The sequence below is a fragment of the Oncorhynchus tshawytscha genome, unplaced genomic scaffold, assembly GCF_018296145.1.
Source record: "Oncorhynchus tshawytscha isolate Ot180627B unplaced genomic scaffold, Otsh_v2.0 Un_contig_12945_pilon_pilon, whole genome shotgun sequence".
NCBI lineage: Eukaryota > Metazoa > Chordata > Actinopteri > Salmoniformes > Salmonidae > Oncorhynchus > Oncorhynchus tshawytscha.
The window spans coordinates 252-72,340 of NW_024608939.1; the positions used below are offsets into that span (position 1 = coordinate 252).

The 72,089-nt window shown below is 46.2% G+C and overlaps 1 protein-coding gene across 1 annotated transcript; it reads right to left on the reverse strand.

Annotated features, from left to right (window-relative positions):
- Window positions 1-9,060: 9,060 nt before the first annotated feature.
- Window positions 9,061-41,030, reverse strand: LOC121844010 (cell surface glycoprotein 1-like; the record flags this gene model as incomplete). The annotated part of the gene is made up of 7 exons (XM_042313879.1): window positions 40,821-41,030; window positions 36,842-39,527; window positions 35,585-35,685; window positions 20,055-20,419; window positions 16,809-16,998; window positions 11,719-11,792; window positions 9,061-9,175 (listed from the first exon to the last, which is right to left on the reverse strand). Coding segments are annotated over exons 1-7 (3,741 nt in total), but the record flags the coding sequence as incomplete, so codon positions are not given.
- Between the last annotated feature and the right edge of the window lie 31,059 nt (window positions 41,031-72,089).

Below are 72,089 nucleotides of genomic sequence, written 5' to 3' on the forward strand. Positions count from 1 at the left end.
GTTGTTACACAATTTGACAGTATTACATCACACCTGCCTACAGCGCCTCCCGACCACATGTTGGAATCTAGCTTACATCGCCTCTTCCCCTTACGCTCACTTCCCCTTACATTCAGGAAGTTGCACACAGCTGAATAGCATAAAAACTCTCAATACAGAATAACAACTTGGTCATCTCAACAACTTTTCTCAAAAAATCAAGGTCAAGCGTGTTTAAAACATTGACTTCAAGTAGCTGGTTCTCAAAACTAAGCACACAATACATGGGTTATCCTCTGACAAATCTGCTATTTAAACAAACTGAATGAAACTCTCAATGTTGTCAATGCAGAGGTATTTTGATTGGTTAAACACAAGATCAAAAATAGATAAACAGCTGAAAACAGGCTAAATGAACAAGATATATTTTACACCTATTGGAAACGGAGATGCTAACAGGACCAGAATCACACTGTTCATTCCTCCCAGACCTACCAAACCCATCTTGTATCCTACCAATTCCATCTGTATCCTACCAAACCCACCTGTATCCTACAAAAACCCATCTTGTATCCTACCAAACCCATCTTGTATCCTACCAAACCCATCTGTATCCTACCAAACCCATCTGTATCCTACCAATTCCATCTGTATCAAACCCATCTGTACCAAACCCATCTGTATCCTACCAAACCCATCTGTATCCTACCAAACCCATCTGTATCTACCAAACCCATCTGTATCCTACCAAACCCATCTGTATCCTTCCAAACCCATCTGTATCCTACCAAGCCCATCTGTATCCTTCCAAACCATCTGTATCCTACAAAGCCCATCTGTATCCTACCAAACCCATCTGTTTCTACCAAGCCCATCTGTATCCTACAACCCATCTGTTTCCTACCAAGCCCATCTGTTTCCTACCAAACCCATCTGTATCCTACCAAACCCATCTGTATCCTACCAAACCCATCTGTATCCTACTGTCCTCTACCCTTGTTCTCCTACTGTCCTCTACCCCTGTCCTCCTGCGGTACCTACCCCTGTCCTCTACCCGTCCTCCCTACTGTATCTACCCTGTCCTCTTCCCCTGTCCTCCTGCGGTACCTACCCCTGTCCTCTACCCCTGTCCTGTCCTCCTACTGTCCCTCTACCCCTGACCCCCTACTGTCCACTACCCCTGTCCTCCTACTGTCCACTACGCCTGTCCTACCCCCTGTCCTCCTGCGGGTACCTACCCTGTCCTCCTGCGGTACCTACCCCTGTCCTCCCGGTACCTGCCCCTGTCCTCTACCCTGTCCTCCGCGGCACCTACCCCTGTCTCTACCCCTGTCCTCCTACTGTATCTACCCCTGTCCTCCTACTGTACCTACCTCTAGTCCTCGCCCACACTTTAACTTCATGGAGAGACCTTTGACATCAAAGAACCTTCGATACAACATCTCTGTTACTTTCAGTGACTGTGAGCCCCAGACAGGCTGATATCTAACCTTACAATGCTACAACCATCTAAAACCACAGCCTCCACTGACTGAACACCACAGTACCACAGCACTTCACAACACTAATTCCTATCAGAGTAGGAGAGAGACAGTGAGAACCAGGAAGTGATGTAACAGTGTACAGGGGTGCCCAGTTCCTATCAGAGTAGGGAGAGAGACAGAGCACCAGGAAGTGATGCAACAGTGTAAAGGGAGTGCTGTTTCTGACTTAACCACCATCTCCAGTAGTAAGAGACAGGTATTCATAGAATAACATAGAACTCTAGCGGTCTGTCTTAGCCGCTGGTCGTGGCTGAGGTCTGTCTTAGCCACTGGTCGTGGCTGAGGTCTGTCTTAGCCGCTGGTCGTGACTGAGGTCTGTCTTAGCCGCTGGTCGTGGCTGAGGTCTGTCTTAGCTGCTGGTCGTGGCTGAGGTCTGTCTTAGCCACTGGTCGTGGCTGAGGTCTGTCTTAGCCACTGGTCGCGGGCTGAGGTCTGTATCTTAGCTGCTGGTCGTGGCTGAGGTCTGTCTTACTGGTCGTGGCTGAGGTCTGTCTTAGCCGCTGGTCGTGGCTGAGATCTGTCTTAGCCGCTGGTCGTGGCTGAGGTCTGTCTTAGCTGCTGGTCGTGGCTGAGTCTGTAGCCACTGGTCGTGGCTGAGGTCTGTCTTAGCCGCTGGTCGTGGCTGAGGTCTGTCTTAGCCGCTGGTCATGGCTGAGGTCTGTCTTAGCCGCTGGTGTGCAGCTGAGGTCTGTCGTGGCTGAGGTCTATCTTGGCTGCTGGTCGTGGCTGAGGTCTGTCTTAGCCGCTGGTCATGGCTGAGGTCTGTCTTAGCCGCTGGTCATGGCTGAGGTCTGTCTTAGCTGCTGGTCGTGGCTGAGGTCTGTCTTAGCCACTGGTCGTGGCTGAGGTCTGTCTTAGCCGCTGGTCGTGGCTGAGGTCTGTCTTAGCCGCTGGTCATGGCTGAGGTCTGTCTTAGCCGCTGGTCGTGGCTGAGGTCTGTCGTGGCTGAGGTCTGTCTTAGCCGCTGGTCGTGGCTGAGGTCTGTCTTAGCTGCTGGTCGTGGCTGAGGTCTGTCGTGGCTGAGGTCTGTCTTAGCCGCTGGTCGTGACTGAGGTCTGTCTTAGCCGCTGGTCGTGACTGAGGTCTGTCTTAGCTGCTGGTCGTGACTGAGGTCTGTCTTAGCTGCTGGTCGTGACTGAGGTCTGTCTTAGCTGCTGGTCGTGGCTGAGGTCTGTTGTGGCTGAGGTCTGTCTTAGCTGCTGGTCGTGGCTGAGGTCTGTCTTAGCTGCTGGTCGTGACTGAGGTCTGTCTTAGCTGCTGGTCGTGGCTGAGGTCTGTTGTGGCTGAGGTCTGTCTTAGCTGCTGGTCGTGGCTGAGGTCTGTCTTAGCTGCTGGTCGTGGCTGAGGTCTCTCTTAGCTGCTGGTCGTGGCTGAGGTCTGTCTTAGCTGCTGGTCGTGGCTGAGGTCTGTCTTAGCTGCTGGTCGTGGCTGAGGTCTGTCTTAGCTGCTGGTCGTGGCTGAGGTCTGTCTTAGCTGCTGGTCTTTGCTGAGGTCTGTCATTAAAGCTGTTGGCCCTTTAAAGTGACTGGCTAGCTGCTGTGGTGACAGAGAGAGAGAGAGCTGGAGTCCATAGAGAGAGTGTCCTCTTCCTGTTCTACTTCTCTTACCGCTCAGTGCTGCTGCTTCCGCTACTAATACTATTCTGTTTCTACTATTCTGTATCTCTCATCTCTTCTCTTCTATCTCTCATATCTATCTCTCATCTCTTCGTCATCAACTGAGTCAGATCAAATTAGGGTCATGTCACGGTGAAACGTGAAAACAGACCTCTTGGTGTAACACCACCAAAGCTCTTAATAATAATTTATCAACGTTGTTAAAACCCATACCAAGGCGTCAATTTATCACCTTCAGTGAAGTTTTTCAGAGTTGAAATGTTTATTTGTGAAAACAGATTGGGGTTCCTCTGAAACACTAGTGCGTTCTGAACAGTGACTGTGACAATGGTAAGATGTCAAGTACAGATGTCATATCTAAATTTGAGCCAGTTTCACACAGCAGCAAAATAATCCTGCAGCAACAGGAAATGTGAATTGTTATGTGGATTATAATTAATGGACATATTTTTGTAGGGGTTGATTCATTTTCATTAGGGAAAATTAAGTCTGAAATGGGAAATTACAAACTTTTAAACCTACAATACACACAGGAAAAATCCAGCAACAACAGGATGATCAAATTAAGATTTGACATCTGTATTTCAGCAGAGGACTGCAAACAGCTTGGGTTAATCCTGAGAATTAACCTTGTGATTAATAATGATGAGATTATTGAATGATAATGGTCACCCTGGTCTTCTTGTACATCTTGCTCGAGGTAGCCTATAATAGTAGTAGTAAACTCAGCAAAAAAGAAACTTCCCTTTTTCAGGACCCTGTCTTTCAAAGATAATTCAAAAAATATATATAATAATTCACAGATCTTCATTGTAAAGGGTTCAAACACTGTTTCCCATGCTTGTTCAATGAACCATAAACAATTAATGAACATGCACCAGTGGAACGGTCCTATGTAAATTGTAGATTATCAGACACTCAACAAGGTCTGATTTCATTATTACTGAAACAGGATCCAAGTGGTAAATATAAAGATCCAGTTCATTAAAACACCTTGGAGGCCACTTGCACTTCAGTGCTGTGATGCAAAAACTCTAGCACATAGAATTAAAGCACATGGAATTAAAAAGGTTTTGTCTGACGTTATTCATTCTAATCAAACAGTTTTTTAACATGGACTATACATTGGAGATAATATAAGACAAGTACTGGAAACAGTAGAACACTATGAAAAATCTGGGAAAGCAGGCCTACTATTCAAAGCTGACTTTGAAAAGGCTTTTGATAAAGTATGATTGGAGTTTATATATAAATGCCTGGAACATTTACATTTTGAAGAATATCTTATAAAATGGGTTAAAATCATGTGTAGTAACTCTTGGTGTAAAATATTAAATAACGGCTACTTCTCAGAAGGTTTTAAATTGTCAAGAGGAGTAAAACAAGGTTGTCCACTATCGCCATAGCTATTTATTATGGCCATCGAAATGTCCTCTGTTAAAATCAAATCCAATAATAATATCAAGCAATTAGAAATCCAGGGCTGAAAAACAAAGGTGTCACTGTACTCTGATGATTCATGTTTTCTTTTAAATCCACAACTTGGATCCCTCCACAGCCTCAACGAGGATCTAGATACTTTTTCTAACCTCTCCGGATTAAAAGTAGAGCGCATAAACTAACACTACCTAATATGAAAACAATTACACACAAAACATGATGGGAAACAGAGGGTTAATTACAAGTCGCTTAATTGGGGAAATGTAAACCAGGTGTTCTCGGTATATACAAATCCTGAAATAAATAAATGATCTCACTCCAATACATTTCTATAGAAAGTTAGCAAAAACAGATCTTGCTACCATGGAAAGGTAAATACCTGTCTATTATGTGGAAAAATCACCCTGCTTAACTCTTTAGTCATATCCCAGTTTACCCTGCTTAACTCTTTAGTCATATCCCAGTTTACCCTGATTAACTCTTTAGTAATATCCCAGTTTACCCTGCTTAACTCTTTAGTCATATCCCAGTTTACCCTGCTTAACTCTTTAGTAATGGGAATTGATGTAAAATATATCACTAGCCACTTTAAACAATACTACCTAATATAATGTTTACATACCTACATTATTCATCTCATATGTATATGTGTATACTGTACTCTATATCATCTACTGCATCTTTATGTAATACATGTATCACTAGCCACTTCAAACTATGCCACTTTGTTTACATACTCATCTCATATGTATATACTGTACTCGAAACCATCTACTGCATCTTGCCTATGCCGCTCAGTACCATCACTCATTCATATATCTTTATGTACTGTACATATTCTTTATCTCTTTACACTTGTGTGTATAAGGTAGTAGTTTTGGAATTGTTAGTTAGATTACTCGTTGGTTATTACTGCATTGTCGGAACTAGAAGCACAAGCATTTCGCTACACTCGCATTAACATTTGCTCACCATGTGTATGTGACAAATACATTTGATTTGATTTGAAAGTCATATCCCAGTTTACCTTGATTAAACTCTTTAGTCATATCCCAGTTTACCCTGCTTAACTCTTTAGTCATATCCCAGTTTACCCTGATTAACTCTTTAGTATCCCAGTTCACCCTGCTTAACTCTTTAGTCATATCCCAGTTCACCCTGATTAACTCTTTAGTCATATCCCAGTTCACCTGCTTAACTCTTTAGTCATATCCCAGTTTACCCTGATTAACTCTTTAGTCATATCCCAAGTTTACCCTGATTAACTCTTTAGTCATATCCCAGTTTACCTTGTTTACCAGATTAGTAAGAATGTCCCCATGTTAAAGAATGACCCTTTTCCTTTATTCAGATTACAAATAACTGAAAGTGAGATGTTGTAAAGGAAATCATCTCCCAAATAACGTTATTTTTAAAACAAGCCTTGAAAAGGTGGAAACAATTTCAATTTAACCAGAAAAGGCAGAACAAATTTTACAGCAAATATTACACTCAAATATACTAATTGATCAAAAAAAACATTATTTTTCTAAAGAAAGTTTTTTTTAAAAGTTAGAATCTTCAAAATAGGACATGCAGCTAATCCCCAAAGAATCATATGTCTGATCCCAGTCAAAATACAACCAACTAAATGATATCAGAAATAGGACATGCAGCTAACAGAATCATATGGAAATGTCTGATCCCCAAAATACAACCAACTAATTGCAGCATTACCGCAAAAATGGAAGAGGAAAGTGGAAGGGGGAAAAAGTGAGGAACTTGTCTGTCGGCCCTGTATTAAAGACCAACTAAAGACCATTTTTTAAAAGAAAATTGTGATGAATAAAAAGTATAACAGTTTCATTTAAGGACCGAAACACTGACAGCTCTGCCATTTAACCTGAAAAATAGTTGGGAACAGATTTTTGTAACGATTCCATGGCACATGGTTTATGAACTGATATGCAAAACGATGCGGATTCAAAACTGAATTTTTTTATTTAAATTATTAACACAATTCTTGCAACCAATAGAATTAGAATAACAGTGAAGACATCAAAACTAAATAACAAATGGAATCATAACAATAACAAGTGTTAAACAATTCAAAATGTAATTTATATTTGAGATTCTTCAAATAGCCACCCTTTACCTTGACAACAACTTTGCACACTCTTGGTATTCTCTCAACCGGTTTCATGAAGTATTCACCTGGAATGCATTTCAATTAACAGGTGTGCCTTCTTCTTAAGTGAATTTGTGAAATTTCTTTCTTTCTTAATGCATTTGAGCCAATTAGTTGTGTTGTGACAAGGTAGGGGTGCTATACAGAAGATAGCCATATTTGGTAAAAGACCAAGTCCATATTATGTCAAGAACAGCTCAAATGAGCAAAGAGAAACAAAGTATTGATGGACTGTCAAGACATGAAGGTCAGTCATTATGGAACATTTCAAGAACTTTGAAAGTTTCTTCAAGTGCAGTCGCAAAAACCATCATTCAATATGATGAAACTGGCTCTCATGAGGACTGCCACAGGAAATGAAGACCCAGAATTACCTCTGCTGCAGAGGATAAGTTCATTAGCCTCAGAATTTGCATCCCAAATAAATGCTTCACTGATTCAAGTAAGAGACACATCAACATCAACTCTTCAGAGGAGACTGTGTGAATAAGGCCTTCATGGTTGAATTGCTGCAAAGAAACCACTACTAAAGAACACCAATAAGAAGAAGTGTCACTTGGGCCAAGAAACACGAGCAATGGACATTAGACCGGTTGAAATGTGTGCTTTGGTCTGGAGTCCAAATTGAAGATTTTGGTTCCAACCTCTGTGTCTTTGAGAGACGCAGAGTAGGTGAACGGATGATCTCCGCATGTATATTTCCCACCGTAAAGCAGAGTACAAGGAGGTGTTATGGTATGGTGATGCTTTACTGGTGACACTGTCTTTGATTTATTGAGAATTCAAGGCACACTTAACCAGCATGGCTACCACAGCATTCTGCAGTGATACGCCATCCCATCTGGTTTACGCTTAGTGTGACTATCATTTGTTTTCATCAGGACAATGACCCAAAACACCTCTAGGCTGTGTAAGGGCTATTTGACCAAGAAGGAGAGTGATGGAGTGCTGCATCAGATGACCTGGCCTCCACAATCACCCAAACTCAACCAAATTGAGATGGTTTGGAATAAATTGGACCACAGAGTGAAGGAAAAGCAGCTAACAAGTGCTCAGCATATGTGATAACTCCTTCAAGACGAAAAGCATTCCAGGTGAAGCTGGTTGAGAGAATGCCAAAATTGTGCAAAGCTGTCATCAAGGCAAAGGGTGGCTACTTTGAAGAATCTCAAAAATAAAATACATTTTTGATTTGTTTAACACTTGTTTGGTTACAACATGATTTCATATGTGTTATGTCCTAGTTTTAATGTCTTCACTATTATTCTACAATGCCGAAAATAATAAAAAATAAAGAAAAAACCCTTGAATGAGCAGGTAAAAACGTTTGACCTGTAGTGTATGTATATGTATGTATATATGGGGGATTGGAAGTGATGCAGACAATTACATTGATGGAAGCTACATTCTATATGAAATATTAAAGCTGAACTACCCAAAAAAGAAATCTGCAATAAAAAGTTATGTAGTATTAATGTAGCAGTCGTTTAGTAGTAATGTAGTAGTAGTGTTGTAGTAGTAGTAGTAGCAGTAGTAGTAGTAGTAATGTAGTAGTAACCTAGTAGCAGTTTAGTAGTTATGTAGCAGTAGTTTAGTAGTAGTTTAGTAGTAATCGTGTTGTAGTTGTAGTAGTAATGTAGTGGTAGTTTAGTAGTGATGTAGTAGAAATGTAGCAGTAGTTTAGTAGTAGGGTAGTAGTAATGCATTAGTGGTTTAGTGGTAATGTGGTAGTAGTGGTGTAGTAGTAGTAATGTACTAGTAGTAGTTATAGTAGTAGTAATGTAGTAGTAGTGTTGTAGTAGTAGTAATGTAGTAGTAGTGGTAGTTTAGTAGTAGTAATATGTGGTTTAGTAGTAGTTTAGTAGTAATGTAGTGTAATGTATTTTAGTGTAGTAGTAATGTAGTTTAGTGGTAATGCAGTAGCAATGTATTATTAGTGTAGTAGTAATGTTGTAGTAGGTTAGTAATAATGCAGTAGTGTAGTAGTAATGTTGTAGTAGTTTAGTAGTTATGTAGCAGTAATGTAGTAGTAATGTATTGTTAGTGTAGTAGTGATGTAGTAGTAATGTACTGTTGGTGTAATAGTAATGCTGTAGTAGTTTAGCAATAATGCAGTAGTGTAGTAGTAATGCAGTAGTAGTGTAGTAGTAACGTAGTAGTAATGTATTGTTAGTGTAGTAGTAATGTAGTAGTCATGTATTGTTAGTGTAGTAATGTAGTAGTAGTTTAGTAGTAATGCAGTAGCAATGTATTGTTAGTGTAATAGTAATGTAGTAGTAGTTTAGTATTAATGCAGTAGTGTAGTAGTACTCACCCTGGTCTTCTTGTATATCTTGTTCTTGAGGTAGCTGAAGGTTCGGCTAACCTTGGTTCCACTCTTCCCATCAAAGTCAGTCCTCAGGGGACCCTCTATGTCCTCCTCAGATATACTGACACACAGGGACAGAGAGGTTCATACACACAAACACACACACATGCATACACACACACGTCCGCATGAATGCACATGCACACACAGAGAAGGACACACCCACTAATATATATATATATATATATATATATATATATATATATATATATATACTATATATATATATATATATATATATATATATATATATATATATACCTGTATATACAGTTGAAGTCGGAAGTTTACATACACCTTAGCCAAATACATTTAAACTCAGTTTTTCACAATTCCTGGAATTTGATCCTAGTAAACATTCCCTGTCTTAGGTCAGTTAGGATCACCAATTTATTTTAAGAATGTGAAATGTCAGAATAGTAGTAGAGAGAATTATTTATTTCAGCTTTTATTTATTTCATCGCATTCCCAGTGGGTCAGAAGTTTACATACACTCAATTAGTATTTGGTAGCATTGCCTTTAAATTGTTTAACTTGGGTGAAACGTTTCGGGTAGCCTTCCACAAGCTTCACACAATAAGTTGGGTGAATTTTGGCCCGTTCCTCCTGACAGAGCTGGTGTAACTGAGTCAGGTTTGTAGGCCTAATCGCTCGCACACGGTTTTTCAGTTCTGCCCACAAATGTTCTATAGGATTGAGGTCAGGGCTTTGTGATGGCCACTCCAATACCTTGACTTTGTGGTCCTTAATAAGCCATTTTGCCACAACTTTGGAAGTATGCTTGGGGTCATTGTTCATTTGGAAGACCCATTTGCGACCAAGCTTTAACTTCCTGACTGATGTCTTGAGATGTTGATTCAATGTGTCCACATAGGTGGCATCATGAGGATAGAAAATTATTTTGTGAAGTGCACCAGTCCCTCCTGCAGTAAAGCACCCCCGCAACATGATGCTGCCACCCCGTGCTTCACGGTTGGGATGGTGTTCTTCAGCTTGCAAGCATCCCCTCTTTCCTCCAAACATGACGATGATCATTATGGCCAAACAGGTTTATTTTTGTTTCATCAGAACAGAGGACATTTCTCCATGTGCAGTTGCGTAGTCTGGCTTTTTTATGGCGGATTTGGAGCAGTGGCTTCTTCCTTGCTGAGTGGCCTTTCAGGTTATGTCAATATAGGACTCGTTTTACTGTAGATATAGATACTTTTGTACCGGTTTCCTCCAGCATCTTCACAAGGTCCTTTGCTGTTGTTCTGGGATTGATTTGCACTTTTCGCACCAAAGTATGTTCATCTCTAGGAGACAGAACGTGTCTCCTTCCTGAGCGGTATGACGGCTGCGTGGTCCCATGGTGAAAATACTTGTGTACTATTGTTTGTACAGATGAATGTGGTACCTTCAGGCGTTTGGAAATTGCTCCCAAGGATGAACCAGACTTGTGGAGGTCTACAAAGGCACTTAGTTTGAAGGTATGCCTTGAAATACATCCACAGGTACACCTCCAATTGACTCAAATGATGTCAATTAGCCTATCAGAAGCTTCTAAAGCTTGACATAATTTTCTGGATTTTTCCATGCTGTTTAAAGGTACAGTCAACTCAGTATATTTAAACTTCTGACCCACTGGAAATGTTATACAGTGAATTATAAGTGAAATAATCTGTCTGTAAAGAATGGTTGTCGTGCACAAAGTAGATGTCCTAAGATGTCCTAATAGTTTGTTAACAAGACATTTGTGGAGTGGTTGAAAAACTAGTTTTAATGACTCCAACCTAAGTGTATGTAAACTTCTGACTTCAACTGTATATACACATACATACACAGACATCTGGTATTACTGTCCTTGTGGGGAGCTAAAATGGATTTATATTATTTTTTCCCTAACTTCTAACCCCAACCCTAAACCTAGCCCCTAATCCTAAAACCTGACCCATAACCCTGATCCTAAACCTGACCCTAACTCTAATCCTAATCCTAACCACAACCCTAAACCCAACCCTAAACCTGACCCATAACCCCTAAACCTGACCCCAACTCTAATCCTAACCCCTAACCCCAACCCTAAACCTAGCCCCTAATCCTAAAACCTGACCCCAACTCTAAACCTAACCCCTAACACCTAACCCTAAACCTAACTCCTAACCCCAACCCTAAACCTAACCCCTAACACCTAAACCTAACCCCTAACATCTAACCCTAAACATAACCCTAAACCTAACCCCTAACACCTAACCCTAATTCCTAACCCTAAACCTAACCCCTAACCCTAACTCCTAACCCCAACCCTAAACCTAACCCCTAACACCTAACCCTAACTCCTAACCCCAACCCTAAACCTAACCCTAACCCTAACCCTAACCCCAACCCTAAACCTAACACCTAACCCTAAACCTAACCCTAAACCTAACACCTAACCCTAAACCTATCCCCTTAGCCCAAAATAGAATTTGTCCTCATGGGGACGTCCTTGTTTTACTGTCCTTGTGGGGATTTCCAGGTACCACCAGTATAGTAATATAAGCATGTGACATGCCACACCCACAACACACTACACACCACATGTGCTGTAACTCTGTAATGAGTAATGCAGTAGTCCTTCCTCACCTGTAAGCCAGAGAGCCAGAAGTGCTGGAGAATGACCTGGTACCTGAAGAGGAAGAGGAGATGGAAAGGACCATCTATAACCCCCAGGGGTCAGTTAGATCAACCTATCAAGCAACTCAGGGTAGGAGTGCTGATCTAGGATCAGGTCTCAGGGTAGGAGTGCTGATCTAGGATCAGGTCTCAGGGTAGGGGTGCTGATCTAGGATCAGGTTTCAGGGTAGGAGTGGTGATCTAGGATCAGGTCTCGGATCAGGTCTCAGGGTAGGAGTGTTGGTCTAGGATCAGGTCTCAGGGTAGGAGTGCTGATCTAGGATCAGGTTTCAGGGTAGGAGTGGTGATCTAGGATCAGGTCTAGGATCAGGTCTCAGGGTAAGAGTGTTGGTCTAGGTTCAGGTCCCCACCTGTCCATGTAATCTAATTCATTATGATCTGAAAGGCTACAATTTTCCTGAATCAGCACTCGACCCCAAGTCTTCTCCTAATCACACGGCCCCAAGTCTTCTCCTAATCACACAGCCCCAAGTCTTCTCCTAATCACACAGCCCCAAGTTTTCTCCTAATCACACGGCCCCAAGTCTTCTCCTAATCACACAGCCCCAAGTATTCTCATAATCACACGGCCCCAAGTCTTCTCCTAATCACACAGCCCCAAGTCTTCTCCTAATCACACAGCCCCAAGTCTTCTCATAATTACACAGCCCCAAGTCTTCTCATAATCACACAGCCCCAAGTCTTCTCATAATCACACATCCCCAAGTCTTCTCATAATCACACAGCCCCAGGTCTTCTTATAATCACACATCCCCAAGTCTTCTCCTAATCAGGGATAAAAGCAGATTATCTATTTTAATGCAGCGGGTTGGAGGAGAGAAAATGTTGGTCTTAAATACTGTGTATAGCTCAGTCAATGAGCTTTCACAACGAAATATAGACGGAGAGCTGGTGAAGGAGAGTATATCAACAGCTATAGTAACAACATCGTTTCTACCAGTGGAAAGCCATGCTATATTATTTATTATTACCTACAGTATCCACGGGTTGATTCCTAGGATGCTAGCTCTGACCTGCTAAGAGGATGGGTCAACAACAGGCTTTTATACTTCAGCTGTCTAGCTCACTGAAGGACCCACAGCTGGTTAGCAACTACATCAACAGCAATCCCAGAGTTCTAGGTTACATCTGTTGATTAACACTGATCCTGTAGCTACAATACTAAGAGGGTACTGGTGCAGTCAACTGGGGATAACTACCTCAGTGTACTAACTCGAAGAGCCCTCTATCCTAGTGTACTTACTATAAGCGCCCTATATATCGAAGGGTACTTACAAACAGAGTCCTCATCATCACTAGATGACGAGGCCAGAGAAAGGATTGATTTAGATTTGGGGAGAATGGGAGAGAGGTTGAAAGAGAAGGAGAGTCTCCTCCTGTGTCTGGTCCGTCCGGTGGCTGAAGGAGGGGGTACGGAGGAGGGTAGGACGAACTCAGAACATGCATCAAACTCACACACTCCCAACAACACTGACATTTCAGGAGGAATGAAGGCTCAGGGCACCTGTTAAACACATGGACCTACTACTGACATGACCTACAGGCACATCTGATAGAGAACCCAACATGTCACAGGACCTAGACCTGATAGAGAACCCTACATGTCACAGGACCTACACCTGATAGAGAACCGTACATGTCACAGGACCTACACCTGATAGAGAACCCTACATGTCACAGGACCTACACCTGATAGAGAACCCTACATGTCACAGGACATAGACCTGATAGAGACCCAACATGTCACAGGACCTACACCTGATAGAGAACCCTACATGTCACAGGACCTAGACCTGATAGAGAACCCGTTATCACAGGACCTAGAACTGATAGAGAACCCTACATATCACAGGACCTAGACCTGGTAGAGAACCCATTATCACAGGACCTAGAACTGATAGAGAACCCTACATATCACAGGACCTAGACCTGGTAGAGAACCCAACTTGTCACAGGACCTAGACCCGGTAGAGAACCCTACATGTCACAGGATCTAGACCTGATAGAGAACCCTACATGTCACAGGACCTAGACCTGGTAGAGACCCCGTTATCACAGGACCTAGACCTGGTAGAGAACCCTACATGTCAGAGGAACTAGACCTGATAGAGAACCCAACATGTCACAGGACCTAGACCTGATAGAGAACCCTACATGTCACAAGAACTAGACCTGATAAAGAACCCAACATATCACAGGAACTAGACCTGATAGAGAACTCGTTATCACAGGACCTAGACCTGGTAGAGAACCCTACATGTCACAGGATCTAGACCTGATAGAGAACTCGTTATCACAGGACCTAGACCTGATAGAGAACCCTACATGTCACAGGATCTAGACCTGATAGAGAACCCTACATGTCACAGGACCTAGACCTGATAGAGAACCCTACATGTCACAGGACCTAGACCTGATAGAGAACCCTACATTTCACAGGAACTAGACCTGATAGAGAACCCAACATGTCACAGGAACTAGACCTGATAGAGAACCCAACATGTCACAGGAACTAGACCTGATAGAGAACCCAACATGTCACAGGAACTAGACCTGGTAGAGAACCCAACATGTCACAGGAACTAGACCTGATAGAGAACCCAACATGTCACAGGAACTAGACCTAGTAGAGAACCCTACATGTCACAGGATCTAGACCTGATAGTAACCCCGTTATCACAGGACCTAGACCTGATAGAGAACCCTACATGTCACAAGACCTAGACCTGATAGAGAACCCTACATTTCACAGGAACTAGACCCGCTAGAGAACCCAACATGTCACAGGAACTAGACCTGATAGAGAACCCAACATGTCACAGGAACTAGACCTGATAGAGAACCCAACATGTCACAGGAACTAGACCTGGTAGAGAACCCAACATGTCACAGGAACTAGACCTGATAGAGAACCCAACATGTCACAGGAACTAGACCTAGTAGAGAACCCAACATGTCACAGGAACTAGACCTGATAGAGAACCCAACATGTCACAGGAACTAGACCTAGTAGAGAACCCTACATGTCACAGGATCTAGACCTGATAGTAACCCCGTTATCACAGGACCTAGACCTGATAGAGAACCCTACATGTCACAGGACCTAGACCTGATAGAGAACCCTACATGTCACAGGAACTAGACCGGATAGTAACCCCGTTATCACAGGAACTAGACCTGATAGAGAACCCTACATGTCACAGGACCTAGACCTGATAGAGAACCAAACATGTCACAGGAACTAGACCTAGTAAAGAACCCTACATGTCACAGGATCTAGACCTGATAGTAACCCAGTTATCACAGGACCTAGACCTGATAGAGAACCCTACATGTCACAGGACCTAGACCTGATAGAGAACCCAACATGTCACAGGAACTAGACCTGATAGAGAGGGATGGAGCACTGAGACTGAATGGAGACACCAAACTATCAGATGGGGATGAAGGACACTGACTTGGTTAGGGTCAGGGGCAAGGTCAGGGTTAGACTAAGAGGTATACTGTACTGACTATCCATGTCTCTCTGGTTGATTCTGAGCGTGGACACTGACTTGGTCAGGGGGAGTGTCATGGGAGGACAACTGTGTCTCAATGGACGATACCTCCTGGACTTCTGATGTAGAAAAACAAAAACAATCAACCAATCACATCATCATTTTATTTACCTTTATTTAACTAGGCAAGACAGCTAAGAACAATCAAACAAATGTCAATGGCGGCCGAGGAACAGTGGGTTAACTGCCTTGTACAGGGGCAGAACGACAGATTTTTAACTTGTCACTTCGGGGATTTGATCTTGCAACCATTTCGGTTACTAGCCCAACGCTCTAACCACTAGTCTACCCGCCTCTAACCTCTAGTCTACCCGCCTCTAACCACTAGGCTACCCGCCTCTAACCACTAGGCTACCCGCCTCGAACCACTAGGCTACCCGGCTCTAACCACTAGTCTACCCGCCTCTAACCACTAGGCTACCTGCCTCTAACCACTAGTCTACCTGCCTCTAACCACTAGGCTACCTATCTCTAACCACTAGGCTACCTGCCTCTAACCACTAGGCTACCTGCCTCTAACCACTAGGCTACCTGCATCTAACCACTAGGCTACCTTCCTCTAACCACTAGTCTACCTGCCTCTAACCACTAGGCTACCTGCCTCTAACCACTAGGCTACCTGCCTCTAACCACTAGGCTACCTGCCTCTAACCACTAGGCTACCTGCCTCTAACCACTAGGCTACCTGCCTCTAACCACTAGGCTACCTGCCTCTAACCACTAGGCTACCTGCCTCTAACCACTAGTCTACCTTCCTCTAACCACTAGGCTACCTGCCTCTAACCACTAGGCTACCTGCCTCTAACCACTAGGCTACCTGCCTCTAACCACTAGGCTACCTTCCTCTAACCACTAGGCTACCTTCCTCTAACCATTAGGCTACCTGCCTCTAACCACTAGTCTACCTTCCTCTAACCACTAGGCTACCTGCCTCTAACCACTAGTCTACCTTCCTCTAACCACTAGGCTACCTGCCTCTAACCACTAGGCTACCTGTCTCTAACCACTAGTCTACCTTCCTCTAACCACTAGTCTACCTGCCTCTAACCACTAGGCTACCTTCCTCTAACCACTAGGCTACCTGCCTCTAACCACTAGGCTACCTGCCTCTAACCACTAGGCTACCTGCCTCTAACCACTAGTCTACCTTCCTCTAACCACTAGGCTACCTGCCTCTAACCACTAGGCTACCTGCCTCTAACCACTAGGCTACCTGCCTCTAACCACTAGGCTACCTGCCACTAACCACTAGGCTACCTGCCTCTAACCACTAGGCTACCTGCCTCTAACCACTAGGCTACCTGCCACTAACCACTAGGCTACCTGCCTCTAACCACTAGGCTACCTGCCTCTAACCACTAGGCTACCTGCCTCTAACCACTAGGCTACCTGCCACTAACCACTAGGCTACCTGCCGCCCCACAACAATACAACTATTTGAATGTTAGGTGAAGACTGTGTAGTAGATCCATAATGACTTACCTGTCCGCGCTCCGTGGTGCGAACCCCCAGCTCAGATTGGTGTTCTTCTGTCAGAGATTCTAGAGACCTGACCCTCTCCTCGTTGCTGCCCTGGTGACAGACCACTCCCCGCAGCCTGGCCTCCTGGGTAATGGCGCCCAGGGCCGACTTCCCATCATCACTTACTTCACTCAGACCCTCCAGGCTGTAGCTGAGAAGAAGAACAAGTCAATCTGCTGGACTGTACATAGGACATATTACAGATTGTGGTGTACCATACTATAAATTACCCTAATAACGTGCTGTATTGTAGACACTGAGTGGCAATGTACAGTGGGCTCCAAAATGACTGGCAGCCCTGACTGGTAATGCAATATATAAAAAATATATTAACAATATAAATATAGAGATAAACTCAAAATACCAACATGTGAGAAATACTGGACTTTAATCATGTTTCAACGGAACCAACCAAAATAATTTATCGATTTAATTAAAAATCAATGTCCTCCAAAATCAAGGTTTCACAATTAATGGCACCCTTAAACGTGATTGTAAATAACATCTACCACAATTAAACCAGGAATTAAATTCCACTTATTTAATTAAGTGCATCTAAGTGTTAAAGAACTATATTGAGCCATTACATCACTTCCTGTTTCACTAGGGTATAAAATGAGGTAACAGGCATGCAATATCCCTTTGTCATCCAACACCATGGAGAAAGGAACTGGCAGTTCAAAAGAGACAGATGGTCGTAGACCTTCATAAATCTGGTCATGGCTACAAGAAGATCCACAAACTATTGAATATACCACTGAGCACTGTCAGGGCAATTATTAGAAAATTCAAAAGATATGGAACAGTTGAAAACCTCACCGGTAGAAGATGCAAATTCATTTTGCCCCCCAGGATAGGGAGGAGGATGGTGAGAGAAGCAACAAAATCCCCAAGAATCACTGTGAAAGAATTGCAGGCCTTGGGGTCACCAGGTTTCAAAAAGCACCATCAGACGCCACCTTCACAACCAGAGGAAGGTGGACAGGGAGATGGAGAGGACAGGTCATGTCTTGATCAGTTCATGTCTTGATCAGAGGAAGGTGGACAGGGAGATGGTTGATGATGATGGAGTTTGGTGAAGATATTGTACAGGGAGATGGTTGATGATGATGGAGTTTGGTGAAGATATTGTACAGGGAGATGGTTGATGATGATGGAGTCTGGTGAAGATATTGTACAGGGAGATGGTTGATGATGATGGAGTCTGGTGAAGATATTGTACAGGGAGATGGTTGATGATGATGGAGTTTGGTGAAGATATTGTACAGGGAGATGGTTGATGATGATGGAGTCTGGTGACGATATTGTACAGGGATACTCTGGGAACCAGCCTGAGTCATGTACACTAGTTCTTCCTATAAAAGTTGTGTCATACTGCAGCACAGCTTGCGGGGTGCTACAGAATGGTATGGCACATTGGAAAAACCACGGCAGAACCACTCAGACACACAGTACAACCACAGTACCAATCACACAGACACAGTACCATAGACAACCACAGTACCTGAAACAACCACAGTACCTTAAACAACCACAGTACCATAGACAACCACAGTACCTTAGACAACCACAGTACCTTAGACAACCACAGTACCTTAGACAACCACAGTACCTTAGACAACCACAGTACCTTAAACAACCACAGTACCTTAAACAACCACAGTACCTTAAACAACCACAGTACCAATCACACAGACAGTACCTTAGACAACCACAGTACCATAGACAACCACAGTACCTTAGACAACCACAGTACCTTAGACAACCACAGTACCAATCACACAGACACAGTACCTTAGAACCACGGCAGAACCACTCAGACACAGTACCTTAGAACCACGGCAGAACCACTCAGAGGTGGTGGAGGGGAATGGAGTTACTGGGATGTGTTTAAGTCAATGGTTTGGTCTGAGTGGAGGGGAGAGGGTCTGAGTGGAGAGGGAGAGGGTCTGAGTGGAGAGGGAGAGGGTCTGAGTGGAGAGGGAGAGGGTCTGAGTGGAGAGGGAGAGGGTCTGAGTGGAGAGGGAGAGGGTCTGAGTGGAGAGGGTCTGAGTGGAGAGGGAAAGGGTCTGAGAGGGAGAGGGTCTGAGTGGAGAGGGTCTGAGTGGAGAGGGAGAGGGTCTCAGTGGAGAGGGAGAGGGTCTGAGTGGAGAGGGAGAGGGTCTGAGTGGAGAGGGAGAGGGGAAAGGGTCTGAGTGGAGAGGGAAAGGGTCTGAGTGGAGAGGGAGAGGGTCTGAGTGGAGAGAGGTCTGAGTGGAGAGGGAGAGGGTCTGAGTGGAGAGGGAGAGGGTCTGAGTGGAACTGAGCATCAGTGTTCAGTATGGGGACGCAGTACTTTGGGGCGTTGTGATGTACTAAATATTCAGTATGAGGACGCAGTACTTTGGGGTGTTGTAATGTACTAAATGTTCAGTATGAGGATGCAGTACTTTGGGGTGTTGTAATGTACTAAATGTTCAGTATGAGGATGCAGTACTTTGGGGTGTTGTGATGTACTAAATTTTCAGTATGAGGATTCAGTATTTTGGGGCGTTGTAGTGCTTCCATTGTTAAACAAGGTCAATCTAATGAACATAATATAAGTTCCATTAGTACCTTCTCCTGTGAAACGTTGGCTTTCCTTCCCGGGACTTTGTGTGGCCCTGAAGGAGAAAAAAAGATAAAGGATGAGAGGAACGAGAGATTAAATGGATTTCTACACACATCAAGATGACAGCCTGGCATGTTATGATCAGTGATCAAAACTGATGGATGGGTGTGGAAAGTATAGTACAGTAACATACAGTCATTTACAGTATTGTACAGTAACGTACAGTAATTTACAGTATTGTACAGTAAAGTATAGTATTGTACAGTAAAGTATAGTATTGTACAGTAATTTACAGTATTGTAAAGTAAAGTATAGTATTGTACAGTAACAGTATTGTAAAGTAAAGTATAGTATTGTACAGTAATACAGTAATTTACAGTATTGTACAGTAAAGTATAGTATTGTACAGTAAAGTATAGTATTGTACAGTAATGTACAGTATTGTAAAGTAAAGTATAGTATTGTACAGTAACGTACAGTAATTTACAGTAAAGTACAGTAAAGAACAGTAAAGTGTATCCACATGACTGCAACTGTTGTGCTGGTAAAAGTTGTGCCTCAACAGACCCTCCTCAGACCCTCCCGGCCCTGCTCAGTTCAGCTCCAGTCTCCTGTACCTGCATTGGTTCATGTCTCCGTTTCCTGCTGTGTTCTTCCCTGCTCCCCAGCTGTGGCGTCTGAACGGGGACAGAGACCTGATGCTGGGACGATGTTTAGCTGGGCGCCGTGGCACCTCCGTCAGTCTGTCCTTCACCTCTTCCTCTGCCTCTCCTCCTGGACCTTCTCTTGCCGTGGGCCCTTGTGTGTGGCCCTCTACAGGGCTCCAGCTGCGGCCGTGGTCCCTGCAGCCCCTCTCCCCCAGGCCCCCCTCCACACAACTCTCTGGGCTGGAGCTGGTCGGACCCCCGCTGGCCGTGTCATCTGTGGAGGAACAGGATACAGACACCTCACTGGTGCTGTCCCCCATCACCGTATCATCCCCCTGGAAATGGAGAGCAGTTAGACAGATCAGGGGAGCTTAGTTACGAGAGAGAGACAGAGAGACAGAGAGAGACAGAGACAGAGACAGAGAGAGAGAGAGAGAGAGAGAGATGTTATGTGGGAGATGACAGGAGAGAGACCAATAACTGAGAGGACTGAATAATAGGGGCGGCAGGGTAGCCTAGTGGTTAGAGCGTTGGACTAGGAACCGAAAGGTTGCAAGATCGAATCCCCAAGCTGACAAGGTACAAATCTGTCGTTCTGCCCCTGAACAGGCAGTTAACCCACTGTTCCTAGGCTGTCATTGAAAATAATAATTTGTTCTTCACTGACTTGCCTAGTTAAATAAAGGTAAAATAAAAAATACTTGATCCGCTGGACACTGTCATGATACTACCATCCTCCTAGTGGTTCAATGTACTGTATGTAATAGGTACTGGACACTGTCATGAGTCTGCCATCCTCCTAGTGGTTCAATGTACTGTATGTAATAGGTACTAGACACTGTATGTAATAGATACTGGACACTGTCATGAGTCTAGTGCTTCACTGTACTGTACTATATGTAATAGATACTGGACACTGTCATGAGTCTAGTAGTTCTGTCATGACTTGTGAAGTTTCCTTGTTCGGGCTTGTGTCACACCTGACCTTGTTATTTTGGTTACTGGTGATGATGTGTTTTAGCTTGTCTAGGGGTGTTGTATGTTTGTGGGGCTTACCCTTTCTAGGTGTTTATGTAAGTCATGGTTGCCTAGATTGGTTCTCAATTAGAGGCAGGTGTTTATCATTGTCTCTGATTGGGATCCATGTTAGGCAGCCATAGGTATTTTGTGGGTGTTTGTTTCCTGTGTCAGTGTTTGGACATGGGACTGTTTGTCACTTTGTTATTTTGTATTTGTGTTATGTTCAGTTAAAACACTGTATCCTGTTTCATCTTCAGAGGAAGAGGAGGAAATCTGCCGTGACAGCATGGCGGTGGACTTTCTGATCTACTTTTCTTTGACCATTTGTTTTGTGATTCACTGGTTTCCATTATAATTTATTCCTTATTTAGTTCCCAAAGGTTTGTTCTTTGTTCAGTGTTGTCTTTGTGTAGAGATGGATTTGTATTCCCTGTATGGAATTAGTTTGTGTCTTATTTTTAGTAAAGTACGTTCTTTACTATATTCTGTGTCCTGCGCCTCACTCCCTCCTACCCGCTGCACACTGACACTGTACTGTACTGTATGTAATAGATACTGGACACTGTCATGAGTCTAGTGGTTCACTGTACTGTATGTAATAGATACTGGACACTGTCATGAGTCTAGTAGTTCACTGTCTGTATGTAATAGATACTGGACACTGTCATGAGTCTAGTGGTTCACTGTACTGTATGTTGGACACTGTAGTAGTTCACTGTACTGTATGTAATAGATACTGGACACTGTCATGAGTCTAGTGGTTCACTGTACTGTATGTAATAGATACTGGACACTGTCATGAGTCTAGTAGTTCACTGTACTGTATATAATAGATACTGGACACTGTCATGAGTCTAGTAGTTCACTGTACTGTATGTAATAGATACTGGACACTGTCATGAGTCTAGTAGTTCACTGTACTGTATGTAATAGATACTGGACACTGTCATGAGTCTAGTGGTTCACTGTACTGTATGTAATAGATACTGGACACTGTCATGAGTCTACCATCCTCCCTAGTGGTTCACTGTACTGAATGTAATAGATACTGGACACTGTCATGAGTCTAGTGGTTCACTGTACTGAATGTAATAGATACTGGACACTGTCATGAGTCTACCATCCTCCTAGTGGTTCACTGTACTGTATGTAATAGATACTGGACACTGTCATGAGTCTACCATCCTCCTAGTGGTTCACTGTACTGTATGTAATAGATACTGGACACTGTCATGAGTCTACCATCCTCCTAGTAGTTCACTGTACTGTATGTAATAGATACTGGACACTGTCATGAGTCTTGTGGTTCACTGTACTGTATGTAATAGATACTGGACACTGTCATGAGTCTACCATCCTCCTAGTGGTTCACTGTACTGTATGTAATAGATATTGGACACTGTCATGAGTCTAGTAGTTCACTGTACTGTATGTAATAGATACTGGACACTGTCATGAGTCTAGTAGTTCACTGTACTGTATGTAATAGATACTGGACACTGTCATGAGTCTAGTAGTTCACTGTACTGTATGTAATAGATACTGGACACTGTCATGAGTCTAGTGGTTCACTGTACTGTATGTAATAGATACTGGACACTGTCATGAGTCTACCATCCTCCTAGTGGTTCACTGTACTGAATGTAATAGATACTGGACACTGTCATGAGTCTAGTGGTTCACTGTACTGAATGTAATAGATACTGGACACTGTCATGAGTCTACCATCCTCCTAGTGGTTCACTGTACTGTATGTAATAGATACTGGACACTGTCATGAGTCTACCATCCTCCTAGTAGTTCACTGTACTGTATGTAATAGATACTGGACACTGTCATGAGTCTAGTGGTTCACTGTACTGTATGTAATAGATACTGGACACTGTCATGAGTCTAGTAGTTCACTGTACTGTATGTAATAGATACTGGACACTGTCATGAGTCTAGTGGTTCACTGCACTGTATGTAATAGATACTGGACACTGTCATGAGTCTAGTGGTTCAATGTACTGTATGTAATAGATACTGGACACTGTCATGAGTCTAGTAGTTCACTGTACTGTATGTAATAGATACTGGACACTGTCATGAGTCTAGTGGTTCAATGTACTGTATGTAATAGATACTGGACACTGTCATGAGTCTAGTAGTTCACTGTACTGTATGTAATAGATACTGGACACTGTCATGAGTCTAGTAGTTCACTGTACTGTATGTAATAGATACTGGACACTGTCATGAGTCTAGTGGTTCACTGTACTGTATGTAATAGATACTGGACACTGTCATGAGTCTACCATCCTCCTAGTGGTTCACTGTACTGAATGTAATAGATACTGGACACTGTCATGAGTCTAGTGGTTCACTGTACTGAATGTAATAGATACTGGACACTGTCATGAGTCTACCATCCTCCTAGTGGTTCACTGTACTGTATGTAATAGATACTGGACACTGTCATGAGTCTACCATCCTCCTAGTAGTTCACTGTACTGTATGTAATAGATACTGGACACTGTCATGAGTCTAGTGGTTCACTGTACTGTATGTAATAGATACTGGACACTGTCATGAGTCTTGTGGTTCACTGTACTGTATGTAATAGATACTGGACACTGTCATGAGTCTTGTGGTTCACTGTACTGTATGTAATAGATACTGGACACTGTCATGAGTCTAGTGGTTCACTGTACTGTATGTAATAGATACTGGACACTGTCATGAGTCTTGTGGTTCACTGTACTGTATGTAATAGATACTGGACACTGTCATGAGTCTACCATCCTCCTAGTGGTTCACTGTACTGTATGTAATAGATATTGGTCACTGTCATGAGTCTAGTAGTTCACTGTACTGTATGTAATAGATACTGGACACTGTCATGAGTCTAGTAGTTCACTGTACTGTATGTAATAGATACTGGACACTGTCATGAGTCTAGTAGTTCACTGTACTGTATGTAATAGATACTGGACACTGTCATGAGTCTAGTAGTTCACTGTACTGTATGTAATAGATACTGGACACTGTCATGAGTCTAGTGGTTCACTGCACTGTATGTAATAGATACTGGACACTGTCATGAGTCTAGTGGTTCAATGTACTGTATGTAATAGATACTGGACACTGTCATGAGTCTAGTAGTTCACTGTACTGAATGTAATAGATACTGGACACTGTCATGAGTCTAGTGGTTCACTGTACTGAATGTAATAGATACTGGACACTGTCATGAGTCTACCATCCTCCTAGTGGTTCACTGTACTGTATGTAATAGATACTGGACACTGTCATGAGTCTACCATCCTCCTAGTGGTTCACTGTACTGTATGTAATAGATACTGGACACTGTCATGAGTCTACCATCCTCCTAGTAGTTCACTGTACTGTATGTAATAGATACTGGACACTGTCATGAGTCTTGTGGTTCACTGTACTGTATGTAATAGATACTGGACACTGTCATGAGTCTACCATCCTCCTAGTGGTTCACTGTACTGTATGTAATAGATATTGGACACTGTCATGAGTCTAGTAGTTCACTGTACTGTATGTAATAGATACTGGACACTGTCATGAGTCTAGTAGTTCACTGTACTGTATGTAATAGATACTGGACACTGTCATGAGTCTAGTAGTTCACTGTACTGTATGTAATAGATACTGGACACTGTCATGAGTCTAGTGGTTCACTGTACTGTATGTAATAGATACTGGACACTGTCATGAGTCTACCATCCTCCTAGTGGTTCACTGTACTGAATGTAATAGATACTGGACACTGTCATGAGTCTAGTGGTTCACTGTACTGAATGTAATAGATACTGGACACTGTCATGAGTCTACCATCCTCCTAGTGGTTCACTGTACTGTATGTAATAGATACTGGACACTGTCATGAGTCTACCATCCTCCTAGTAGTTCACTGTACTGTATGTAATAGATACTGGACACTGTCATGAGTCTAGTGGTTCACTGTACTGTATGTAATAGATACTGGACACTGTCATGAGTCTAGTAGTTCACTGTACTGTATGTAATAGATACTGGACACTGTCATGAGTCTAGTGGTTCACTGCACTGTATGTAATAGATACTGGACACTGTCATGAGTCTAGTGGTTCAATGTACTGTATGTAATAGATACTGGACACTGTCATGAGTCTAGTAGTTCACTGTACTGTATGTAATAGATACTGGACACTGTCATGAGTCTAGTGGTTCAATGTACTGTATGTAATAGATACTGGACACTGTCATGAGTCTAGTAGTTCACTGTACTGTATGTAATAGATACTGGACACTGTCATGAGTCTAGTAGTTCACTGTACTGTATGTAATAGATACTGGACACTGTCATGAGTCTAGTGGTTCACTGTACTGTATGTAATAGATACTGGACACTGTCATGAGTCTACCATCCTCCTAGTGGTTCACTGTACTGAATGTAATAGATACTGGACACTGTCATGAGTCTAGTGGTTCACTGTACTGAATGTAATAGATACTGGACACTGTCATGAGTCTACCATCCTCCTAGTGGTTCACTGTACTGTATGTAATAGATACTGGACACTGTCATGAGTCTACCATCCTCCTAGTAGTTCACTGTACTGTATGTAATAGATACTGGACACTGTCATGAGTCTAGTGGTTCACTGTACTGTATGTAATAGATACTGGACACTGTCATGAGTCTTGTGGTTCACTGTACTGTATGTAATAGATACTGGACACTGTCATGAGTCTTGTGGTTCACTGTACTGTATGTAATAGATACTGGACACTGTCATGAGTCTAGTGGTTCACTGTACTGTATGTAATAGATACTGGACACTGTCATGAGTCTTGTGGTTCACTGTACTGTATGTAATAGATACTGGACACTGTCATGAGTCTACCATCCTCCTAGTGGTTCACTGTACTGTATGTAATAGATATTGGTCACTGTCATGAGTCTAGTAGTTCACTGTACTGTATGTAATAGATACTGGACACTGTCATGAGTCTAGTAGTTCACTGTACTGTATGTAATAGATACTGGACACTGTCATGAGTCTAGTAGTTCACTGTACTGTATGTAATAGATACTGGACACTGTCATGAGTCTAGTAGTTCACTGTACTGTATGTAATAGATACTGGACACTGTCATGAGTCTAGTGGTTCACTGCACTGTATGTAATAGATACTGGACACTGTCATGAGTCTAGTGGTTCAATGTACTGTATGTAATAGATACTGGACACTGTCATGAGTCTAGTAGTTCACTGTACTGTATGTAATAGATACTGGACACTGTCATGAGTCTAGTGGTTCAATGTACTGTATGTAATAGATACTGGACACTGTCATGAGTCTAGTAGTTCACTGTACTGTATGTAATAGATACTGGACACTGTCATGAGTCTAGTAGTTCACTGTACTGTATGTAATAGATACTGGACACTGTCATGAGTCTAGTGGTTCACTGTACTGTATGTAATAGATACTGGACACTGTCATGAGTCTACCATCCTCCTAGTGGTTCACTGTACTGAATGTAATAGATACTGGACACTGTCATGAGTCTAGTGGTTCACTGTACTGAATGTAATAGATACTGGACACTGTCATGAGTCTACCATCCTCCTAGTGGTTCAATGTACTGTATGTAATAGATACTGGACACTGTCATGAGTCTAGTAGTTCACTGTACTGTATGTAATAGATACTGGACACTGTCATGAGTCTAGTGGTTCAATGTACTGTATGTAATAGATACTGGACACTGTCATGAGTCTAGTAGTTCACTGTACTGTATGTAATAGATACTGGACACTGTCATGAGTCTAGTAGTTCACTGTACTGTATGTAATAGATACTGGACACTGTCATGAGTCTAGTGGTTCACTGTACTGTATGTAATAGATACTGGACACTGTCATGAGTCTTGTGGTTCACTGTACTGTATGTAATAGATACTGGACACTGTCATGAGTCTTGTGGTTCACTGTACTGTATGTAATAGATACTGGACACTGTCATGAGTCTAGTGGTTCACTGTACTGTATGTAATAGATACTGGACACTGTCATGAGTCTTGTGGTTCACTGTACTGTATGTAATAGATACTGGACACTGTCATGAGTCTACCATCCTCCTAGTGGTTCACTGTACTGTATGTAATAGATATTGGACACTGTCATGAGTCTAGTAGTTCACTGTACTGTATGTAATAGATACTGGACACTGTCATGAGTCTAGTAGTTCACTGTACTGTATGTAATAGATACTGGACACTGTCATGAGTCTAGTAGTTCACTGTACTGTATGTAATAGATACTGGACACTGTCATGAGTCTAGTAGTTCACTGTACTGTATGTAATAGATACTGGACACTGTCATGAGTCTAGTGGTTCACTGCACTGTATGTAATAGATACTGGACACTGTCATGAGTCTAGTGGTTCAATGTACTGTATGTAATAGATACTGGACACTGTCATGAGTCTAGTAGTTCACTGTACTGTATGTAATAGATACTGGACACTGTCATGAGTCTAGTGGTTCAATGTACTGTATGTAATAGATACTGGACACTGTCATGAGTCTAGTGGTTCACTGTACTGTATGTAATAGATACAGGACACCGTCATGAGTCTAGTGGTTCACTGTACTGTATGTAATAAACTCAGCAAAAAAATAAATGTGCTGTCACTGTCACCCTGCAGGGTTTTTTTTCAGCAAACTTAAACATATTAACTATTTGTATGAACATAACAAGATTTAACAACTGAGACATAAACTGAACAAATTCCACAGACATGTGACTAACAGAAATGGAATAATGTGTCCCTGAACAAAGGGGAGGTCAAAATCAAAAGTAACAGTCAGTATCTGGTGTGGCCACCAGCTGCATTAAGTACTGCAGTGCATCTCCTCCTCATCAACTGTACCAGATTTGCCAATTCTTGCTGTGAGATGTTACCCCACTCTTCCACCAAGGCACCTGCAAGTTCCAAGACATTTCTGGGGGAATGGCCCTAGCCCTCACCCTCCGATCCAAAGGTCCCAGATCCGGGCTCTTCGCTGACCATGTCAGAACACTGACATTCCTGTCTTGCAGGAAATCACACACAGAACGAGCAGTATGGCTGGTGGCGTTGTCATGCTGGAGGGTCATGTCAGGATGAGCCTGCAGGAAGGGTACCACATGAGGGAGGAGGATGTCTTCCCTGTAAGCCTCCCTATACTGGCTTCCTGTTAAGGCAAGGGCTGATTTCAAGGTTTTACTGCTAACCTACAAAGCATTACATGGGCTTGCTCCTACCTATCTCTCTGATTTGGTCCTGCGGTACATACCTACACGTACGCTACGGTCACAAGACGCAGGCCTCCTAATTGTCCCTAGAATTTCTAAGCAAACAGCTGGAGGCAGGGCTTTCTCCTATAGAACTCGATTTTTATGGAACGGTCTGCCTACCCATGTCAGAGACGCAAACTCGGTCTCAACCTTTAAGTTTTTACTGAAGAGTCATCTCTTCAGTGGGTCATATGATTGAGTGTAGTCTGGCCCAGGAGTGTGAAGGTGAACGGAAAGGCACTGGGTCAACAAATCGCCCTTGCTGTCTCTGCCTGGCCGGTTCCCCTCTTTCCACTGGGATTCTCTGCCTCTAACCCTATTACAGGGGCTGAGTCACTGGCTTACTGGTGCTCTTTCATGCCGTCCCTAGGAGGGGTGTGTCACTTGTGTGGGTTGAGTCACTGACGTGATCTTCCTGTCTGGGTTGGCGCCCCCTCTTGGGTTTTGCCGTGGCAGAGATCTTTGTGGGCTATACTCGGCCTTGTCTCAGGATGGTAAGGTGTTGGTTGAAGATATCCCTCTAGTGGTGTGGGGGCTGTGCTTTGGCAAAGTGGGTGGGGTTATATCCTTCCTGTTTGACCCTGTCCGGGGTAACATCGGATGGGGCCACAGTGTCTCCTGACCCCTCCTGTCTCAGCCGCCTGTATTTATGCTGCAGTAGTTTATGTGTCGAGGGGCTAGGGTCAGTCTGTTATCCGGTGTCCTGTGTGAATTTAAGTATGCTCTCTCTTTCTCTCTTTCTCTCTTTCTTTCTCTATGCACACTAGGTAAGACCTGGGAGGACCATCCCCTGTATTTTGGTTAGCGCGCCAGGTGGCGTTAAGGTTAGGTAAGTGGTGGGTAGGTAGGAGAGGGTAGGTAAGGTAGGAGAGGGTAGGTAAGGTAGGAGAGGGTAGGAGAGGGTAGGTAAGGTAGGAGAGGGTAGGTAAGGTAGGAGAGGGTAGGAGAGGGTAGGTAAGGTAGGAGAGGGTAGGTAAGGTAGGGAGAGGGTAGGTAAGGTAGGAGAGGGTAGGTAAGGTAAGAGAGGGTAGGAGAGGGTAGGTAAGGTAGCAGAGGGTAGGTAAGGAGAGGGGGCTCCTTTGCTTTGGTTCCGTCCAGCCCCTTTTCCTCAATTTACCGTGTGAAGGAGGAAATTAATTCCCAGTAAACGGTAATATTCTCTGCCTCTGTCATCCTTACCCGCACCTACAGTCACATACCTCTATACCTCCACCTACAGTCACATACCTCTATACATACACCTACAGTCACATACCTCTATACCTCCACCTACAGCCACATACCTCTATACCCGCACCTACAGTCACATACCTCTATACCTCCACCTACAGTCACATACCTCTATACCTCCACCTACAGTCACATACCTCTATACATACACCTACAGTCACATACCTCTATACATACACCTACAGTCACATACCTCTATACCCGCACCTACAGTCACATACCTCTATACCTCCACCTACAGTCACATACCTCTATACCCGCACCTACAGTCACATACCTCTATACCCGCACCTACAGTCACATACCTCTATACCTCCACCTACAGTCACATACCTCCACCTACAGTCACATACCTCTATACATCAACCTACAGTCACATACCTCTATACCTCCACCTACAGTCACATACCTCTATACCCGCACCTACAGTCACATACCTCTATACCCGCACCTACAGTCACATACCTCTATACCTCCACCTACAGTCACATACCTCCACCTACAGTCACATACCTCTATACCTCCACCTACAGTCCCATACCTCCACCTACAGTCGCATACCTCTATACCCGCACCTACAGTCACATACCTCTATACCTCCACCTACAGTCACATACCTCTATACCTCCACCTACAGTCACATACCTCTTTACCTCCACCTACAGTCACATACCTCTATACATCAACCTACAGTCACATACCTCTATACATCAACCTACAGTCACATACCTCTTTACATCAACCTACAGTCACATACCTCTTTACCTCCACCTACAGTCCCATACCTCCACCTACAGTCACATACCTCTTTACATCAACCTACAGCCACATACCTCTATACCTCCACCTACAGTCCCATACCTCCACCTACAGTCCCATACCTCCACCTACAGTCACATACCTCTTTACATCAACCTACAGCCACATACCTCTATACCTCCACCTACAGTCCCATACCTCCACCTACAGTCACATACCTCTTTACATCAACCTACAGCCACATACCTCTATACCTCCACCTACAGTCCCATACCTCTCTACCTCCACCTACAGTCCCATACCTACACCTACAGTCACATACCTCTTTACATCAACCTACAGTCACATACCTCTTTACATCAACCTACAGTCACTTACCTCTTTACATCAACCTACAGTCCCATACCTCTATACCTCCACCTACAGTCCCATACCTCCACCTACAGTCACATACCTCCACCTACAGTCACATACCTCTTTACCTCCACCTACAGTCCCATACCTCCACCTACAGTCCCATACCTCCACCTACAGTCACATACCTCTTTACATCAACCTACAGCCACATACCTCTATACCTCCACCTACAGTCCCATACCTCCACCTACAGTCACATACCTCTTTACCTCCACCTACAGTCCCATACCTCTCTACCTCCACCTACAGTCACATACCTCTTTACCTCCACCTACAGTCCCATACCTCTCTACATGCACCTACAGTCCCATACCTCCACCTACAGTCACATACCTCTATACCTCCACCTACAGTCACATACCTCTTTACATCAACCTACAGCCACATACCTCTATACCTCCACCTACAGTCCCATACCTCCACCTACAGTCACATACCTCTATACCTCCACCTACAGTCCCATACCTCCACCTACAGTCACATACCTCTTTACATCAACCTACAGCCACATACCTCTATACCTCCACCTACAGTCCCATACCTCTCTACCTCCACCTACAGTCCCATACCTCCACCTACAGTCACATACCTCTTTACATCAACCTACAGTCACATACCTCTTTACATCAACCTACAGTCACATACCTCTTTACATCAACCTACAGTCCCATACCTCTATACCTCCACCTACAGTCACATACCTCTATACCTCCACCTACAGTCCCATACCTCCACCTACAGTCACATACCTCTTTACATCAACCTACAGCCACATACCTCTATACCTCCACCTACAGTCCCATACCTCCACCTACAGTCCCATACCTCCACCTACAGTCACATACCTCTTTACCTCCACCTACAGTCCCATACCTCCACCTACAGTCCCATACCTCCACCTACAGTCACATACCTCTTTACATCAACCTACAGCCACATACCTCTATACCTCCACCTACAGTCCCATACCTCCACCTACAGTCACATACCTCTTTACCTCCACCTACAGTCCCATACCTCTCTACCTCCACCTACAGTCACATACCTCTTTACCTCCACCTACAGTCCCATACCTCTCTACATGCACCTACAGTCCCATACCTCCACCTACAGTCACATACCTCTATACCTCCACCTACAGTCCCATACCTCTTTACCTCCACCTACAGTCCCATACCTCTTTACATCCACCTACAGTCCCATACCGCTTTACCTCCACCTACAGTCCCATACCTCCACCTACAGTCCCATACCTCTCTACCTCCACCTACAGTCACATACCTCTTTACATCAACCTACAGCCACATACCTCTATACCTCCACCTACAGTCCCATACCTCCACCTACAGTCACATACCTCTTTACCTCCACCTACAGTCCCATACCTCTCTACCTCCACCTACAGTCACATACCTCTTTACCTCCACCTACAGTCCCATACCTCTCTACATGCACCTACAGTCCCATACCTCCACCTACAGTCACATACCTCTATACCTCCACCTACAGTCCCATACCTCTTTACCTCCACCTACAGTCCCATACCTCTTTACATCCACCTACAGTCCCATACCTCTTTACCTCCACCTACAGTCCCATACCTCTTTACCTCCACCTACAGTCCCATACCTCCACCTACAGTCACATACCTCTTTACCTCCACCTACAGTCCCATACCTCTCTACCTCCACCTACAGTCACACACCTCTTTACATCAACCTGCAGCCACATACCTCTATACCTCCACCTACAGTCCCATACCTCCACCTACAGTCACATACCTCTTTACCTCCACCTACAGTCCCATACCTCCACCTACAGTCACATACCTCTTTACCTCCACCTACAGTCACATACCTCTTTACCTCCACCTACAGTCACATAACTCTTTACCTCCACCTACAGTCACATACCTCTTTACCTCCACCTACAGTGTAGCAGGGTGTTGCGTAGCAGACCCTGCTGCTCTGAGCTCTGTGATTGGTGATTGAGGTGTGACCGGACCCTGCTGCTCTGAGCTCTCTGTGATTGGTGATTGAGGTGTGACCGGACCCTGCTGCTCTGAGCTCTCTGTGATTGGTGATTGAGGTGTGACCGGACCCTGCTGCTCTGAGCTCTGTGATTGATGATTGAGGTGTGACCGGACCCTGCTGCTCTGAGCTCTGTGATTGGTGATTGAGGTGTGACCGGACCCTGCTGCTCTGAGCTCTCTGTGATTGGTGATTGAGGTGTGACCGGACCCTGCTGCTCTGAGCTCTCTGTGATTGGTGATTGAGGTGTGACCGGACCCTGCTGCTCTGAGCTCTGTGATTGATGATTGAGGTGTGACCGGACCCTGCTGCTCTGAGCTCTCTGTGATTGTTGATTGAGGTGTGACCGGACCCTGCTGCTCTGAGCTCTGTGATTGGTGATTGAGGTGTGACCGGACCCTGCTGCTCTGAGTTCTGTGATTGGTGATTGAGGTGTGACCGGACCCTGCTGCTCTGAGCTCTCTGTGATTGGTGATTGAGGTGTGACCGGACCCTGCTGCTCTGAGCTCTCTGTGATTGGTGATTGAGGTGTGACCGGACCCTGCTGCTCTGAGCTCTCTGTGATTGGTGATTGAGGTGTGACCGGAGCCTGCTGCTCTGAGCTCTCTGTGATTGGGGATTGAGGTGTGACCAGAGCCTGCTGCTCTGAGCTCTGTGATTGAGGTGTGATGGTGGGCTGTGAGTTTGGGTGACTTGTTTAGTTTGCGTGTGTTCAGTAGGCTGCAGTGTACAAGATGGCTGCCTCAGCAGTCTCCCAGTTTATTGAAGCGCCCTCTGTTGATCGGTTGGTGGGGTTGCGTAAAGTAGATCTTTGCCCCATAGCTGACCATTATGGACTCTTCATCCCTGGGAAAGCCCTAAAGGCTGAGCTTGTGGTGCTAGTCAGGGAGGGTTTAGTGAGAACACATTTTCTTGTTGAAAGATGAGATGAGAGAGGAGATGGGTAGACCATCTGATGCCAAGTCGGAGGACGGTGTGGAGAAAGGGGTTGCTCGTACCCCCTTTACATTTCCCAGATTCAACCCTTTCTCTTCTGCTTTCGGTTGCTCAGACGGGACCGCTAGGCTGATGGTGAGGCTGGTCCGTTTGGAAATCAAGCAAAAAGATTAAGAGCGAGATAGACAGATGACATTTGATTTAGAAATGAGGAAAATGGATAACGACAAGGAGGTGAGGATCCGACAGCTGGAGCCGCTGGCGCCAGTGCGACTCCACAACCTGCTCTTCATCACTTCGATGTCAGTACAAATACAGCTCCCTCCGGGAGGCGGAAGCTGTTTCCTATTTCTCTGCATTTGAGCGTGTGGCCGCTGCGCTGCATTGGCCACTCGAGGTTTGGCTGCTCCTGTTGCAATGTAAATTGTCTGGGAAAGCCCAGGAAGTGGTAGCTGCCCTCTCCCTGGAAGACAGTTTACACTACGATACAGTTAAAACTACCGTGTTGTGGGCTTATGAGTTGGTGCCTGAAGCTTTTAGGCAGCGCTTCAGGAACCACAAAAAAAAAAAAAAAAAAAAAACCTCTCACTGTACGTTTGAGTTTGCAAGGGACAAAGAGTCCCTGTTTAATCGCAGGTGTTCAGCCGGCAAAGCTAACACTGGCTAGAGGACCAGGCAGAGACCTCTCAAAGGAGAGGAGAGTAGAGCAAAGGAGAGGAGAGCAGGAGTCATTCATAGAGAAGTTATCTACCATCCCCCATTATCATTTACACAAAGCAAACCACCCTGAAGCCACAGTTTGACCAGCAGTTTTTCATCATCTCTATTGTTATTCTCTATTCAAACATCAAACTATTACAGTGACAAATAAATGATCCCTATTTAAAATCTTCCTGATGTACCCATCCCGTTAGCAGGATCATTTTCGTCAACATCCGCTGAATTACAGGGCGCCAAATTAAATTACTAAAACTATAAAAATGTTCATGTCAAGTGCAATACATCAAAACACAGCTTAGCTTGTTGTTAATCCACCTGGCGTGTCAGATTTTAAAAAGCTTTTCGATGAAAGCATTCCAAGCGTTTATGTAAGGACAAAACATTACAAACAGCTAGCAGCAAAGTAGATTGTTCACTAAAGTCAGAAAAGCAATAAAATGAATCGCTTACCTTTGATGATCTTCAGATGTTTGCACTCACGAGACTCCCAGTTACACAATAAATGTTCCTTTTGTTCCATAAAGATGATTTTTATATCCAAAAAACCTCCATTGGTTGGCGCATTATGTTCAGAAATCCACAGGCTCGAGCGGTCAAGACCAGGCAGACAAAAATTCCAAATAGTATCCGTAAAGTTTGTAGAAACATGTCAAACATTTTTTATAATCAAGCCTCAGGTTGTTTTTACAATATATAATCGATAATATTTCAACTGGACTGTACTTTCTTCAATAGGAGAGAGAGAGAAAATGTCTGCTCCAAACTGTTGCGCATGCAAAACGCTGCTGGCACCCAGCCATCCAATTTTCAAGAAAAACAGCACTTCCTGGTTTGATTTTCCTCAGGTTTTCGTATGCAATATCAGTTCTGTTATACTCACAGACAATATTTTGACAGGTTTGGAAACTTTAGTGTTTTCTATCCTAATCTGACAATTATATGCATATTCTGGGCCTGAGAAATAGGCAGTTTCATTTGGGTATGTTTTTCATCCAAACATCAAATACTGCCCCCTACACTCAACAGGCTAAAGAAAAGTCTTACCTTGTGGAAAACACTGTCCTCTCCTGTGCTGAAGATGCTCTCAGTGTCGCTGTCTGAGTCTTTGTGGAGAGTAGTGCTGAAACTACTCACACTCTGACAGTCTGCAACCAGAACAACACAACAGGACAACAGGTTAGAGATGGGAACAGACAACCGTCTTCAGAAGGTCCTATTTATGCAGACAGGAACATACAGTCGTACTGTTACCCTGGTAAGAGGAACACCAGTCATACTGTTACCCTGGTAAGAGGAACACCAGTCGTACTGTTACCCTGGTAAGAGGAACACCAGTCATACTGTTACCCTGGTAAGAGGAACACCAGTCATACTGTTACCCTGGTAAGAGGAACACCAGTCGTACTGTTACCATGGTAAGAGGAACACCAGTCATACTGTTACCCTGGTAAGAGGAACACCAGTCGTACTGTTACCCTGGTAAGAGGAACACCAGTCATACTGTTACCCTGGTAAGAGGAACACCAGTCATACTGTTACCCTGGTAAGAGGAACACCAGTCATACTGTTACCCTGCTAAGAGGACCACCAGTCATACTGTTACCCTGGTAAGAGGAACACCAGTCCTACTGTTACCCTGGTAAGAGGACCACCAGTCGTACTGTTACCCTGGTAAGAGGAACACCAGTCCTACTGTTACCCTGGTAAGAGGAACACCAGTCGTACTGTTACCCGGGTAAGAGTCATACTGAACTTCTCATCTGAAATGGAACTAATCCATACTGTCATCTGATCTGAAATGGAACTAATCCATTCTGTCATCTGATCTGAAATGGAACTAATCCATACTGTCATCTCATCTGAAATGGAACTAATCCATACTGTCATCACATCTGAAATGGAACTAATCCATACTGTCATCTCATCTGAAATGGAACTAATCCATACTGTCATCTCATCTGAAATGGAACTAATCCATACTGTCATCTCATCTGAAATGGAACTAATCCATACTGTCATCACATCTGAATTGGAACTAATCCATACTGTCATCTCATCTGAAATGGAACTAATCCATACTGTCATCACATCTGAAATGGAACTAATCCATACTGTCATCTGATCTGAAATGGAACTAATCCATACTGTCATCTGATCTGAACTGGAACCAATCCATACTGTCTTCTGATCTGAAATGGAACTAATCCATACTGTCATCTGATCTGAAATGGAACTATTAAGAAGGCAAGAAGCCTTGCCTTCAACAGGGACAGTAAGGTGACTTGATACAAGAAGCCTTACCTTCAACAGGGACAGTAAGGTGACTTGCAGAACAGACAGCATCTGTTCGGTTCTCAGGTAGATTCTCAGGTAGGATCTCATGCAGGTTCCCAGATAGAATCTCAGGTAGGTTTTCAGGTAGGTCCTCAGGTTGGATCTCAGGTGGGATCTCAGGTGCGTTCTCAGGTCCGTTCTCAGGTAGAATCTCAGGGAGGTTCGCAGGTGCGTTCTCAGTTAGGTTCTCAGGTAGGTTTTCAGGTAGGTTCTCAGGTAGGATCTCAGGTTGGATCTCAGGTAGGATCTCAGGTGCGTTCTCTGGTGTGTTCTCTGGTGCGTTCTCATTTAGATTCTCAGGTAGATTCTCTGGTAGGTTCTCGTTTAGGTTCTCAGGTAGGTTCTCAGGTATGTTCTCAGGTGACACTGGACTGTTAGGTGGGACATCCCCTGTATATGTGGACACCACTACAGCAGTGACATCATCTCCATCTCCACAGTCTGACCACGTCACAGAGGGGTCGAGGGTCAGGGTTAGGGTCACAGAGTAGTCGAGGGTTACAGAGGGGTTGAGGTTGAGGGCTTGGTCTGTAGCAGGTTGACTGTCTGAGTGTCCTGACCCCTCCTCCGCCCTGGTGCCACAGGACTCCTGATTCACTGTCCTTGCAGAGGGGTCTCCAATGTGTTCCCCTAGAACTGAGGGGGGCTCACTAGGTCTCCGTAGGACCTCCGTTATCTCCATCTCTACACCCTCTCCACCCTCCTCTCCATCCTTCTCTCCACCTGCTCCACCAGACGCTCCCCCAGAGTTGGAGCCTGTTTCTGGGGGCGGGAGGTCTCCATCCATGGGGGTAGTCCCATCCCTGTCCTCTGGAGGGGACTCACTGTCCTGCAAGTCTGTCTGGTGGTCTGTCTGGAGGTCTGCAGGTACAGACACTCTCCCCTCTGTTACCTCTGACCCTAACACACCCTCCATGATCTCAGCTCTGAGGCCAGAGTCACCAGCCTCTATGGGCTTGCCCTGTCTGACATCCTGTCTCTCACCTTCTCTGTCACCCTGTCTGTAACTGCCCTCTAGTGGCAGTTCCCCCTCGAACACCTGCTCTGACTGAGGCTCTGATGAGGACTCTGAGTGATGCTCTATTGCGGGCTCTAGTGTCAGCTCTAATAGGGGTTCTGGTATGTAGGGCTCTAGTGTCGGCTCTAACAGGGGTTCAGGGTCTAACAGGGGTTCTGGTGGTGTAGACTCTAACAGGGGTTCAGGGTCTAACAGGGGTTCTGTTGGTGTAGTCTCTAACAGGGGTTCTGGTGTGTAGGGCTCTAACAGGGGTTCAGGGTCTAACAGGGGTTCTGTTGGTGTAGTCTCTAACAGGGGTTCTGGTGGTGTAGGCTCTAACAGGGGTTCTGGTGGTGTAGTCTCTAACAGGGGTTCAGGCTCTAACAGGGGTTCAGGCTCTAACAGGGGTTCTGGTGGTGTAGGCTCTAACAGGGGTTCTGTTGGTGTAGGCTCTAACAGGGGTTCTGTTGGTGTAGACTCTAACAGGGGTTCAGGCTCTAACAGGGGTTCTGGTGGTGTAGGCTCTAACAGGGGTTCTGTTGGTGTAGGCTCTAACAGGGGTTCAGGCTCTAACAGGGGTTCAGGCTCTGACAGGGGTTCTGGTGGTGTAGGCTCTAACAGGGGTTCAGGCTCTAACAGGGGTTCAGGCTCTAACAGGGGTTCTGTTGGTGTAGTCTCTAACAGGGGTTCTGGTGGTGTAGGCTCTAACAGGGGTTCTGGTGGTGTAGGCTCTAACAGGGGTTCAGGCTCTAACAGGGGTTCAGGCTCTAACAAGGGTGCTGGTGGTGTATCAGCAGATTCTCTATCAGCAGGCCTACTTCCTGAGAACAGCAACGCTCCACAATTTAATACTGCTGTTACTGTACTGTCCATAGAGCCACTGATAGCTGAGATCTCAGCTGCATGGTCCATAGATGTTTCTACAGGGCCATAGGCATCTCCCATTTCTCTATCATCACAGTCCCCAGAATGGAGTCCAGTTTCCTGAGCCCCGTGGCTGCCCTTCTCAGAGGGGTGAAACTGTTCCTCTGTGGAGCCACCAGAGCCACCAGAGCCCTCCCCAGCCCTAGCAGAAGCTGTTTTCTTACTTTGTTCCAGTGGAGGTTCACCCTCACTGAGGCCCTCTATCTCTATAGGACATGATCTCACAGAGTCAGCTGTACCCTCCTGCATGTCCTGTCCATTGTCCAGGGTAGAAGGGTCTGACAGGGGAGAGGGGTCAGAGTCTGACAGACCCTTAGTGGTGGGGATAGAGTCTGTTGTGGTTAACCATTCACTGTCTGCAGGTTGGTCCTCTGGGTGAACAGTGTAACAGCCCTCCTGACAGCAGTCTGCAGGTTGGTCCTCTGGGTGAACGGTGTAACAGCTCTCCTGACAGCAGTCTGCAGGTTGGTCCTCTGGGTGAACAGTGTAACAGCTCTCCTGACAGCTGTCTGCTTCCCTCCCCACACAGCTCTTACCTTCCTGGAGACACTCCTTCAGGTCTGTGTATGAGGGATCTGAGTTGGCCACGTCTTCCAGGGACTGAGTGTGTCCCATGTCTTCTGTTGTTGCTGTGACTCCACTGAGGACAGGTGGATCTCTGTGATCTGTGTCTTTCTCCTCCTCCCCACTTCCTACTGTGCTCTCCTCCTCTCCTCCCTGGTTCTGCTGTTCCTGGTAAGGTAACAAGGTACCAGGGGTAGAGGAAGAGAAGTGTTAGGGTGGTAAGGTACCAGGGGTAGAGTAGTGTTAGGGTGGTAAGGTACCAGGGGTAGAGTAGTGTTAGGATGGTAAGGTACCAGGGGTAGAGTAGTGTTAGGGTGGTAAGGTACCAGGGGTAGAGTAGTGTTAGGGTGGTAAGGCACCAGGGGTAGAGGAAGAGAAGTGTTAGGGTGGTAAGGTACCAGGGGTAGAGTAGTGTTAGGGTGGTAAGGCACCAGGGGTAGAGGTAGAGTAGTGTTAGGATGGTAAGGTACCAGGGGTAGAGTAGTGTTAGGGTGGTAAGGTACCAGGGGTAGAGTAGTGTTAGGGTGGTGAGGTACCAGGGGTAGAGGTAGAGTAGTGTTAGGGTGGTAAGGTACCAGGGGTAGTGTAGTGTTAGGGTGGTAAGGTACCAGGGGTAGAGGTAGAGTAGTGTTAGGGTGGTAAGGTACCAGGGGTAGAGTAGTGTTAGGGTGGTGAGGTACCAGAGGTAGAGTAGTGTTAGGGTGGTAAGGTACCAGGGGTAGAGTAGTGTTAGGGTGGTAAGGTACCAGGGGTAGAGTAGTGTTAGGGTGGTAAGGTACCAGGGGTAGAGGTAGAGTAGTGTTAGGGTGGTAAGGTACCAGGGGTAGTGTAGTGTTAGGGTGGTAAGGTACCAGGGGTAGTGTAGTGTTAGGGTGGTAAGGTACCAGGGGTAGAGTAGTGTTAGGGTGGTAAGGTACCAGGGGTAGAGGTAGAGTAGTGTTAGGATGGTGAGGTACCAGTGGTAGAGTAGTGTTAGTTTGGTAAGGTACCAGGGGTAGAGGTAGAGTAGTGTTAGGGTGGTAAGGTACCAGGGGTAGAGGTAGAGTAGTGTTAGGGTGGTATGGTACCAGGGGTAGAGTAGTGTTAGGGTGGTAAGGTACCAGGGGTAGTGTAGTGTTAGGGTGGTAAGGTACCAGGGGTAGAGTAGTGTTAGTTTGGTAAGGTACCAGGGGTAGAGGTAGAGTAGTGTTAGGGTGGTAAGGTACCAGGGGTAGAGGTAGAGTAGTGTTAGGGTGGTAAGGTACCAGGGGTAGAGTAGTGTTAGGGTGGTAAGGTACCAGGGGTAGAGTAGTGTTAGGGTGGTAAGGTACCAGGGGTAGAGTAGTGTTAGGGTGGTAAGGTACCAGGGGTAGAGTAGTGTTAGGGTGGTAAGGTACCAGGGGTAGAGGTAGAGTAGTGTTAGGGTGGTAAGGTACCAGGGGTAGAGTAGTGTTAGGGTCGTCCCAGGGGTTCACAGCTCACCCTGACCAGGGGTCTCAGCTCCTCCACCAGTCTCTGAAGGGTAGGGGGGGCTGTGCCCGGTGCTGTGCCCACTGTCAGGGTGTGGGTGTTCAGCCTGGGAAGGTTACACACCACCCTGGAGCCGGTAGAGGATGGATGGACCGTCCCTCTGTAAGTCTTTGTCTCCGCTCTGTGTGGACCAAAATAAACTACCTGAAGACTCTGGGTCATGTGATTGGCCAACACAGTGGGGGAGGTAATGTGATTGGCCAACACTGTGATTCTCTGGGATTCTGTCAGGTAGTCAGACTGTGATTCTCTGGGATTGGCCAACACGTAGTGGGTAGGTCATGTGATTTTCCAACACAGCAGGGGTCAGCAGCCAACAGGTAGTGTTATTCATTGTCTGGTTTTACTAGTATTCTCTCAGGTAGTCAGACTGGGATTCTCTGGGATTCTCTCAGGTAGTCAGACTGGGATTCTCTGGGATTCTCTCAGGTAGTCAGACTGGGATTCTCTGGGATTCTCTCAGGTAGTCAGACTGTGATTCCCTCTGGCCACTGATACTACACTGAGACTTTGTTATTCTGACTGTGATTCCCTCTGGCCACTAGTCTCTGTAGACAGACAGGTTGCCTTCCACAATGTACCAATGTTCTGATTTACACGTCTGTTAAAGTTCCTGTGTCAGTTGGGACAGAGAGAAGTCGGGAACTCATGTGACAGGTGACATCACCGCCGTTTTCACCTGTTGCCCTAGTGTAAACATCCCCGCCCGGACACAAAGTGTTAGCTAGCTAGATGGAGAACACTGAGGTTATTTTAATGATACAACGTGTTAGCTAGCTAGATGGAGAACACTGAGGTTATTTTAATGATACAACGTGTTAGCTAGCCAGATGGAGAACACTGAGGTTATTTTAATGATACAACGTGTTAGCTAGCTAGATGGAGAACACTGAGGTTATTTTAATGATACAACGTGTTAGCTAGCTAGTTGGAGAACACTGAGGTTATTTCAATGACACAAAGTGTTAGCTAGCTAGATGGAGAACACTGAGGTTAAAGCTTGGTGTTAACATGGACATGAGAGTTGAACAGCTTGGTGTTAACATGGACATGAGAGTTGAACAGCTTGGTGTTAACATGGACATGAGAGTTGAACAGCTTGGTGTTAACATGGACATGAGAGTTGAACAGCTTGGTGTTAACATGGACATGAGAGTTGAACAGCTTGGTGTTAACATGGACATGAGAGTGAACAGCTTGGTGTTAACATGGACATGAGAGTTGAACAGCTTGGTGTTAACATGGACATGAGAGTGAACAGCTTGGTGTTAACATGGACATGAGAGTTGAACAGCTTGGTGTTAACATGGACATGAGAGTTGAACAGCTTGGTGTTAACATGGACATGAGAGTTGAACAGCTTGGTGTTAACATGGACATGAGAGTTGAACAGCTTGGTGTTAACATGGACATGAGAGTTGAACAGCTTGGTGTTAACATGGACATGAGAGTTGAACAGCTTGGTGTTAACATGGACATGAGAGTTGAACAGCTTGGTGTTAACATGGACATGAGAGTTGAACAGCTTGGTGTTAACATGGACATGAGAGTTGAACAGCTTGGTGTTAACATGGACATGAGAGTTGAACAGCTTGGTGTTAACATGGACATGAGAGTGAACAGCTTGGTGTTAACATGGACATGAGAGTGAACAGCTTGGTGTTAACATGGACATGAGAGTGAACAGCTTGGTGTTAACATGGACATGAGAGTGAACAGCTTGGTGTTAACATGGGCATGAGAGTTGAACAGCTTGGTGTTAACATGGCATGAGAGTTGAACAGCTTGGTGTTAACATGGACATGAGAGTTGAACAGCTTGGTGTTAACATGGACATGAGAGTTGAACAGCTTGGTGTTAACATGGACATGAGAGTGAACAGCTTGGTGTTAACATGGGCATGAGAGTTGAACAGCTTGGTGTTAACATGGACATGAGAGTTGAACAGCTTGGTGTTAACATGGACATGAGAGTTGAACAGCTTGGTGTTAACATGGACATGAGAGTTGAACATCTTGTTAGTTTCCTTCCACCATATTTCCTGCACCAGTCTAATCCTTCTAAATCCAACTCACATTGATGGTACGTTCAAGAAAACTCGGAACTAGGAAATCTTTGACCTCTGACTTCAGTAGGTTCAAGATAACGGAAATCTCCGACCTGAAGATCACGGATGAGACGATTTTTACCAATCTGAGTTTGTTTCTTTCTGAGTTCCCAATTGTCAGACATCACCACAACGTCCAGCTAGGAGAAACAACAACATGGTCTGTCCTTACTTTGTGAGGAGCTGGTGCAGGTCTCGGTGGCTCCGCTGCTGAGCGATGCTTGCAGGTGTGGCCCCCTGTCTGTTGGTCAGTCTGAGGGCTTCAGGGGCCCCTGGTTGCAGTAGGAGCCACACAGCTACCCTCTTAAGACCCCGCCGTGCTGCAAAGTGGACCAAAGTCTCCTGGGGCTCTGCAGGGATGGAGGGGGGGAAGGAAGGAGAAAAAGGGGAGGGAAGGAGCAAGAGAGCAAGAGAGAAAGAGAGAGAGGCTCTTAACTATGGAATTACACACTCAGTAAATAGACTGAAACTAAAAACATCCCAATGTTGGTTAGTGCTGATTTAGTGCTGATTTACTCTACCCTGGTTGGCTGGTTAGTACTGATTTACTCTACCCTGGTTGGCTGGTTAGTGCTGACTTACTCTACCCTGGTTGGCTGGTTAGTGCTGATTTACTCTACCCTGGTTGGCTGGTTAGTGCTGACTTACTCTACCCTGGTTGGCTGGTTAGTGATGACTTAGTCTACTCTGGTTGGCTGGTTAGTGCTGACTTACTCTACTCTGGTTGGCTGGTTAGTGCTGACTTACTGTACCCTGGTTGGCTGGTTAGTGCTGACGTACTCTACCCTGGTTGGCTGGTTAGTGCTGACTTACTCTACTCTGGTTGGCTGGTTAGTGCTGACTTATTCTCCCCTGTTTGGCTGGTTAGTGCTGTGTCTGTGAAGCTACACTGAGCTCGCTACAGGGAGGGAGGGCTGGTGGTGTTAGGACAGGACAGGTCAGGACAGGACAAGTCAGGACAGGACAGGACAGGTCAGGACAGGTCGGTACGTGTTAGTGGTACTGCTAGCCTGTGTGTGTCTACTGTTGTATTATCTCATTAACTGATCCCTGATCAGCTAGTTAGACCTGTCAGACTCCATGGTAGAGAGCTGTACTGTCTACTGTAGGGGAGAGGTGAATCACTGAGCACATAGCATGCTACTCCTGCTGTCTTATCTCATCAACTGATCCCTGATCACTACCCTCCTGTAGAGAGCTGTACTGTTACGTAGTTGAGAGGTGCTGGAGCAGCTAGTTCCTGCTGTATTATCTCATCAACTGACCTCACTACCCTCAGGCAGTGAGGGCGGAGCAGCCCAGGCAGTGATGCCAGGATGCTCTCGATTGTGCATCTGTAGAAGTTTGTGAGTGCTTTTGGTGACAAGCCGAATTTCTTCAGCCTCCTGAGGTTGAAGAGGCGCTGCTGCGCCTTCTTCACGATGCTGTCTGTGTGAGTGGACCAATTCAGTTTGTCTGTGATGTGTATGCCGAGGAATTTAAAACTTGCTACCCTCTCCACTACTGTTCCATCGATGTGGATAGGGGGTGTTCCCTCTGCTGTTTCCTGAAGTCCACAATCATCTCCTTAGTTTTGTTGACGTTGAGTGTGAGGTTATTTTCCTGACACCACACTCCGAGGGCCCTCACCTCCTCCCTGTAGGCCGTCTCGTCGTTGTTGGTAATCAAGCCTACCACTGTTGTTTCGTCCGCAAACTTGATGATTGAGTTGGAAACGTGCGTGGCCACGCAGTCGTGGGTGAACAGGGAGTACAGGAGAGGGCTCAGAACGCACCCTTGTGGGGCCCCAGTGTTGAGGATCAGCGGGGAGGAGATGTTGTTGCCTACCCTCACCACCTGGGGGCGGCCCGTCAGGAAGTCCAGTACCCAGTTGCACAGGGCGGGGTCGAGACCCAGGGTCTCGAGCTTGATGACGAGCTTGGAGGGTACTATGGTGTTGAATGCCGAGCTGTAGTCGATGAACAGCATTCTCACATAGGTATTCCTCTTGTCCAGATGGGTTAGGGCAGTGTGCAGTGTGGTTGAGATTGCATCGTCTGTGGACCTATTTGGGCGGTAAGCAGTGGGTCAAGGGTGGAGGTGATATGGTCCTTGACTAGTCTCTCAAAGCACTTCATGATGACGGAAGTGAGTGCTACGGGCGGTAGTCGTTTAGCTCAGTTACCTTAGCTTTCTTGGGAACAGGAACAATGGTGGCCATCTTGAAGCATGTGGGAACAGCAGACTGGTATAGGGATCGATTGAATACGTCCGTAAACACACCGGCCAGCTGGTCTGCGCATGCTCTGAGGGCGCGGCTGGGGATGCCGCCTAGGCCTGCAGCCTTGCGAGGGTTAACACGTTTAAATGTCTTACTCACCTCGGCTGCAGTGAAGGAGAGACCGCATGTTTTCGTTGCAGGCCATGTCAGTGGCACTGTATTGTCCTCAAAGCGGGCAAAAAGTTATTTAGTCTGCCTGGGAGCAAGACATCCTGGTCCGTGACTGGGCTGGATTTCTTCCTGTAGTCCGTGATTGACTGTAGACCCTGCCACATGCCTCTTGTGTCTGAGCCGTTGAATTGAGATTCTACTTTGTCTCTGTACTGACGCTTAGCTTGTTTGATAGCCTTGCGGAGGGAATAGCTGCACTGTTTGTATGGAGTCGTGGTCAGCTTTTCCGAAAGGGGGCGGGGCAGGGCCTTATATGCGTCGCGGAAGTTAGAGTAACAATGATCCAAGGTCTTTCCACCCCTGGTTGCGCAATCAATATGCTGATAAAATTTAGGGAGTCTTGTTTTCAGATTAGCCTTGTTAAAATCCCCAGCTACAATGAATGCAGCCTCAGGATGTATGGATTCCAGTTTGCAAAGAGTCAAATAAAGTTCATTCAGAGCCATCGATGTGTCTGCTACCCATACATCTCTGTTATGGATAGATAACTATTCATATTGTTCTTTGTTATAGAGGCAAAAACATTGGAGAAGTGGTTTACCCTTACATCTCCGTTATTGGTCTTTGATAGAGATAACATACATCTCTGGTTTGGATAGATATTCGTATTGGTCTTTGTTATAGAGGCAAAAAGATTGGAGAAGTGGTTTACCCATACATCTCTGGTTTGGATAGATAACTATTCGTATTGGTCTTTGTTATAGAGACAAAAAGATTGGAGAAGTGGTTTACCCATACATCTCTGGTTTGGATAGATAACTATTCGTATTGGTCTTTGTTATAGAGACAAAAAGATTGGAGAAGTGGTTTACCCATACATCTCCGTTATGGATAGATAACTGTTTAGTGTTTTCCATTTTCCCCAGAAGTGGTTTGATTCTATGGATTCTTCAGTTACATTGAGTTGATTTCTGATGTGCTGTTCCTTCTTTTTCCGTAGTGTATATCTGTGTTGTTTTAGTCATTCACCGTAGGGTCTCTATGTTTTTGGTTGGACAAAAATGTCTTTCTTAGGTTTTTGCAGTCTTCATCAAACCATTTGTCATTGTTCATTTTCATAGATTGCCTGCTTGACATTTTTACATTTGATAGGGAAGCTGAGAGGTAAAATATACTGTTTAGGTTTTCTACTGCCAAGTTTACACCTTCACTATTACAATGAAACATTTTGAAACATTTTGTCCAGGAAATTGTCTAGAAGGGATTGCATTTTTTGTTGCCCAATTGTTTTTAGGTAGGCTTCCACACTACTTTCCTTCCATCTATAACATGTCTTAATGTTATTCATTGGCTATGATGAAGTCTGTGTTCCTGCTCTTTAGGCCAAAGGCAGATGACCTCAGACCTTGTATATTCCAGGATGAAGATAGTAAAAGCTTGTGTTCCATAGTGTCTGTTTTTGTTTGGTTTAGGCCTCGGACCATCACAGTAGGTGTGAACAGAGCATGTTGAGCATCTGATACATACCTCTTAGGTTGCATGATGGGGGATGTAATAGTGAGGGTTGGGCCTGTTGCAGGATGGAGCTTGGGGGGGCGGGTGTTTTAGTGGGGTTTGGTCCTGTTGCAGGATGGGGCTGGGGCGGGTGTTTTAGTGGGGTTTGGGCCTGTTGCAGGATGGGGCTGGGGCGGGTGTTTTAGTGGGAGTTGGGCTGGGGGACCCTGTCTGTCCTCTGACAACAGCTCCAGGGCAAGTCTAGTGTTTGGGCAGGTGTATTAGTGGGGGTTTGGCATGTTGCAGGATGGGGTGTGGGGCTGGGGCGGGTGTATTAGTGAGGGTTGGGCGTGTTGCGGGATGGGTTTGGGCTGGGGCAGGTGTTTTAGTGGTGGTTGGGCCTGTTGCAGGATGGGGCGTGGGGCTGGGGCAGGTGTATTAGTGGTGGTTGGGCCTGTTGCAGGATGGGGCGTGGGGCTGGGGCGGGTGTATTAGTGGGGTTGGGCCTGTTGCAGGATGGCGTGGGGCGGGTGTTTTAGTGGGGTTTGGTCCTGTTGCAGGATGGGGCGTGGGGCTGGGGCGGGTGTATTAGTGGGGGTTGGGCCTGTTGCAGGATGGGGCGTGGGGCGGGTGTTTTAGTGGGGTTTGGCCCTGTTGCAGGATGGGGCTGGGGCGGGTGTTTTAGTGGGAGTTGGGGGGACCCTGTCTGTCCTCTGACAACAGCTCCAGGGCAAGTCTAGTGTTTGGGCACCTGAGCTTAGCCACTTTGTGTTTGGGAAAAAGTTCATTCCCTTGAATGTATTTGCCATTTCAATCAATGAGGAGCACAATTTCTGTCTGTCTGTCTGTCTGTCTGTCTGTCTGTCTGTCTGTCTGTCTGTCTGTCTGTCTGTCTGTCTGTCTGTCTGTCTGTCTGTCTGTCTGTCTGTCTGTCTGTCTGTCTGTCTGTCTGTCTGTCTGTCTGTCTGTCTGTCTGTCTGTCTGTCTGTCTGTCTGTCTCTGTCTCTCTGTCTCTGTCTGTCTCTCTCTCTCTCTCTCCCTCCTCTCTCTCTTCCCTCTCTCTCTCCTCCCTCCTCCCCCTCTCTCCCCCTCTCTCTCTTCCTCTCTCTCTCTCTCTCTCTCTCTCTCTCTCTCTCTGATAAACCAAGTAAATGTTGACTACGATGTTATACTGTAGGTGCTACCTTGAAATACATTCCCTCCCTCCCTCCTCCCTCCCTCCCTCCCTCCCTCCCTCCCTCCCTCCCTCCCTCCCTCCCTCCCTCCCTCCCTCCCTCCCTCCCTCCCTCCCTCCCTCCTCCCTCCCCCCTCCCTCCCTCACCAGTGATGTTCCTGAGGTGTGTCCCCAGTAGGTTCCACCCATCAGGCAGGTCCAGGTGTCTCAGTGCCAGGGACAGACTTTCATCCAGTCTCTCACATTCCTCCAGAGGGATCTGACACTCATCGAGTAACATCGCCCCCTCAAGGCCGTCTGGCCTCCCTGCAGTGCTCACCTAGGTTGAGGATACCAGGTGAGGACAATGTTACATTCACGTGCAGCGAGCTTTAAAAAATAAACATATTCATGGGACCACCTTTGTTCGAAATACTCTTGACTCAATGTTCATATTTTCAACCTAGATGCTCACCAGAAACTGGGCCATGTCAAAGGCCAGGTCCTGGACGAAGTTGAACCTCTGCTCCGCCACCGCCACCACAGACACCGGGGATTCACCGGCCGGGAGGTGGCCGGGTCGGGCCCTGCACAAGGTGACCTGCACCGCCTCACAGCAGTCATGGGCTGGGGGACAGAGATGAGAAGAGAGGAGAGGAGAGTGTTAGAGATGGGGAGAGGAGAGAGACAAATGCAGGAAGAGATATGAGGAGAGGAGAGAAATATGGGGGAAGTGAGATGAGGACAGGAGAGAGGAGGGAGACATATGGAGGAAGAGAGATGAGGAGAGGAGAGAAATATGGGGAAGAGAGATGAGGAGAGAGGAGAGAGACATATGGAGGAAATAGATGAGGACAGGAGAGAGGAGAGAGGCATATGGGGGAAATAGATGAGGACAGGAGAGAGGAGAGAGACATATGGGGAAATAGATGAGGACAGGAGAGAGGAGAGAGACATATGGGGGAAATAGATGAGGACAGGAGAGGGGGAATATGGGGAAATAGATGAGGACAGGAGAGAGGAGAGAGACATATGGGGAAATAGATGAGGACATATGGGGAAATAGATGAGGACAGGAGAGAGGAGAGAGACATATGGGGGAAATAGATGAGGACAGGAGAGAGGAGGATGGGGGAATAGATGAGGACAGGAGAGAGGAGAGAGACATATGGGGAAATAGATGAGGACAGGAGAGAGGAGAGAGACATATGGGGAAATAGATGAGGACAGGAGAGAGGATAGAGACATATGGGGAAATAGATGAGAGGAAATAGGTTTAGTTCCTGTCAAGTCAGCAGATACTCTTCCTGGGGTTTATTATGGATCCCCATTAGTTCCTGTCAAGGCAGCAGCTACTCTTTCTGGGGTTCATTATGGATCCCCATTAGTTCCTGCCAAGGCAGCAGCTACACTTCCTGGGGTTTATTATGGATCCCCATTAGTTCCTGACAAGGCAGCAGCTACTCTTCCAGGGGTTTATTATGGATCCCCATTAGTTCCTGTCAAGGCAGGAAATACTCTTCCTGGGGTTTATTATGGATCCCCATTCGTTCCTGCCAAGGCAGCAGCTACTCTTCCTGCGGTTTATTATGGATCCCCATTAGTTCCTGCCAAGGCAGCAGCTACTCTTCCAGGGGTTTATTATGGATCCCCATTACTTCCTGCCAAGGCAGCAGCTACTCTTCCTGGGGTTTATTATGGATCCCCATTAGTTCCTGACAAGGCAGCAGCTACTCTTCCTGGAGTTTATTATGGATCCCCATTAGTTCCTGTCAAGCCAGCAGATACTCTTCCTGGGGTTTATTATGGATCCTCATTAGTTCCTGCCAAGTCAGCAGCTACTCTTCCCGGGGTCCAAACACATTAAGGCACCTACATCACAAATACATTGCACTCAGAAAGTATTCAGACCCCTTGACAATTTCGAATTTGTTTTGACATTACAGCCTAATTCTCAAATGGATTAAATAAATATAAAATCCTTTTCAATCTACACACAATACCCCATGATGACAAAGCAAAAACTGGTTAAGACATTTTTGCAAATGTATAAATAATAAAAAAACAGAAATACCATATTTTCGTGCGTATTCATACCCTTTGCATTGAGACTCTAAATTGATCTCAGGTGCATCCTGTTTCCATTGATCATCGTTGAGCTGTTTCTACAACTTGATTGGAGTCCACCTGTGGTAAATTCAATTGATTTGGATTTGGAAAGGCACACACCTGTCTATATAAGGTCCCACAGTTGACAGTGCATGTCAGAGCAAAAATCAAACCATGAGGTCGAAGGAATTGTCTGTCGAGCTCCAAGACAGGATTGTGTTGAGGCACAGATCTGGGGAAGGGTACCAACACATTTCTGCAGCATTGAAGGGCCCCATCATTATATCACTCTTAATAAATGGAAGATGTTTGGAACCAGCAAGACTCTACCTAGATCTGGCCGCCCGGCCAAAATGAGCAGTCGGAGGAGAAGGGCCTTGGTCAGGGAGGTGACCAAGAACCCGATGGTCACCTTGACAGAGCTCTGGAGTTCCTCTGAGGAGATGGGAATCTTCCAGAAGGACAACCATCTCTGCACTCCACCAATCAGGCTTTTATGGTAGAATAGCCTGACGGAAGCCACTCCTCAGTAAAAGGCACATGATAGCCCGCTTGAGTTTGCCCGAAAGGCACCTAACGACTCTTAGACCATTAGAAACAAGATTCTCTGTTCTGATGAAACCAATATTGAACTCTTTGGCCTGAATGCAAAGAAGAATGGGAGAAACTCCCCAAATACAGGTGTGCCGAGTTGTAGTGTCATACCCGAGAAGACTCAAGGCTGTACTCGCTGCCAAAGGTGCTTCTGAGTAAAGGGTCTGAATAATTATGTAAATATAATATTGCCATTTTTTTATACTTTTTGCATCATCATTATGTTGTCTTGTGTATACTGATGTGTAGACTGATGTGTAGACTGATGTGTATATTGATGTGTAGATTGATGTGTAGACTGATGTGTAGACTGATGTGTAGATTGATGTGTAGACTGATGTGTATACTGATGTGTAGACTGATGTGTAGACTGATGTGTATATTGATGTGTAGATTGATGTGTAGACTGAAGTGTATATTGATGTGTAGACTGATGTGTATATTGATGTGTAGATTGATGTGTATATTGATGTGTAGACTGATTGATTGTGTATATTATGTAGACTGATGTGTAGATTGATGTGTATATTGATGTGTAGAATGATGTGTAGACTGATGTGTAGACTGATGTGTATATATTGATGTGATGTGTATATTGATGTGTAGATTGATGTGTATACTGATGTGTAGATTGATGTGTAGACTGATGTGTAGACTGATGTGTAGATTGATGTGTATACTGATGTGTAGACTGATGTGTATATTGATGTGTAGACTGATGTGTAGACTGATGTGTATATTGATGTGTAGATTGATGTGTAGATTGATGTGTAGATTGATGTGTAGATTGATGTGTAGACTGATGTGTAGATTGATGTGTAGATTGATGTGTAGACTGATGTGTAGATTGATGTGTAGACTGATGTGTATATTGATGTGTAGACTGATGTGTAGACTGATGTGTAGATTGATGTGTATATTGATGTGTAGATTGATGTGTAGACTGATGTGTATATTGATGTGTAGACTGATGTGTAGACTGATGTGTAGACTGATGTGTAGATTGATGTGTAGACTGATGTGTAGATTGATGTGTAGATTGATGTGTAGACTGATGTGTAGACTGATGTGTAGATTGATGTGTAGACTGATGTGTAGACTGATGTGTAGATTGATGTGTAGACTGATGTGTAGATTGATGTGTAGACTGATGTGTATTGATGTGTGACTGATGTGTATTGGATGTGTGATTGATGTGTAGATTGATGTGTAGACTGATGTGTAGACTGATGTGTAGATTGATGTAGTGTAGATTGATGTGTAGACTGATGTGTATATTTTGTTTTTAATCTGATTTTACTACTTGCATCAGTTACCTGATGTGGAATAGAGTTCCATGTAGTCATGGCTCTATGTAGTACTGTGCGCCTCCCATAGTCTGTTTCTGGGGACTGTGAAGAGACCTTGTGGCATGTCTGCATGCATGATTGTCCGAGCTGTGTGCTAATAGTTTAAACAGACACCTGCATTTGTCAACATATTACAAAAATGTAGTGATGTCAATCTCTCCTCCATTCAGCCAGGAGAGATTGATAATATCCTGTTTGGGATGTGTGCTCGCAGCTTTTTGTTAAAAATCGCGCAACATTTCAGCGCCCTGCTACTCATTCCAGGAATATAGTATATGCATATGATTAGTATGTGTGGATAGAAAACATAGACGTTTCTAAAACTGTTTAAATCACGGCTGTGACTATAACAGAACGTCTGTTTCATGAAAAGCGCAGGAAAATCTGATCACTGGAGATGGAAAAAATATCCATGCGCCACTCCCATGAATTGTTAAAGGTGAAGTAATATATTAGGCCAAGCTTGCAGACTGACAGCTACCACAGGATTATAGAGTCTCCTCATTTGAATCTGAATTGATTCTGGTAGATCCGACTGTTCTGAACCAGGCATGTCTGTCTTTTAGATTTTGGCAGGCTATCGTCCACTGATGATTTTTATAGCTTATTGACTGTAAAGTTGCATTAGAAACCTGAGTGTTTTTTTAATCTGATTTTCTTTAACTTTTTAGTTACCGTTATGTGAACAGATTTTTCCATGTAGTCAGGCTCCCCTTACATGTCATCCCATAGTCTGTTCTGGATCTGGCCAATGAAAAACATCATTAGTTGGCAATATCATTGGGTTTTATGATGATTGAGCCATCTGATTAAATTAATGAGAACCTCCACACAGTTTGCATTCCGAAAATGTCATTAAAATCAAGGAGTGCCAAGAAAAGATGGTCAAAGGTAATGAATGTTTTATAACTAGCGCCGACTATCTAATTATTCATCCTCACTTTCATTGTAGCTTTAATTCAATACCTTGTTTGTGTGTTTTCATGAAAGTTTGAATTTTAACGAAAACGATCAGTTTCTAAAATATCCGCTGATTTGATCCCCACAACGGAACATTCCCTAACAAGTTTTAAGGGCCAGCCGTGATGCCCTGTTCTGAACCAATTGTAATTTTCTAATTGCACCTGGCCACACAACTGAACAGTAGTCAGGTGAGACAGAACTGTCTAGGCCCCTTACATGTCATGCCTACATTTGCTGATCTGGCCAATGAAAAACATCATTAGTTGGCAATATCATTGGGTTTTATGATGAATGAGCCATCTGATTAAATTAATGAGGAAGCTGAGTTTGCCTTTTTGCCAAACATGTCATTAAAACTCCAAAGCTTTAACTATCATTCTTTGTGTCATGTTTCTTTATCCTTATTTTTACTCAGTTTAGTCATGATTTCTCAGTTTGCAGGACATTTGCCAAACGGTTGGGCAGCCAGACTTCTTGCCATATTTTTCTCAACCATACAATTCTTCAATTCCTCATCCCTCTCAACCATACAATTCTTCAATTCCTCATCCCTCTCATACATTTCTTCAGTTTCTCAACCATACAATCCTTCCTCATCCCTCTCAGCCAGCCAGACTTATTTCCTCATCCTCTCAACCATTTTGCCTCATCCCTCTCAACCATACAATCCTTCAATTCCTCATCCCTCTCAACCATACAATTCTTCAATTCCTCATCCTCTCAACCATACAATTCTTCAATTCCTCATCCCTCTCAACCATACAATCCTTCAATTCCTCATCCCTCTCAACCATACAATTCTTCAATTCCTCATCCCTCTCAACCATACAATCCTTCAATTCCTCATCCCTCTCAACCATACAATCCTTCAATTCCTCATCCCTCTCAACCATACAATCCTTCAATTCCTCATCCCTCTCAACCATACAATCCTTCAATTCCTCATCAATCTAAGGGGATTTAACAGTTTTTACTGTCATTTTCTTAATGAGCTTATTAGTAACTGGAATAAGCAATTTCATAAATGTGTCAAGTGCAGCGTCTGGTTGCTCCTCATTACACACCACAGACCAGCAACTATTATTTACATCATCAACATATGAATCACTACAGAACGTATTGTATGACACTATATTAGACCCAGCCTGACCTCTTATACACTATATTAGGACCAGCCTGACCTCTTATACACTATATTAGACCCAGCCTTTGGAACTGTGGTTTTCCTAGACATGGCTACTATATAGTGATCACTACAGAACTTATTGTATGACCTCTTATACACTATATTAGGCCCAGCCTGACCTCTTATACACTATATTAGGCCCAGCCTGTCCTCTTATACACTATATTAGACCCAGCCTTTGGAACTGTGGTTTACACTAGACATGGCTACTATATAGTGATCTTACAGAACTTATTGTATGACCTCTTATACACTATATTAGCCCAGCCTGACCTCTTATACACTAGCCTTTAGGCCTAGCCTGTTTTCCTCTTATACACTATATTAGGCCCAGCCTGACCTCTTATACACTATATTAGGCCCAGCCTGACCTCTTATACACTATATTAGGCCCAGCCTTTGGAACTGTGGTTTTCCTAGACATGGCTACTATATAGTGATCACTACAGAACTTATTGTATGACCTCTTATACACTATATTAGGCCCAGCCTTTGGAACTGTGGTTTTCCTAGACATGGCTACTATATTGTGATCACTACATCCGATGGATCTGGATACTGCTTTAAAGCCAATTTCTGCAGCATTAGTAAAGATGTGATCAATACATGTTGATGATGTCATTCCTGTGCTGTTTGTAAATACCCTGGTAGGTTGACTGATAACCTGAACCAGGTTGCAGGCACTGGTTACAGTTTGAAGCTTTCTCTTGAGTGGGCAGCTTGATGAAAGCCAGTCAAATTCGGGCATCAGTATTCAGCCTATGATTCTCTGATGTAGTCATGAACTGTGCTTGTTTCTCCAGCCATCAGTTCTCAGTCTGTTTCTCTGATATATGTACATGTTGCTGTATGTGTCTGTTGACCAATCCTCTGTGATTAATCAAGTTTATTTAAAGTCTTACCGGGACAGAGGGTGTGCAGAGTGTCATGGCCGCTCCACAAGGCACTGGTCAGGTGACTCTGGGAGGAGCCAGAGAACAACAGGAAGTACTCCTCACACTCCTCATCCTCAGTCTGCTCTTCATCACATAGCTGTACTGTTATCACAACCTTACCCTGCAGAGAAGGAGAGGAGGGGTTAAGGTTACCTTACCCTGCAGAGAAGGAGAGGAGGGGTTAAGGTTACCTTACCCTGCAGAGAAGGAGAGGGGGGTTAAGGTTACCTTACCCTGCAGAGAAGGAGAGGAGGGGTTAAGGTTACCTTACCCTGCAGAGAAGGGAGGGGGGGTTAAGGTTACCTTACCCTGCAGAGAAGGAGAGGAGGGGTTAAGGTTACCTTACCCTGCAGAGAAGGAGAGGGGGTTAAGGTTACCTTACCCTACAGAGAAGGAGAGGAGGGGTTAAGGTTACCTTACCCTGCAGAGAAGGAGAGGAGGGGTTTAAGGTTACCTTGCGTAACTGCTTAAAATTGAGATTTTACAGTTGTGTTTGTACGTTTTCCATAAAACTGTGAGAGCTGTTTCAACAACTGAGACATAAACTGAAATGAAGTTCCACAGACATGTGACTAACAGAAATGGAATAATGTGTCCCTGAACCAAGGGGGGTCCTCACCCTCTGATCCAACAGGTCTCAGACTTTTCTGGGGGAATGGCCCTAGCCCTCACCCTCTGATCCAACAGGTCCCAGACATTTCTGGGGGAATGGCCCTAGCCCTCACCCTCTGATCCAACAGGTCCCAGACATTTCTGGGGGAATGGCCCTAGCCCTCACCCTCCGATCCAACAGGTCCCAGACATTTCTGGGGGAATGGCCCTAGCCCTCACCCTCCGATCCAACAGGTCCCAGACATTTCTGGGGGAATGGCCCTAGCCCTCACCCTCCGATCCAACATCCAACATTTCTGGGGGAAATGGCCCTAGCCCTCACCCTCCGATCCAACAGGTCCCAGACGTGCTCAATGGGATTGAGATCCGGTTCTTCGCTGGCCCTGGCAGAACACTGACATTCCTGTCTTGCAGGAAATCAAGCACAGAACGAGCAGTATGGCTGGTGGCATTGTCATGATGGAGAGTCATGTCAGTATGAGCCTGCAGGAAGGGTACTACATGAGTTTGTGCCCATAGGCGACATTGTTGCTAGTGATGTCTGGTGAGGGCCTGACTTACAACAGGCCTACAAGCCCACTCATTCTATTGCGGACAGTCTGAGCAATGATGGAGGGATTGTGCGTTGCTGGTGTATCTCGGGCAGGTGTTGCCATCCTGTACCTGTCCTGCAGGTGTGATGTTACACGTGGTCTGCCACTGCGAGGACGATCATCTGTCCGTCCTGTCTCCCTGTCTCCTCTTAGGCATCTCACAGTACAGACATTGCAATTTATTGCCCTGGCCACATCTGCAGTCCTCATGTCTCCTTGCAACATGCCTAAGGCACATTCACACAGATGAGCAGGGACCCAGGGCATATTTCTTTTGGTGTTTTTCAGAGTCAGTAGAAAGGCCTCTTTAGTGTCCTAAGTTTTCATAACTGTGACCTTAATTGCCTACCGTCTGAAAGCTGTTAGTGTCTTGACGACCGCTCCACAGGTGCATGTTCATTCGTTGTTTATGGTTCATTGAACAAGCATTTGAAACAGTGTTTAAACATTTTATAATGAAGATCTGTAAAGTTATTTGGATTTTTACGAATTATCTTTGAAAGACAGGGTCCTGAAAACAGGATGTATATTTTTTTGCTGCCGCCTCATCCGCCGTACGACTGCCCCATTGACCTCCAGCCTGCAGCTCCTCTCCCCAGTAGCCGGGTGTTTAACCTCTCTCATCCTGAGCAAGAGGCTATGGAGAGGTACATCCAGGACTCTCTGGCTGCAGGACTTATCCTCTTCCTCCCTGGTGGAGGCTGGGTTTTTCTTTGAGAAGAAGAAGGACGGGTCATTGAGGCCTTGCAGAGACTTCAGTGGGCTGAATAACATCACTGTTAAGAACAAGTACCCCTTGCCACTCATCAGCTCTGCTTTTGCCCCCTCCATGGTGCCACGGTTACCAAACTGGACCTCCAGAACCACCTTGTCCGCATAAGAGAGGGACGAGTGGAAGACTCTGTTCAACACACCACTGGGTCACTTTGAGTATTTGGTCTTTTGGTCTTACTAACGGCCCTGCTGTTCTCCAGAACCGAGTCGTTATCGTGCTGAGGGATGTGATTGGACGCTTCGTTTTTGTGTATTTAGATGACATCATGATATTTTTCCAAGGACCCTGAGGCTCACCAGCAACACGTTCGCCAAGTTCTTCAACGGCTGTTGGAGAATACGCTTTTTATTAAAGCTGAAAAATGTGAGTTTCGTGCTGCCATAGCGTCCTTCCTGTGTTATATCATTGCACAGGGACAGTGACATATTGACCCCGCCAAGGTCATGGAACACACAACAATATACTGCAGCCACCCCAGACCCTATTCACACACTACTAATATACTAATATTCTACAGCCACCCCAGACCCTATTCACACACTACTAATACACTACAGCCACCCCAGACCCTATTCACACACTACTAATATACTACTAATATTCCCAGACCCTATTCACACACTACAAATATACTACTAATATTCTACAGCGACCCCAGACCCTTTTCACATACTACTAATATACTACAGCCACCCCAGACCCTATTACACACTACTAATATACTACTAATATTCTACAGCCACCCCAGACCCTATTCACACACTACTAATATACTAATATTCTACAGCCACCCCAGACCCTATTCACACACTACTAATATACTACTAATATACTACATCCACCCCAGACCCTATTCACACACTACTGATATACTACTAATATACTACAGCCACCCCAGACCCTATTCACTACTAATACACTACAGCCACCCCAGACCCTATTCACACACTACTAATACACTACAGCCACCCCAGACCCTATTCACACACTACTAATATACTACTAATATACTACATCCACCCCAGACCCTATTCACTACTAATATACTACTAATATACTACAGCCACCCCAGACCCTATTCACACACTACTAATATACTACAGCCACCCCAGACCCTATTCACACTACTAATATACTACTAATATACTACACCCCAGACCCTATTCACACACTGCTAATATACTACTAATATACTACAGCCACCCCAGACCCTTTTCACACACTGCTAATCATACTACTAATATACTACAGCCACCCCAGACCCTATTCACACTACTAATATATTACAGCCACCCCAGACCCTATTCACACACTACTAATACACTACAGCCACCCCAGACCCTATTCAGACACTACTAATATACTACTAATATACTACAGCCACCCCAGAACCTATTCACACACTACTAATATACTACTAATATACTACAGCCACCCCAGACCCTATTCACACACTACTAATATACTACTAATATACTACAGCCACCCCAGACCCTATTCACACACTACTAATACACTACAGCCACCCCAGACCCTATTCACACACTACTAATACACTACAGCCACCCCAGACCCTATTCACACACTACTAATATACTACTAATATACTACATCCACCCCAGACCCTATTCACACACTACTAATATACTACTAATATACTACAGCCACCCCAGACCCTATTCACACACTACTAATATACTACAGCCACCCCAGACCCTATTCACACACTACTAATATACTACTAATATACTACAGCCACCCCAGACCCTATTCACACACTGCTAATATACTACTAATATACTACAGCCACCCCAGACCCTATTCACACACTGCTAATATACTACTAATATACTACAGCCACCCCAGACCCTATTCACTACTAATATATTACAGCCACCCAAGCCCCTATTCACACTACTAATACACTACAGCCACCCCAGACCCTATTCAGACACTACTAATATACTACTAATATACTACAGCCACCCCAGAACCTATTCACACACTACTAATATACTACTAATATACTACAGCCACCCCAGACCCTATTAACACACTGCTAATATACTACTAATATACTACAGCCACCCCAGACCCTATTCACACACTACTAATATACTACTAATATACTACAGCCACCCCAGACCCTATTCACACACTACTAATATACTACTAATATACAGCCACCCCAGACCCTACAGCCACCCCAGACCCTATTCACACACTACTAATATACTACTAATATACTACAGCCACCCCAGACCCTATTCACACACTACTAATATACTACTAATATTCTACAGCCACCCCAGACCCTATTCACACTACTAATATACTACTAATATACTACACAGACCCTATTCACTACTAATATACTACAGCCACCCCAGACCCTATTCACACACTACTAATATACTACTAATATACTACAGCCACCCCAGACCCTATTCACATACTACTAATATACTACTAATATACTACAGCCACCCCAGACCCTATTCACACACTACTAATACACTACAGCCACCCCAGACCCTATTCACACACTACTAATACACTACAGCCACCCCAGACCCTATTCACACTACAGCCACCCCAGACCCTATTCACACACTACATCCACCCCAGACCCTATTCACACACTACAGCCACCCCAGACCCTATTCACACACTACACCCACCCCAGACCCTATTCACACACTACAGCCACCCCAGACCCTATTCACACACTACAGCCACCCCAGACCCATTTCACACTACAGCCACCCCAGACCCTATTCACACACTACACCCACCCCAGACCCTATTCACACACTACAGCCACCCCAGACCCTATTCACACACTACAGCCACCCCAGACCCTATTCACACACTACAGCCACCCCAGACCCTATTCACACACTACACCCACCCCAGACCCTATTCACACACTACAGCCACCCCAGACCCTATTCACACACTACACCCACCCCAGACCCTATTCACACACTACAGCCACCCCAGACCCTATTCACACACTACACCCACCCCAGACCCTATTCACACACTACAGCCACCCCAGACCCTATTCACACTACAGCCACCCCAGACCCTATTCACACACACACCCCAGACCCTACACAGCCACCCCAGACCCTATTCACACACTACAGCCACCCCAGACCCTATTCACACACTACAGCCACCCCAGACCCTATTCACACACTACAGCCACTCAAGACCCTATTCACACACTACAGCCACCCCAGACCCAATTCACACACTACAGCCACCCCAGACCCTATTCACACACTACTAATATACTACTAATATTCTACAGCCACCCCAGACCCTATTCACACACTACGAATATACTACTAATATTCTACAGCCACCCCAGACCCTATTCACACACTACTAATACACTACTAATATACAGCCACCCCAGACCCTATTCACACACTACTAATACACTACAGCCACCCCAGACCCTATTCACACACTACTAATATACTACTAATATACTACAGCCACCCCAGACCCTATTCACACACTACTAATATAGCCACCCCAGACCCTATTCAGACACTACTAATATACTACAGCCACCCCAGACCCTATTCACACACTACTAATACACTACAGCCACCCCAGACCCTATTCACACACTACAGCCACCCCAGACCCTATTCACACTACTAATATACTACAGCCACCCCAGACCCTATTCACACACTACTAATACACTACAGCCACCCCAGACCCTATTCACACACTACAGCCACCCCAGACCCTATTCACACACTACTAATACACTACAGCCACCCCAGACCCTATTCACACACTACTAATACACTACAGCCACCCCAGACCCTATTCACACACTACTAATATACTACAGCCACCCCAGACCCTATTCACACCCTACTAATACACTACAGCCACCCCAGACCCTATTCACACACTACAGCCACCCCAGACCCTATTCACACACACAGCCACAGACACTATTCACACACTACAGTCACCCCAGACCCTATTCACACACTACAGCCACCCCAGACCCTATTCACACACTACAGCCACCCCAGACCCTATTCACACACTACACCCACCCCAGACCCTATTCACACACTACAGCCACCCCAGACCCTATTCACACACTACAGCCACCCCAGACCCTATTCACACACTACAGCCACCCCAGACCCTATTCACAGACTACTAATATACTACTAATATACTACAGCCACCCCAGACCCTATTCACACACTACTAATATACTACAGCCACCCCAGACCCTATTCACACACTACTAATACACTACAGCCACCCCAGACCCTATTCACACACTACAGCCACCCCAGACCCTATTCACACACTACAGCCACCCCAGACCCTATTCACACACTACACCCACCCCAGACCCTATTCACACACTACAGTCAACCCAGACCCTATTCACACACTACAGCCACCCCAGACCCTATTCACACACTACAGCCTCCCCAGACCCTATTCACACACTACAGCCACCCCAGACCCTATTCACACACTACACCCACCCCAGACCCTATTCACACACTACAGCCACCCCAGACCCTATTCACACACTACACCCACCCCAGACCCTATTCACACTACAGCCACCCCAGACCCTATTCACACACTACAGCCACCCCAGACCCTATTCACTACACCCACCCCAGACCCTATTCACACACTACAGCCACCCCAGACCCTATTCACACACTACAGCCACCCCAGACCCTATTAACACACTACAGCCACCAAGACCCTATTCACACACTACAGCCACCCCAGACCCTATTCACACACTACAGCCACCCCAGACCCTATTCACACACTACTAATATACTACTAATATTCTACAGCCACCCCAGACCCTATTCACACACTACGAATATACTACTAATATACTACAGCCACCCCAGACCCTATTCACACACTACTAATACACTACTAATATACTACAGCCACCCCAGACCCTATTCACACACTACTAATACACTACAGCCACCCCAGACCCTATTCACACACTACTAATATACTACTAATATACTACAGCCACCCCAGACCCTATTCACACACTACTAATACGCTACAGCCACCCCAGACCCTATTCAGACACTACTAATATACTACAGCCACCCCAGACCCTATTCACACACTACTAATACACTACAGCCACCCCAGACCCTATTCACACACTACAGCCACCCCAGACCCTATTCACACACTACTAATATACTACAGCCACCCCAGACCCTATTCACACACTACTAATACACTACAGCCACCCCAGACCCTATTCACACACTACAGCCACCCCAGACCCTATTCACACACACTAATACACTACAGCCACCCCAGACCCTATTTACCAATACACTACAGCCACCCCAGACCCTATTCACACACTACTAATATACTACAGCCACCCCAGACCCTATTCACACCCTACTAATACACTACAGCCACCCCAGACCCTATTCACACACTACAGCCACCCCAGACCCTATTCACACTACAGCCACCCCAGACACTATTCACACACTACAGTCACCCCAGACCCTATTCACACACTACAGCCACCCCAGACCCTATTCACACACTACAGCCACCCCAGACCCTATTCACACACTACAGCCACCCCAGACCCTATTCACACACTACTAATATACTACTAATATACAGCCACCCCAGACCCTATTCACACTACTACATATACCCTATTCAGACACTAATATACTACAGCCACCCCAGACCCTATTCACACACTACTAATACACTACAGCCACCCCAGACCCTATTCACACACTACTAATATACTACAGCCACCCCAGACCCTATTCACACACTACTAATATACTACAGCCACCCCAGACCCTATTCACACTACTACAGCCACCCCAGACCCTATTCACACTAATATACTACAGCCACCCCAGACCCTATTCACACACTACTAATACACCACTAGCCACCCCAGACCCTATTCACTACAGCCACCCCAGACCCTATTCACACACTACAGCCACCCCAGACCCTATTCACACACTACAGCCACCCCAGACCCTATTCACACACTACAGCCACCCCAGACCCTATTCACACACTACAGCCACCCCAGACCCTATTCACACTACTAATACACTACAGCCACCCCAGACCCTATTCACTACAGCCACCCCAGACCCTATTCACACACTACAGCCACCCCAGACCCTATTCACACACTACAGCCACCCCAGACCCTATTCACACACTACAGCCACCCCAGACCCTATTCACACACTACAGCCACCCCAGACCCTATTCACACACTACTAATACAGCCACCAGACCCTATTACTACAGCCACCCCAGACCCTATTCACACACTACAGCCATAGCTAACACACTACAGCCACCCCAGACCCTATTCACACACTACTAATATACTACTAATATACTACAGCCACCCCAGACCCTATTCACACACTACAGCCACTACAGCCACCCCAGACCCTATTCACACACTACCCCAGACCCTATTCACACACTACAGCCACCCCAGACCCTATTCACACACTACAGCCACCCCAGACCCTATTCACACACTACAGCCACCCCAGACCCTATTCACACTACAGCCACCCCAGACCCTATTCACACTACTACAGCCACCCCAGACCCTATTCACACACTACAGCCACCCCAGACCCTATTTCACACACTACAGCCACCCCAGACCCTATTCACACTACACACCCTATTCACACACTACTAATATAGATACTACAGCCACCCCAGACCCTATTCACACACTACTAATATCACACACTACCAGACCCTATACTACAGCCACCCCAGACCCTATTCACACACTACTAATATACTATTAATATACTACAGCCACCCCAGACCCTATTCACACACTACTAATATACTACAGCCACCCCAGACCCTATTCACACACTACTAATACACTACAGCCACCCCAGACCCTATTCACACACACACTACAGCTACCCCAGACCCTATTCACACTACAGCCACCCCAGACCCTATTCACACACTACAGCCTACCCCAGACCCTATTCACACTACAGCCACCCCAGACCCTATTCACACACTACAGCCACCCCAGACCCTATTCACACTACAGCCACCCCAGACCCTATTCACACACAGCCACCCCAGACCCTAGCACACACTACAGCCACCCCAGACCCTATTCACACACTACAGCCACCCCAGACCCTATTCACACACTACAGCCACCCCAGACCCTATTCACACACTACAGCCACCCCAGACCCTATTCACACACTACAGCCCCCAGACCCTATTCACACTACAGCCACCCCAGACCCTATTCACACACTACAGCCACCCCAGACCCTATTCACACACTACAGCCACCCCAGACCCTATTCACACACTACAGCCACCCCAGACCCTATTCACACACTACAGCCACCCCAGACCCTATTCACACACTACAGCCACCCCAGACCCTATTCACACACTACAGCCACCCCAGACCCTATTCACACACTACAGCCACCCCAGACCCTATTCACACACTACAGCCACCCCAGACCCTATTCACACACTACAGCCACCCCAGACCCTATTCACACACTACAGCCACCCCAGACCCTATTCACACACTACAGCCACCCCAGACCCTATTCACACACTACAGCCACCCCAGACCCTATTCACACACTACATATACTACTAATATACAGCCACCCCAGACCCTATTCACACTACACACTACAGCCACCCCAGACCCTATTCACACACTACAGCCACCCCAGACCCTATTCACACACTACTAATATACAGCCCCCAGACCCTATTCACACACTACAGCCACCCCAGACCCTATTCACACACTACAGCCTACCCCATACCCTATTCACACACTACAGCCTCCCCAGACCCTATTCACCCTACAGCCACCCCAGACCCTATTCACACACTACTAATATACACCCCAGACCCTATTACTACAGCCACCCCAGACCCTATTCACACTACAGCCACCCCAGACCCTATTCACACACTACAGCCACCCCAGACCCTATTCACACTACAGCCACCCCAGACCCTATTCACACTACAGCCACCCCAGACCCTATTCACACACTACAGCCACCCCAGACCCTATTCACACACTACAGCCTCCCCAGACCCTATTCACATACTACAGCCACCCCAGACCCTATTCACTACTAACACTACAGCCACCCCAGACCCTATTCACACACTACAGCCACCCCAGACCCTATTCACACATACAGCCACCCCAGACCCTATTCACACACTACAGCCACCCCAGACCCTATTCACACACTACAGACCCTATTCCCAGACCCTATTCACACACTACAGCCACCCCAGACCCTATTCACACACTACAGCCACCCCAGACCCTATTCACACACACACTACAGCCACCCCAGACCCTATTCACACACTACAGCCACCCCAGACCCTATTCACACACTACAGCCACCCCAGACCCTATTCACACACTACAGCCACCCCAGACCCTATTCACACACTACAGCCACCCCAGACCCTATTCACACACTACAGCCTCCCCAGACCCTATTCACACACTACAGCCACCCCAGACCCTATTCACACACTACAGCCTCCCCAGACCCTATTCACACACTACAGCCTCCCCAGACCTATTCACACACTACAGCCACCCCAGACCCTATTCACACACTACAGCCACCCCAGACCCTATTCACACACTACAGCCACCCCAGACCCTATTCACACACTACAGCCTCCCAGACCCTATTCACACTACAGCCACCCCAGACCCTATTCACACACTACAGCCTCCCCAGACCCTATTCACACACTACAGCCACCCCAGACCCTATTCACACTACAGCCACCCCAGACCCTATTCACACACTACAGCCACCCCAGACCCTATTCACACACTACAGCCACCCCAGACCCTATTCACACACTACAGCCTCCCCAGACCCTATTCACACACTACAGCCACCCCAGACCCTATTCACACACTACAGCCACCCCAGACCCTATTCACACACTACAGCCACCCCAGACCCTATTCACACTACAGCCACCCCAGACCCTATTCACACACTACAGCCACCCCAGACCCTATTCACACTACAGCCACCCCAGACCCTATTCACACTACAGCCACCCCAGACCCTATTCACACACTACAGCCACCCCAGACCCTATTCACACACTACAGCCACCCCAGACCCTATTCACACACTACAGCCACCCCAGACCCTATTCACACACTACAGCCTCCCCAGACCCTATTCACACACTACAGCCACCCCAGACCCTATTCACACTACAGCCACCCCAGACCCTATTCACACACAGCCTCCCCAGACCCTATTCACACACTACAGCCTCCCCAGACCCTATTCACACACTACAATAGACCCTATTCACACACTACAGCCACCCCAGACCCTATTCACACACTACAGCCACCCCAGACCCTATTCACACACAGCCACCCCAGACCCTATTCACACACTACAGCCACCCCAGACCCTATTCACACACTACAGCCACCCCAGACCCTATTCACACACTACAGCCACCCCAGACCCTATTCACACACTACAGCCACCCCAGACCCTATTCACACACTACAGCCAGCCCCAGACCCTATTACTTACACTACAGCCACCCCAGACCCTGTTCACACAGCCACCCCAGACCCTATTCACATACTACAGCCACCCCAGACCCTATTCACACACTACAGCCACCCCAGACCCTATTCACACACTACAGCACACCCCAGACCCTATTCACACACTACAGCCACCCCAGACCCTATTCACACCTACAGCACCCCAGACCCTATTCACACACTACAGCCACCCCAGAATTCACACTACAGCCACCCCAGACCCTATTCACTACTAATTCACTACAGCCACCCCAGACCCTATTCACACACTACAGCCACCCCAGACCCTATTCACACTACAGCCACCCCAGACCCTATTCACACACTACAGTCTCCCCAGACCCTATTCACATACTACAGCCACCCCAGACCCTATTCACACACTACAGCCACCCCAGACCCTATTCACACACTACAGCCACCCCAGACCCTATTCACACACTACAGCCACCCAGACCCCCAGACCCTATTCACACTACAGCCACCCCAGACCCTATTCACACACTACAGCCACCCCAGACCCTATTCACACACTACAGCCACCCCAGACCCTATTCACACACTACAGCCACCCCAGACCCTATTCACACACTACAGCCTATTCACACACTACAGCCACCCCAGACCCTATTCACACACTACAGCCTCCCCAGACCCTATTCACACACTACAGCCACCCCAGACCCTATTTACAGCCACCCCAGACCCTATTCACACAGCCAGCCTCCCCAGACCCTATTCACACACTACAGCCTCCCAGACCCTATTCACACACTACAGCCACCCCAGACCCTATTCACACACTACAGCCACCCCAGACCCTATTCACACACTACAGCCTCCCCAGCCTATTCACACACCCCAGACCCTATTCACACACAGCCACCCCAGACCCTATTCACACACTACACCTAATTACCCCAGACCCTATTCACACACTACAGCCACCCCAGACCCTATTCACACACAGCCACCCCAGCCACTACAGCCACCCCAGACCCTATTCACACACTACAGCCTCCCCAGACCCTATTCACACTACACAGACTATTACAGCCACCCCAGACCCTATTCACACACTACAGCCTCCCCAGACCCTATTACACAGCCTCCCCAGACCCTATTCACACACACTCCCAGACCCTATTCATACTACAGCCACCCCAGACCCTATTCACACTACACTACAGCCACCCCAGACCCTATTCACACACTACAGCCACCCCAGACCCTATTCACACTACATACTACAGCCACCCCAGACCCTATTCACACACTACAGCCACCCCAGACCCTATTCACACACTACAGCCACCCCAGACCCTATTCACACACTACAGCCACCCCAGACCCTATTCACACACTACAGCCACCCCAGACCCTATTCACACACACTACAGCCACCCCAGACCCTATTCACACACTACAGCCACCCCAGACCCTATTCACACACCTATTACACTACAGCCACCCCAGACCCTATTCACACACTACAGCCTCCCCAGACCCTATTCACACACTACAGCCTCCCCAGACCCTATTCACACACTACAGCCTCCCCAGACCCTATTCACACACTACAGCCACCCCAGACCCTATTCACACACTACAGCCTCCCCAGACCCTATTCACACACTACAGCCACCCCAGACCCTATTCACACACTACAGCCACCCCAGACCCTATTCACACACTACAGCCTCCCCAGACCCTATTCACACACTACAGCCCACCCCAGACCCTATTCACACACTACAGCCACCCCAGACCCTATTCACACACTACAGCCACCCCAGACCCTATTCACACACTACAGCCACCCCAGACCCTATTCACACACTACAGCCACCCCAGACCCTATTCACACACTACAGCCACCCCAGACCCTATTCACACACTACAGCCACCCCAGACCCTATTCACACACTACAGCCACCCCAGACCACACTACAGCCTCCCCAGACCCTATTCACACACTACAGCCACCCCAGACCCTATTCACACACTACAGCCACCCCAGACCCTATTCACACACTACAGCCACCCCAGACCCTATTCCCTACAGACCCAGACCCTATTCACACACACAGCCTCCCCAGACCCTATTCACACCTACAGCCACCCCAGACCCTATTCACACACTACAGCCACCCCAGACCCTATTCACACACTACAGCCTCCCCAGACCCTATTCACACACTACAGCCACCCCAGACCCTATTCACACACTACAGCCACCCCAGACCCTATTCACACACCCTACAGCCACCCCAGACCCTATTCACACACTACAGCCTCCCCAGACCCTATTCACACTACAGCCTCCCCAGACCCTATTCACACACAGCCACCCCAGACCCCACACTACAGCCACCCCAGACCCTATTCACACACTACAGCCTCCCCAGACCCTATTCACACACTACAGCCTCCCCAGACCCTATTCACACACTACAGCCACCCCAGACCCTATTCACACTACAGCCTCCCCAGACCCTATTCACACACTACAGCCTCCCCAGACCCTATTCACACACTACAGCCTCCCCAGACCCTATTTACAGCCACAGACCCTATTCACAGCCACCCCAGACCCTATTCACACACTACAGCCTCCCCAGACCCTATTCACACACTAGCCTCCCAGACCCACACACTACAGCCACCCCAGACCCTATTCACACACAGCCTCCCCAGACCCTATTCACACACACAGCCACCCCAGACCCTATTCACACTACAGCCACCCCAGACCCTATTCACACACTACAGCCACCCCAGCCAGCCCTCCCCAGACCCTATTCACACACTACAGCCAGCCCCCAGACCCTATTCACACACTACAGCCACCCCAGACCCTATTCACACACTACAGCCTCCCCAGACCCTATTCACACACTACAGCCTCCCCAGACCCTATTCACACACTACCCCAGCCAGCCACCCCAGACCCTATTCACACACTACAGCCTCCCCAGACCCTATTCACACACTACAGCCACCCCAGACCCTATTCACACACTACAGCCACCCCAGACCCTATTCACACACTACAGCCTCCCCAGACCCTATTCACACACTACAGCCTCCCCAGACCCTATTCACACTACAGCCACCCCAGACCCTATTCACACTACAGCCACCCCAGACCCTATTCACACACTACAGCCTCCCCAGACCCTATTCACACTACAGCCTCCCCAGACCCTATTCACACACTACAGCCACCCCAGACCCTATTCACACACTACAGCCTCCCCAGACCCTATTCACACACTACAGCCTCCCCAGACCCTATTCACACACTACAGCCTCCCCAGACCCTATTCACACACTACAGCCACCCCAGACCCTATTCACACTACAGCCTCCCCAGACCCTATTCACACACTACAGCCTCCCCAGACCCTATTCACACACTACAGCCTCCCCAGACCCCACTACAGCCACCCCAGACCCTATTCAGCCACCCCAGACCCTATTCAGCCAGCCACCCCAGACCCTATTCACACACTACAGCCTCCCCAGACCCTATTCACACTACAGCCAGACCCCAGACCCTATTCACACACTACAGCCTCCCCAGACCCTATTCACACACTACAGCCTCCCCAGACCCTATTCACACACTACAGCCTCCCCAGACCCTATTCACACACTACAGCCTCCCCAGACCCATTCACACACTTCATGGGATCAAGCACCAGTCGTAATACTTACATATAACGGAGCTTGATGTGGATTCAGTTTCATGACCCTGGAAAGAATGAAAGTAGAATCAGTAGATCATACAGAAAACAGTTGGGATCATCCTACCTTAAGGAGTCCATGTATCACCTGTCTACCTGGTATCACATGACCAGAGCCCAGGTATCACCTGTCTACCTTGTATCACATGACCAGAGCCTTTACACCCCTGTTAAAGTTGGGATCATCCTACCTTAAGGAGTCCATGTATCACCTGTCTACCTGGTATCACATGACCAGAGCCCAGGTATCACCTGTCTACCTTGTATCACATGACCAGAGCCTTTACACCCCTGTTAAAGTTGGGATCATCCTACCTTAAGGAGTCCATGTATCACCTGTCTACCTGGTATCACATGACCAGACCCAGGTATCACCTGTCTACCTGGTATCACATGACCAGACCCAGGTATCACCTGTCTACCTGGTATCACATGACCAGAGCCTTTACACCCCTGTTAAAGTTGGGATCATCCTACCTTAAGGAGTCCATGTATCACCTGTCTACCTGGTATCACATGACCAGAGCCTAACACCCCTGTTAAAGTTGGGATCATCCTACCTTAAGGACCCCAGGTATCACCTGTCTACCTGGTATCACATGACCAGAGCCTTTACACCCTGTTAAAGTTGGTATCATCCTACCTTAAGGACCCCAGGTATCACCTGTCTACCTGGTATCACATGACCAGAGCCTAACACCCCTGTTAAAGTTGGGATCATCCTACCTTAAGGACCCCAGGTATCACCTGTCTACCTGGTATCACATGACCAGAGCCTTTACACCCCTGTTAAAGTTGGGATCATCCTACCTTAAGGACCCCAGGTATCACCTGTCTACCTGGTATCACATGACCAGAGCCTAACACCCCTGTTAAAGTTGGGATCATCCTACCTTAAGGACCCCAGGTATCACCTGTCTTCCTGGTATCACATGACCAGAGCCCAGGTATCACCTGTCTACCTGGTGTCACATGACCAGAGCTTTACACCCCTGTTAAAGTTGGGATCATCCTCCCTTGAGGAACCCAGGTATCACCTGTCTACCTGGTATCACATGACCAGAGCCTAACACCCCTGTTAAAGTTGGGATCATCCTACCTTGAGGAACCCAGGTATCACCTGTCTACCTGGTATCACATGTTAGGCTCTGGTCATGTGTATCAGACGATACCATCCTGTTCTGTGTGTCTGTTATCAGACGATGCCATCCTATGTTCTGTGTGTCTGTTATCAGACGATACCGTCCTATGTCTGGTGTGTCTGTTGTCAGACGATGCCGTCCTCTGTCTGGTGTGTCTGTTGTCAGACGATACCATCCTATGTCTGGTGTGTCTGTTGTCAGACGATACCGTCCTGTGTTCTGTGTGTCTGTTGTCAGACGATACCGTTCTGTGTGTCTGTTGTCAGACGATGCCGTCCTATGTCTGGTGTGTCTGTTGTCAGACGATGCCGTCCTATGTCTGGTGTGTCTGTTGTCAGGACGATACCATCCTATGTCTGGTGTGTCTGTTGTCAGAC